This window comes from Sus scrofa, chromosome 1 (genome assembly GCF_054392235.1).
Source record: "Sus scrofa isolate SSC_HxYL_T2T_F1_AM1 chromosome 1, Sscrofa_HxYL_maternal_Yorkshire_Landrace_v2.0, whole genome shotgun sequence".
Taxonomy (NCBI): domain Eukaryota; kingdom Metazoa; phylum Chordata; class Mammalia; order Artiodactyla; family Suidae; genus Sus; species Sus scrofa.
The window spans coordinates 26,644,804-26,716,892 of NC_139383.1; the positions used below are offsets into that span (position 1 = coordinate 26,644,804).

The window sequence follows — 72,089 nt, forward strand, 5'->3', positions numbered from 1 at the left end:
TATGCAAATCTATGCAAATGCAAAAGGAATGACTCTTAAAGTAGTGAAAAGTATTCTGGGAAATACAAATTTATCATAAAACAAATTGACAAGTGTCTTGCGCAATGCAATCAACAATGACTTCATGCTTTCTGCTTATACTTAAACAGACTTCTGAACAATCTCTTAGAATCTAACTGAGTCGTAAGAATAGGAGCTTTTGTTCTCATTCCATAATGGTGCTTTGCAAAATGTAGGTCACAACTCATAAATGGGTCATAAAATTAATTCGTAGGTCATGACTAGGATCTTTTCTTTCTAATGAGATAGAGTAGAACAGAAGATATCAGATAGAATTACACAAAGTGAGTTTTATGGAACTTTTGTTTCAGTTGCTTGTGTGTGTGTGTGTGTGTGTGTGTGTGTGTGTGTGTGTGTCTGGGGCACAATGTAGAATATATTTCTTACTGTGGGTAGACGTCAATAAAAATTTAAAAAACAATTGTGGTGAGACATTGGGTGAGGCTTCCAGAAAACTGGGGGCAAACTTTTTGTTATGGATGGGATTGTGTTCCTCAAAAACATATGTTGAGGTTCTAAAAGCCAAGATTTATGAATATGACCTTTTTGGGATATAGCATTTTTGTAGACCTAACATAGATGGATGCATTAGGGAAAATTCAAACAGAATGCAAACTTCGCATCTGCTTATGTGTGATTTATTCTGGAAGAAACCCTAAATGGAGGTATCAGACTGCACCTCGCTGAACCAAACTGTATAGGAAAACTCAAAACACTCACATGCACTCACTGAAAATATCTACCTCAGTGTACTGTTTGTAATGAGCCCCACACACCCACATCTGTTGTTACAACTCCCCTGACTGATTTCAGACACCTTTCCTTCCACCACTTCACACTTAATTCACAAGCTGCCTCCCTTCTGATCTTTGGTCAAGGTAAAGTACCATGTTAATTTTAGTCTTCATGCATTTCTTAAGCATTTGAAATATGTGGAACTGGGCTGCTGTTTTCATTAAGTTCTATCTCTTTTTCTTTACATGTCACTGTCGACATTTTTGAGGACTATAGCCCAAGCACATTTTTAAAATATAAGCTCTGAGGTTGCCATGGTGTGATTTTGCAGGACACAGTGCTTTTTAGGAACGCTATGTCATGTGATAGCAAACTGACTGTACGGCATTTAAAATCATGATACTGGATGAGGTCATTCAATGGTAGATACGGAAGAGGCTGTGGCTGAGTCCGGGGCACACACACTTCACAGGTGGAGGAGAGAAGGACCCAGCAAAGGAAGCACCTGGTGCGTTCGAAGGATACTTGGCTTCTAGAACGGGGGCACTAGAATGTGCAGAGTGTTTTAAGGAAGGTTTAATCCACTGCCTCCAGTGCTACAGAGAAATCAAGAAAAAAGAGGATTCACTGAGGGGGACCCTGAACTTAGTCACCTGGAGATCTTGAGTGATTTTGCTAAGTGCAGTTGGGGTGGAGCAGTGGGGATAAGCTGAATTGGAGAGGGTTTAATAGAGAAAAAAGAAGAGAAGAATATATTTTTCAAGCAACCATGAAAACAATTTTATTTGATTTTTGACACGTCATCTTTTTCAAGTAAGCTCTGTCACTAACATGTATATTTATGTATACGTATATTTATATATTTATAGAACAGATCTACTTCTAATTTTCAAAGATTACTGTGGAGTTCCAGCTGTGTGCCTGGAAGTGGTAGAGAGGTGCTGTGTTTAAGGGAAGAGATTTGAGAATTGAGACACTACCTTGTGAATCGGGGCCCCGCCACTCACTAGTCATCTGAAGTAAGCCTCACTTTTTAGGTCCTAAAAATCAAGTAAATATCCTATCTCAGAGGGTCATCGTTGCAATTAAGCAAATGAAGTGCTTCAGGATGCTCTCTTGGTGGTGGGGGGGAGGATCCAATCTCTTTATTGTCAGGTTCTCCTCCCTGTACCCCTCTTCAACTCCAAACACAGGATTGCTCGTAAAGAGTATTCTTTTTTTTTTTTTTTTTTTTTTTTTTTTTAACAATGACGATAGTAAAATTTTGGCCTTGACTCTACCATGAAGTTGGGAAGGTGAGACAGACACAAAAAATGAAGTGTAAAATAAGTATAGTCAAAGTGCTCCCAGAAAGTGAGACCTAAAATGGCATTTAATGGAGGCATAGCTCTGAGAAGGGCTTCACTCACTTTCACTAAATAGCTGCCACTCCGAAGGATGCTGGAAGCACAGTCAGTTCTTCAATCCTCACACCATGTTCGAGGGGGCAGGTCATGCGGGGGAATACTGAGGCTCCAGGAGGTTCATTCTCTTGCTCCAGGTCACCATTTGGCTGGGGAGCTGGAGCCAGACCAACGTCCAGGCTAGGTAGTGGCAAAGCAGCAGAGAGGTGTGGAGTCTTAACTCTCCACCCTCTACCATGTGCAAACACTAACAAGCAAAGCAAAGCAAAACCAAACAAAAACCCATGGCACACAAAGCCTCATTTTAGTCTGAGATTTCATCCAAAGAATTACATCTGGAGTTCCCATTGTCGGCATGTTAATAACCTGACTAGTAACCATGAGGATGCAGGTTTGATCCCTGGCCTTGCTCCAGGGGTTAGGGATCTGGCATTGCCGCAAGCTGCAGCATAGGTCACAGACACAGCTCAGACCTGGTGTTGCTGTGGCTGTGGCAGAGGCTGGCAGGTGCATCTCTGATTGGATCCCTAGCCTGGGAACTTCCATATGCCACAGGTGCGGCCCAAAAAAGAAAAAACAAAGGAAAAGAGGAGGAAGAAGAAAACAAGGAACTACGTCTAAGCAATAAACCCAAGAGAAGTTAGTTGCCCATTCCTCTTCTTGACCATTCTTCTTCTGGTAGAGTTAATTATGGGGTAAAATGGTGTTTAAGGAAAAGTGAGGGAGACAGACAGGTGGGAACTGATCAACAAGTGCATATCAAAGGGTGAATTTGTGCGTCTTGGAACACGGTTACAACTACTGTTTTATCTGAAGGTGGGATTAAAAGGACATCAGTGAAGCAGGCAGGGTTGTAACAGGAAACAGATGTCCCAATCGGGGTAACTGAGATTTAAAAGAAGGAACTATTTGTAATGAGTGGCAGAAAAGAAAAGAAAAAAACCAAACAAAACAAAAAACCCAAGAGGGTGGTGAAGAACCCCAGAGCCAGCGATAGCAGGGTGCCATCTAAACAAAGCCCCAGCTTCCCTTTGCCTACCCCTCCACACCCTGGGAATGACGTCCACTCTGTCTTACAATAGCATCTCTGTCTGTCCTTGAGGCCTCTCTGGTCCTCTCCCAGCCTCTCTGACTCAGGGATGTGGCTGTCTGTGGGACCCTGCCTGGCATCCAGGCACACACACACCCTGGAAATGAGCCAGTCCATTCTGGTGCATCCCCTTGAAGAAAGGGACACAGAAGCCAGTTGATGTCTGCTCCCCTATTATTGCCCAGCAAACTGTTCTGTGATGTTTTTCAGAAGACTTCTCAGAAGACTGGTGGGTTGAGTACCACTTGATGAGAGCAGTTGCCAAGTCAGTAACTCATCCTGGTTTGGGTTTTTCCATCCTCTTCACTCCTCCTGCCTCTCATTCCTGTGCTCTGAGGAATGTTCCCAAGTAAATCAGGTGCACACAAGCCTTCACTGTGGGATCTTCTTTCATTTTTAAACCAGCAGGTGCAAGGAGGTTACAAGGGTTTGAAGGGTTATTGGGTAGAGGGGGCGAGAGAGAGAGAGAGAGAGAGAGAGAGAGAGAGAGAGAGAGAGAGAGAGAACAAGCCAACGTGAGCTGATGTCCAAGCAACAAACTGTCCGCCTTCTGGGGAGGAATGCAGGTGACTGATAACCCTCAAACCAGCAGGTGACTGCCACGGGAAATTCACAGCCTAGATGCCATCTCAGGGCCCCCACTGTCCCCTGCCAAGACCGCCTATGGCTGAACCAGTTCTCAGAGGATGGGGAAGGCTTAGCCTCGATGCAGTCCCCAGAAGCCAGCCGCCCAGGATGGAACTTAGAGCAAGCAGCAGACAGAATTTTCAGCACAACTGTGTTTATTCACCTTACCAGTTTTTTCTCCTGCTGACTGTGAGGCTCACGTAATTGATGGCAGCATCGCCTTGCTTTCCAAGGCCATCTTTTCAAAGAAGTAAATACCTCTAAGATGAGGTTACTCTTCTGACTTGAACAGGGGTCACTTGTCCGCTACACAGATTTTTTAAAAAATTATTATGGTTGAGCATACAGGTCTTAATATACTCAGTCACTATCTGGATTAAATAGCCTGGTCTATTAGGAGGAGTGTGAACTTGGATTCAGAAAAATCTCCTGGTTCAAATCCCAGCTCTGTTACTGATAAGAATCTCGCCCTTGCACGAGTCTCCTAATCCCTCCAAGTCTCAGTTTTTTCATCTGCAAACTAAGGTTAAAATATCAACCCTACTCACATTTTTGTGAGGCATCAATGAAATAACATGTCTTAAGGGGTGGCTTTTTAAAAGATTACTGCTCATCTAAATTACACTTGAGCAAAACTTTTTTTAAAAAGTAAAAATAAAAGATTATGGCTCATCTTATTATTGCTTACTTATAACTGCCTCACTTTTCTGCTTAGAGCCACAGATACCAATGGATGTTATTAACAGAATTGGATGTGAGAGACTCCAAAGTCTAAAAGTTTTCTCTAAATCGTGGAGGTTTTCTCGTAATGTTAAAGTTGGATAAACCGTATCCCATGTTATCTTCCCGTCCCCATGCTCCTAACTACATAAAACATCCTAAAGTTAATGGGAAATGACAAACGAGCCAGCAGTTCTCCTGTGGCATGAGACGACAGTCATCTTTAAACTGGCTTTAATATACAGATGGCCAACAAACACATGAAAAAATGCTCAACATCGCTGATTATAAGAGAAATGCAAATCAAAACTACCATGAGATACCACCTCACACCAGTCAGAATGGCCATCATTAATAAATCCACAAATAACAAGTGCTGGAGGGGCTGTGGAGAAAAGGGAACCCTCCTGCACTGTTGGTGGGAATGTAAACTGGTACAGCCACTATGGAGAACAGTTTGGAGATACCTTAGAAATCTATACATAGAACTTCCATATGACCTTGCAATCCCACTCTTGGGCATCTATCCGGACAAAACTCTACTTAAAAGAGACACGTGCACCCGCATGTTCATTGCAGCACTATTCACAATAGCCAGTACATGGAAACAACCCAAATGTCCAGCGACAGATGATTGGATTCGGGAGAGGTGGTATATATACACAATGGAATACTACTCAGCCATAAAAAAGAATGACATCATGCCATTTGCAGCAACATGGATGGAACTAGAGACTCTCATACTGAGTGAAATGAGCCAGAAAGACAAAGACAAATACCATATGATATCACTTATAACTGGAATCTAATATCCAGCACAAATGAACATCTCCTCAGAAAAGAAAATCATGGACTTGGAGAAGAGACTTGTGGCTGCCCGATGGGAGGGGGAGGGAGTGGGAGGGATTGGGAGCTTGGATTTATCAGACACAACTTAGAATAGATTTACAAGGAGATCCTGCTGAGTAGCATTGAGAACTTTGTCTAGATACTCATGTTGCAGCAGAACAAAGGGTGGGGGAAAAAATGTAATTTTAATGTATACTTGTAAGGATAACCTGACCCCCTTGCTGTACAGTGGGAAAAAAAAATTATAAAAATAAAAAAAATAAATAAATAAACTGGCTTTAAATTAAAATTGACGGCGATGAAGACTATGCCAGACTCTCAGCGACAGTCTGCCTGATTGCCGACAAGAATGAGTCACTGAGGGAAAGGCCGGTATTTCTGTGCTGCTGGAGGCTTTGACCTCCCCTCAGACTCCACTGGGCTGCACACGGATGCACTGGGAAGGGACCTCTGCCTGAGAGGCCAGCACAGTCAGCTGTGTGGGCATCTGACCTCTGTGTATTCAGGAAAGAGCGTGCTCCATCTGAGATGTAATTCATCTTCTTGTATCCAAGAATTTATGACTCTGTGAAGCACAACATATTTCATTCTTTTCTGGTCTTTTGAGGAAAATCTACTGATTTCTTTGGGTGCCATGGTATTATGTAAATAAAATCTCTCTCTCCAGCTTTGTAAATAATTTCTCCCCAGATAGGATTTTTTGGGGGTATGAGTAAAGATATGACAAGAAAAAGAGAAATAAAAAAGCAAAACATGGGTACACATTTATGATAATACTAGCTTTATTCTTCTTCAAAAGAAGGAAAATCATAAATTTGTATTGAATTGGATAATGAAGAGAAATATCGGATAGGTTATGAAAATAATAATGCCTGCACTTTCTCTCTGGATTAGGAAGTGGTTAAAGCATATATTTAATTTGTTGAATATTTTGTGGTTATTGCTGTGTTTATAAAAATGAATGCCAATTTCAAGTCTCACTGAGGAGAGCGAGCCAGAGGGCATTGTAATAGATGTGACTAATCCTCAAACAGTGTTTGAACACGAGAGCTGGCACTCCTTAGCAGGACTCAGGTGTTACAACCAAAGCTTAAGCCACAACAGAATTAGAAAAACACCTGACATGGAAACTTTTTTCTCAGTGGCATATATTTTGAGCTTATGTTTTCAATGAACAGAGGGGAAGGGGCTATGAAATGTATTTCCAACTGGGGAAATGTAAAGAGGGCTCGTGGAAAGAGGTTAAGAGATAAATCGGGAGTTCCCTTTGTGGCTCGGCAGTAATAAACCGGACTGGTGTCTGTAAAGATGCGGCTTCAATCCCTGGTCTCTCTCAGTGGGTTAAGAATCCAACGTTGCCATGAGCTGTGGGGTAGGTCGCAGATTCGGCTCAGAACCAGAGTTGCTGTGGCTGTGGCTGTGGCATAGGCTGGCAGCTGTAGCTCTGACTCAACCCCTAGTCTGGGAATTTCCATGTGCCATGGGTGCAGCCCTTAAAAAAAAAAAAAAAAAAAAAAAAAAAAAAAAGAGAGAGAGAGATAAATTGAAGATATCTTTTGAAAAAAGAAATCAAAGAAGTTCTACTTAGACTGGGTGTTTGGAATATGGTTGCCTTTGGAACTCTGTCAATGGGAAAGTTTCATCACAGATCCTTGGGAAACTGACCAGGCTATTCATTGCCTCCCTCTTCTCTTTGACAGTAAGTGTCTACCTGCCATAGACTTGTTGAAGCCCTTCCTCCTTCCAGAATTGGAAAGTCACCGATTGGCCGGGGACGGGGAGAGGCAGCGTTTAGGACATCACTCGCTCGTCTCAGGGAGGGGGAAGGGCAGGGTGGATACCCAACAGTGCACATCTCCTTGTATTTTGCATCCTAGATGACTAGGAGAACCTCGTCCTAGCCTTGGCCCCTACAGGCACCCAAAGTTACCTGAAAGTCCTGAGATTAGACAATAGAGAGATCTCAGCTTCTCCTGGGCACATGCAGAGATGTGACAGCACCTGGGCTCAGGCGCTGCATCAGCTCCAGTAAAGAGAAAGTGCTAGTTGCTATGCCTCAACCTCAACTGCGTGAAACGACGGTTTACTCCTCTGACCAAAATGCACCTGTGACTGATTAGATCTTCCAGAATCAGCCCAGTCTGATGTGCCTGCTGCTTGAGCAGCTGAGAGTGTGTGTCCCCAGAGCTGTGTAGGGTGACTATTTCTCCAGTGGCTTATAGATGGCTGGGTTGGTCTCTGAATAGATTCTCTCTGGACCATTCTTTACAGTTCTGATCTTCTTTCCCCACTCCAGCTCCTGAGACCCCCGCTGTCTCTTCTGGGTGGTGATCTAGAAATGACTTTGACCTTCCTCTGATCAGAAAGCCCAGATGCTGTTTCTCAGCTGGGCTGTGTTTCCCCCTTGCAGAGAAATAAACTTGTTCCTGGAAGAGTCCAGCACCTTAATGGCTCAGTGGCTTGATATGGCATATTTAGAGAAAGCTTTTCCTTATGATTCCTGGATATAACTCCTTCCTCTCTAGTCCCCTAAAGCACCTGTCTTATATTTCTGTTTATCGCTTCCTCTGTGCTGTATTTACAGAGCCTGGCATGCATGTCTTGTCCTCACCAGACTCTGTAAGACCAGTGTCTCATTCAGCTCTGATTCTTCACAGCGTTTAATCCAGCACCTGGGACATGTCCCACCAAAAATTCTGAAGTGAATGAATGAGTAAATAATTGGATTTATATATATCAAAGAGAATTCAGTGAAATTTTTGCTTCTAATTGGACAGGAACATATTCTTCTTGGTGCCCAAGCTTTGCTTTGTTCTCCAAGGAACTACTTTAGAAAGATGTGGTCACGGAGAGATGGCCAGAGGGAGCATGAAAACGGATCCAGGAAAGAGACATTGTCATGAGTCAAACTTAGACACTTATTTAGATAATAAAGGGTAATGCCAGAGTTAGTAATAAGGTAGACCAGACAGTTACAAAAGTACAATGTGAAGAAATAATCATTGGTTGGGATCCTGTTGCTTCAGAATGTCAGTGAAAATGTTGGCAAGTTGTACTTACGTTGGATTAGATCCTTAGATGCTGTTATTCCAAATTTATAATAATTTTTTTTATGATTCAGTCTAGTGTGTCCATGGAGCTGAATCAAACATATCACGATATGATAGAAAGATCCTTCAGCATAGCCCCATGTGGTTGGTTGTTTTTGAATGAGGCATTTAAGTTATTGATTCATTTTCATTACAGAAAACAAATAGAGTAGGCTAAGGGGTGCCTAAGATCTTCCCAGTCTCTGAAATGTTATGGTTTTGTGCCTCTGAATGGTTTTAAAAAACACCATTATTCAGCGTGCTCTTTACTTTAATAAAAAGATCCAAATTTACTTCTTCCCACAAGTGTAATTGAAATATTTATTATATGTTCAATGATCCATTTGAGTATATATTGAATAAAGTATTGATATTTTACTAAATACCATCTGTTAAGGGCCCTGAATGGATGAACTATTTAACTGTTATTCTTAACACAGTATCTATATGCTTCTCAAACACAAAACGGAAAAATTTTTGCTACTAGAAACTTCACACCATGAGGGTGTTCTCTTCACAAATTCCTGAACAACATTTTATCAGAGCCAAGAGGAGGGAATTTCTCCTATAGCTCTGAGAGCCATAGACGAGTATATTTAAAACTCTGGTGGGTGGAGTTCCCTGGTGGCTCAGCAGGTTAAGGACTTGTGGTTCTTGTGTTGTCACTGCTGTGGTTCTAGTCACAGCTGTGGTGCAGGCTCAATCCCTGGCCTGGGAACTTATGCATGCTGATGGGGGGCAGGGACCTTTGGTAGGAAAAGTGATAAATCTGCATAAACAGGGAAGGGAGGGTATGGAAATTCATCACTCATATTTAAGTCCTTCCACCATAATGGTTCTGTCACCACATCCATGGAATCAGAAGGAAGTGTGGAGAAGGCAGAGATGAGTTACTTGTGTATCATACACAAATTGAAACCCACTAGTTCCCCTCCCCTCTCTGTCATCCATTATTTCCCCAGTGGTCCCAAGGGTGAAACAGGGCAACCTGACATTAGACCCAGGAGACGGAAGAGAGAGTTTGGCACTGACTTAAAGCAAAGCTCCTGATAAATATCAAATTCCCTTTCCTTTACATAAATACATAAATCATGTACTCAAAAAATTCTCTGTGATCTGACTTGAACATGAAATCAGATTGATACCTAACCTGCTACATTCTTTGGTCCACCAAAATGGGTTTAAAACTGAGATTTTGTGGCTTTCTAAGCTGGTTTAATGAGGAAGCCAAGTTTGGCTTTTCCGGGTTTTAAGCTAAAAGAGGTTCTGGTAAAAAAACAAACCAAACTTCCCCTTCCCACTTTGTTTCTCCTCTTTCATAGCTTTGCATTCTTCCAGAATATCCATCATCTCAAATTAGAGTGGGACACCCTGGAGATCATTATAAGTAGCAGAAACTAACTTTTTGATGTCTTAACTTCTCAAGTATTGTGCTAAAGGTTGTGTATTCATGATTGCCATACAAAGATATTTATGGGATGAGGTCTCTTTGATTGGAACCCTAGTCTTTTTTGGTCTATCGCTGCTTAACTGTAATCTGTGTCCAGGGCATTGTGCAATGTATCCGGGATTTTATATCAGAGGGAGCCTTGGCTTAGGTATAAGCTCTTTGTGAACAAATTCACTCTGAAATCCCAGAAAGTCCAAAGATGAGTCATCTGGTATATAGTCGCCCTGGTATATGAATCTCTGCTCACACTGTTGCTATCTAGTGTGTTGATCAGAGTGTAAATGAGGGCGTAGAGTGGGTGGTAGATGTAGGAAGAAGGCAATTTGATGAATGGCAGCTATTAAAATGAAACAAGGAAGGAGCAGCAGGAAATTTGTGGTTCAGGCCACTCTGCCATGTGCGGAGGGACCCTGTATTGGCAGCCACAAGCTGGCAGAATAAAGGAAATAAGCTGTTAACTTCTGAAGTGTAGAGGGTGGTCAGAGTTCTCTTTGAATCATAAAAACCTTACTGCACATCAGCATTGATTGGAAACAGAAAGGAGACAAAGTAATCAATTTTGTACTTGCTTTCCCAGATCACATAGACTGTTTCTAAATACACAGCAAAAGGCCTCCTCAAGAGAAAAAAAACACACCCCTTCCTCCATCTCCCTGACTTATTTGTAACTTCTGTCAACTTCATAAATTTGATTCCTTCATCTTTTATTATAAACCCATTTTCCCTTCATTTATCTTGCAGCGTGAAATACAGAGAATTAGAAAGAAAAGCAGTATTTCAAGTTGAAGACGCACAGTCCTAGTGCTGCTTTTTAAAAAAGGCAAGAGTGGGTCAACTCTGTGGGGGGCGGGGGGAGGAGGGGGAAGCACCAACTCTGTGCCAGGTTTTTTTTTTTTTTTTTTTTTTTTGTCTTCTTCGTGTATGTAATAATAGTGAGGTACTTCATATGAGCTTGCAAAATCTGATTTAGGCAGATGGGTGTTTGCACTGCTCTTCCTGACCGGAGGTGGAGGTCAGGGGTGGAGGAAGCTGGGATCTACAGCTTGAGAAAAGGCGGGGTTAGTTGGAGTGGACACAATGCACCCCCACCTCCTGTGGGTTCTGTGCTCTCACTGGCTTCTCATTCTGCTCTGGGTTATCTTTCAAAACCTTCTTCAAGTATTGTCTCTCGGGAAATCTTTTTCCATATACACTCCCTGCTCTCGCCCCAGCCCCCGTCATGAATCCTTTTCCCTGTGCTACTTTGAGACTTTGTGCGTATCTCAATAGATTGAAACCAGGGACTTGTATTGTTTCCGTGTCTCTCCTACTCGTGTATAAACCCTCACAGAGAATAGATGTCATTTTGCCTGTAATCCTGATAAGCGAATGTCAGAGCGTAGGGACCAAATAAATGTACCATTACTGACCAGGTTGCACTCATTTGGATGTGGCATGTAGGCAGTCCAGAACTTCACTGTTCCCTAAGCGCAGGATCAGTTGTACTGATGTTTTATTTTCTGGCAAGTTTCCCTCAAACCCAGTTCTGATCTATTGTGAAATGTCTTTCTCATGAACCACTTCCTCTTCCATCCTCTTAACACACATGCACACATAGTCCAGGAGGGATGTTTGTGGATTCTAGGCGGTGATGGGGGAAATGAAAATACCATGTTGCACTAACTCTAAAACACAGAATTTTCTCACCTTTTGAATTGAAATTGGGCATATCTTAATATCCTATACTGGCATTGAGGATTATTATACCCCTGAGATACTAAATGGATGGTATCTTGCAATTAGGATTGGCCGTGATTTTTGCTTTCTGAATTGTACCTCAGATAACACATCTTTCAACAAAGGTATCTTAGATTTGTTGAAATATGGTGCTAGTGGCCAGGTCAGCCCTACCAGGTTATATGGTGAATTCAGCATATGTTCCAAGTGCTGTATTAAAGAAAAAAACCCCAAACAGACTTTTTCATAATAGAATGAGAGGGGCAGATTTAAGAGTCAAAGGGCAAAGTTCATGTGGTAGTTATTGTTACTTCTCTGGCATCTGACCTACTTTGTGCCTATTATAGGAATACTTAATATGTAAAAATAATTCCTAACAGTTTTGGGGTCTTTACTCTGTGATAGTCACTGTGTTTTATTTTTTTTTTTAAATTTTAAACAAAAATAAAAATCCAAGCAAATATATTGATATTTCAACTGAATAAAGTGTGTTTTAAGTGCTTTTCACAATCCAGTTATCAACTCTCAGGACATCATCTTGAGAGGATTTGAATATGATCCCCATTTTTCAGATGCATAGAGTGAGGGTAGATGGATAATATGCCTAGGTCTGTAAATAGTAAGTGGCATAGCTGTGGTCCCTCTGACTTCAAAGGCCATACTCTTATTCTCAGTATGCTTTCCCCCTACTGGATATTGATTTTGAATAAGTGATATTTCTACTGATCTTGATGGTCATTTGCTTGGTCACAGTTATCCATTCTCAACTTCCTTTCCAAATTGTCTGCTTTCCCAGGCACCATAGTGTCCAGTGGTCATTAAATGACTACCTTCGATTTCATATTTGGGTAAATATTGCTAAACAGTCTGTTGGAAAAAAATATGCTCTTTGCTTAGTGGTAACAGGGCAAACTCTATCAAAATGAAAAATCTGCTAAGAATGGTTTGTGATTATGATGGTATTGTATTTCATAAGTGCAATATTGTGGAAGTCAAATACAATTTTTTGAAAGTAGAAGAAAAAAATGTAATCTCTTTTTGGTAGAATTGTCACCTTTGAGGTCATGGAGAAAAAAACAAGTTCAATGGGTTTGACTAACCTCTTCTGTTGGAGCTGAGATCAGTTTTCTCCAACACCAAGAATCCCAAGAGTTAGTTATCTTAAGAAATTACTGAGGAAATTCACTTCAGGTACTCAAGATTGTGTTAGACGAGTCATCTTTTCTTTTTCTCTTCATTACAGAGATCAGAACAAGGGGTGGTGGAGTGGACGCCATGCTGGATGATGGAAGACCCCCTGGCTTAGACCAAACACCCATGAGTGTGTATCCCCGTCACCTGGAAGGCTTCTTCAAACACGGATTGTTGGGCCTGCCCCCAGAGTTTCTGGTTTATTAGGTTTGTGGTGGGTCCTTAGAGTTTGGGATTGAACAAATTTCCAGATGCTGATGATGCTGCTGGTCCAGGTGTCACATCCTGGAAACCACTGGCCTCCACATTGGAAGTTCTGGGTTTGGATCTTGAATGCCTCACTTTTCTAAACATGACTTAGGGAATTTGGTTATTTGAGTCTTGGCTCCTATCTGGAAACTGCACAATAAACTACTTGTTCTATCCCTTTTAAAGAAAAGAAAAGAATCTATTTGCCAATTACATAAAAGCCTATTATTGCTAATATTATTATGAAAGAATCTGTAGATTTATGTCACCCACCAGAAAGGAGCTGGCAGAACTTTTCAGTTATACAAGTCCCAGGGGAATAAGTCAGAGAATTCAAAATGAGTGCTGTACCCTGAAATATGCAACACAGAAGCCATGGGAACCAGCCCCGAACGTGAGTGGAAAGGGCACAGGCTCTCTTGTCCTCCCCCTCTGCATATGTGTGTTCAAATCCTGGCTCCATGGAACTAAGACCTGTTTCCCATCTGGAAAATGGGGATGGGAGGAGCTACCTTGCAGGCTTGTTATGAGGGCTGCTCGGATAATGCATTTCATGAACGAGCACAGTGCCTGGTACCCAGAGGGCGCTCATTAAGCATTAGATCCTAATGTACATTTCAGCTTTGGTAATATAACCACATCCCACGAGGCAGCCAGCACCCTGATCCTGAAAGGCTATATTCCAACAATACTGCTTTGAATAAGCACTTGGACTCACTGAACTCCAATGTTCCTTCCAAAAGAGATTCTAATGTCAGCACAAAGCAAATGAATCTGACCAGTCGCCAGCAACCAGGACTGTTTTCTTCAGTCTTCCCTTCCTGCTGACAACTATACCACTCACGTCTTTGCCGTGACCTACTACATCACCATTAGGCAACACTTTCTGGAATTCCCTAGCAGGCAGAGCACTAACAATAGAAAAATTGAAATTTCATGAGGATCAGCGAGCAGAGCTCTTTATTTTCCCCCTGGATTATGTGACAATCGAATCAAGTCTAAACCAGAGAATGCATGACAGTGCAATGAGCTCTTCACTAACAGATGCCAGATAAGCTTCAGCAATCTGCTCCGGGTGGGTGGAAGTTCCAGGCTTGCAAAACCCTGTAGTTAATAGAAGCAACAACTGGAGCACAATTGCTGACCAAGTCGTGGAACTTGACGCCATGTCATGGGACTGGAATGCAGCTCTCTCGTCATGCCATGTCGGACAAACTTGCCTTTTATACCTCATGCTGATTAGGAGTTATTCACGCAGGTTGGGAGTTCCCGTCGTGGCGCAGTGGTTAACGAATCTGACTGGGAACCATGGGGTTGCGGGTTCAATCCCTGGCCTTGCTCAGTGGGTTGGGGATCTGGCGTTACGGTGAGCTGTGGTGTGGGTTGCAGACACGGCTTGGATTCTGCGTTGCTGTGGCTCTGGCGTAGGTGGGTTGCTACAGCTCCAATTCGACCCCTAGTCTGGGAATCTCCATATGCCTCGGGACCGGCCCTAAGACAAAAAAAAAAAAAAAAAAAAAAAAGTTATTCATGCAGGTTTAGTATCTTCTTGTACATGACATGGACCAATACTCTGTCCATTCAACTTGACATCACAAATGATAGTGATGGGCAGGGTATCCTTGAATATGAAAGCCTGTTTCAGTGACAGCAAGGGAATGACTTGCTAATGGAAGCATCCTTGGAGTTCCTGCTGTGGTGTAGTGGGTTAATGGTCCATCTTGTCTCTGTAGAGGCATTGGTTCGATCCCTGGCCTGAGAACTTCCATCTGTTCCAGGGGTGAGAGTGAAGTAGTGGCTGAAAAAGAATTTTTTTAGATGGGAGAGAATTTGCTCATCTTCTATCTTCTCTTCCTTACTAGACCCGGGTGGGTCAGTTGCAAGAAAGGTGAGGAAGAGGAAGGCATTATAATTTGATCTGACAATCTGACATTCTCTGCCAGCAAATATGGAAAATGTAGTTCTTTACATGAATGAATATTTTATTTCTTCCTGATTTTAAGTTAGGAGTGAGATGTTTTTAACTTTTTCTCAGAAAAATATTTCCCATAGATTGCAGGATAATACACTCTCCAATTTTTAGACAATTTTTTTTCTGATTCATGGTAAGTTTCCAACTTTTCTGTCCCCCACTCTGTTCCCAGATACCAGTTACCTCTAATTCTGAGGACTCTTTCTCACTTTCATCCATGGTCTCACCCTTCTGAATATTGACTTCCTTTCCATGGGATTAATTGCCAGCTTCCATTATTTCTAGATTCATACTCTAGATCCATGACTTATAGATTCATAATCCTCTGATCTCTTTCATTCAAAGGAACTCTTTTCTCATTTGATCTCAGCCACTCCACAAGCAAGGTCACATCTTACACTGTGTCCCAACTCAGATTTGCTCCACTTCCAGGTTAGTAATTTCTAAAAATCCCTCTACTTTCTCTCCCCTCTCCCACACTGTGCTTTTCCTTTTGTCTTTTTTTTTTTTTTAAGATTTCTTTTTTTAAATTTTGACATTTCTTATTTTTAATTTTTCTGTTTTACTGAAATATAGTTGATTTACAATGTTGTGATAATTTCTGCTGTACAACAAAGCGATTTCAGTTATACGCCCATGATTCTCACCAGGTCACCTACTGCATCATCAGAATTGGGTTTTATTGCTTCCACAGCAGTCTGGGCTCAGTGGTCAATCATTTCAATTCAGTACCACCTTGTCCTCTGCGGTGTCCCTCAACTCTGTCTTCACTTTTCCATTCCTACTGATTCTTTCAAGCACACTTGCAAGGATCTCCTGACCCCCCTTTCTTCTAATCTGCTTTGCTCTCATTTGTATTCATTATTCTTTCTAAACTGAACATCCTGATTTTAAAGCTCCATGAGAGCTTGTGCAACCCATTCCATCAAACACTTTCTACTTTTTCTCACGGTCTTTCTCATCTCTTCCTGAAAAATGCTGTCTATTTTTTAAGTTCATTTCAAATAACACCTCCAGATTCCCCCAACTTTACATGATCCCTTGTCAGTGTTATATGTCTACACTAACTGTAATGGTTTGTATATCTGTTTTATCTTGTGTGCAAAGTGGTCTAGTATACAGCATGAACTTTGGATTTTAGAGAAAGATCTGGGAGTGGATCCCAACTCTAGTATTTACCAGATGGATGATCTTGGGCAAGTTGCTCCATTTTGCTAAGAACAGGGTTTTTGGTTTTTTTTTTTCTCTATAAAAAGGAGATAATACCATCTACCTCATAGAATTGTTATGAGGATTAAATGAGATAAAATGACCACTATATAATAGCCATTAAAGAAATATTATTTCTCCCCTTCTCCAGTCCTTGTGTCCTTGAGGGTGAAGACTGTCCTACTCATTTGGTATCCCTTGAGGGGTCAACAGTGACTGGCCCTTAGCAGGCCATCAGTAAATATTTATAAATTCACATGTCCATATTATACGTCTTTTCCTATTGAAAGTTGAAACTCCAGAGATTAAGACATATTTTAATTTGCCATCCATATTTCTACTCGACCTGGGTAAGTTTAAAGCAGAGTACTCTTTATATACTGAGAAGACACATACTAGATTACCCTAATATTGGCAATTCTATCTTCTCCACTGAAAAGGACTTGTGGCTGTAGACTCTGTTTCTGGCTTGGAGTTTAGATAAGTTTTTGCAAAAAAAAAAAAAAAAAAAAAAAAAGGCAAAAAAAACCCCAGTCCTAATAATGTCATCTGAGAAGCTTCCCCTTCAGGTTACTGACTCAGCATGATCTAGCACAGGAGTGACCAATCAGGCCCCTCTCCCAGATGCAGAGCTAATACGAAATGAGCTGGGAAGACTCACTCACATCCTTATATGTAGAAGATACTTGTTATGAAAATCTCACTGTAGGGCCAAATTCCTGGCAAAAATTAAGTTCCTCTTGGAGGAAAGTTAGGTGTTTGTTAAAGGCATCATAACGTAGTAGTAAGATCACTGGAATTGGAGGGGAAAGGTCTTTACTCAAATCTTGGCTCCACTTTACATCAGCTTAGAACTTCATGCAGGTTACTATGACCCCTTTCACATTTAAAAGATGAAGACAATACCCATATCACAAGTTGCTGTGAGGATTAAATGACATACAGATAGAGGCCCCCAGTGGAGTACATGACATATGCAGAGAGAGTGATGAACAAATATTAACTGAAACGTTGATGTGTACAGATAAATTTCTCATTAAAGTTAAGACCTAGCTCACCTTGCAGCCCATACGATAGAATACATCATGCTGTCATTGATTACCTATGTATTTGATGTACCTATGTACACCTTGGCTTTAATGTATCAACTTGGCTAGGCTTTGGTGTCTAAATGTTAGGCCAGGAGTTTCCATTATGGCTCAGTGATTTAAGAACATGACTTAGTGTCCGTGAGGATAGAGGTCGATCCCTGGCCTTGTTCAGTGGGTTAAGGATCTGGAGTTGCTGTGGCTGCGGTGTAGGCTGGCAGCTGCAGCTCACATTTGCCCCTAGTCTGGGAACTTCCATATGCTGCCGGTGTAGCTATATAAAGAAAAGCAAACAAACCTCTCTTTATATAAAAACACTTCCTCCGAGTTCTGTTTCTCTGGAGAACCTTGAGTAGAACAGTCCACCTTGTTCACTAGGTGAATTGAATGTTGGAGAATATCTAATACCTCTCTATGCCCTTAGTACCTAGCCCAGTAGCATGGTGCCAGATCTATAGTAAACACTAGCTCACATTCATTTCTTGTAAAAAAAAAAAAAAAAGTGTTTGCATCTATGTCCAATGATTTATTCCTCTACCTAGTTATCTCTTTATCAAACATTCTGAGGGGAGCCTATTCCACATTGTTGTGCTTGACACTGATGCTGCAGAGAGAAAAGACAGACGGCTTCCTTTTTGGAAGCTATTTAATGGTTGGTGGGAGTGGATGGAGCCGATGCATCAATGGAGGGTAAAAGTGGACACCAGAATTGCGGCATCCAGGTGAGGGAGCACTAGAGCCTAACTTCAGGCAGGGGCAATTGGGAGATCCAGGAAGGGATGAATTCAAGAGAGATGGGGGGGTGCGAGCAGAAACAGTAGGAGGTGAGAAACCAGGGAGTAAGGTGTCTCCTGTGACTGTCTGGTTTCTGGCTGAGGTGTACAGGAATCTGGGGGAGGAACGGGATTTCTTATCATCTTATCTGATCCTAACATTCCTCAGCATCATAAAACAACCCCCTCATTTTAGGGATACAGGCAAGGAGGCTGCGAGAGAGCAGATGTGTTGCCCCAAACCTCATAAATCAGGAGCTGGCAGAGCTGGTATTAGAACTTAAACCCTATGATGTTTTGGCTACTGTCTCCAGCCCCCACTCTGCTGCTTGCCGCACTCCTTGGGCAATGAGGAGGAAGACAGGGACCTCAGAGCATCCCTGCTAGCTCTCTGAATATAGCTGCACCTCATATATGACCCCAGAGTCCTTCACTTCCTTTCTCACTAACCACAAAGAGTGCAGATTTGCTGTGCTGTCTGTTGCTGGTCCCTGGACGGGAAAGGGAGCGATATTTGTTTGGAGCTTGGGAGAGAGAACGTTCATTGGTGAAAATTAAAGTACATTTTTCTCCAAAAGCCTGAGATCATTCTAATTTTTCTGCAGAAATACTTGTCTTGCATGGCAATCAGTGTTTCCTTTCCAGTAAACAACTGCCCTTGACCATGATGCCTTTACAACCTGCCTGCCCATCCCATCTCCTTCCAGCTTTCTTGCTGACCACAGTTGCTAACCCTAGGAGTCATGGATCAAGCAGCATGGAAGCCACCGGAGCCTTCTTTCCAGCCTGGCAGGTGTGCAGCAGCTGGTGAGGAGAGCAACACTCTCTTTTTCCAAAATAGACCTGGAAGCTGAAACTCAAACCCATCTCTTACTCCCCCCGTCATTTCCCAAGCCCCTCTTTGCCCTTCTCTCCACTCTCTTTTGTCTTGAATCTCTTAAAGTGGCCCCTAAGTCCAGGTGATTCTTAAAACTGTTAACCTCTTTTGAGGGCACCTGTTCACACAGCTGGGCCTTTCCCTTGGTCTCAGTTTCTGAATTCTTATCTAAGCCCCCCAAGTAGACTTATTTTTCTAGCTCTTCCCTCATTCCCTGCTGGGCAAGACAGTCCTCAAGTTAACCAGTTAGCATAATGGTTACCAGGTAGTTCAAGTGGAATTTTGAACTCTGCTAGACCCAGAAAAGAGGCTCAAAAAAAAAAAAAAAAAAAAAAGCAGGTCTTGGAGTTTTCATCATGGTGCAGTGGAAATGAATCTGACTAGGAACCATGAGGTTGCAGGTTTGATCCCTGGATTCACTCAGTGGGTTAAGGATCTGGCATTGCCATGAACTGTGGTGTAGGTTGCAGACGTGGCTCTGATCCTGTTGTTGTGGCTATGGCTGTGGCTGTGGTGTAGGCCAGCAGCTGTACCTCATATTTGACCCCCTAGCCTGGGAACCTCCATATGCAGCAGGTGTGGCCCTAACGAGAAAAAAAAAAAAAAAAAAAAAAAAAAGGAGGTCTTTTTTTTTTTTTTTTTTCTACTGCCTGGACTCCCAGCTTTGCCCATTCTGAAATGCTTGGAGGTTTGCTTTACCCACCATTTGGGACATTTTCAAGTTGCGGCTGGGGGTGGCTTTCACCATCAGGGAGTGAGTCAAGTGTGACAGGCTGATTCTGAGGACAGGTGGACTCTGACCCAGAACCTGACTCACTCCAGGGGGAGGGCAGTCCTAATACCAGTCCTCGGCCTCCACCCCCGCCACAGCCACGCTCAGCTCTGATTTGACAGTCACGACTTCCTGACTCTCAAGGGACGGCAATCAGAGCCTTGCCAAATGTCTGGGGAGCTGGATGTTATTTTTACATAGAATTGCTGCAGGCCCTCATGACCATTAGCCCTTCCAGTCTCATGGAGCCTGGCTCAGCCTTGCCACCTAAGCAGATCTGGAGTGCCTCCAACCTTCATCCAGTTGATGGAGTTGGCGCTCTCCGATGGTACTACCTTATTTTGAGTCCAAATCCATGGTTTACTCTCCATTGGTGGTTTCCTGAGAAGTGTCACCCTGAGAATTGGGGAAGGGTACAGAAAATGTCAGCAATCACCCCTTCATCATCAGATGACTTGTTGTGAACTAACATGTCTGGCCAGAAAATAGTTTAGAGGTTAAAACTGTCCCTTGGCCCACTTTCTTTTGCAATTCTTTTACAACTTAAAACCAATGATATAATTAGACTTCACTTTCCTACTGCTTAATCCCTTGCTTATATCTGAAGCTTTCAATTATTCATTTCACCCTGTGTCTCCAGTTTGGGCATCCGAGAGTTGTCACCCTGCCCATGATACTCCCTCTGCGGTCCCTGGTGGAAGGTCATGGTGAGGCCCTACAGCCTAGGCTGAGCCCCACTCCATTGGCTTCCAGGGCTCTGCTTGTCCTGGGGTGTTTGTTTGCCATCTGCTGGGCTGTGTATTCCATGAGGTCAGAGCCTGAGGCTGCCATGTCTACTGCTCTGTCCCCAGCGCTGACTCAGGGCCTGGCACACAGGGATGCAGAATAAATATTTATTGAGAGAAGGCCTTGAGAATGATTATCGGCTGCCTAAGGGTGTTCTTGATTCTTTTCTACAACAAATGATTCTCAAAGGTCAGGAATGAAAGGTTGAAAACTGGACAAAACCTGACTAAATCAAGACACAGCATAATCTCCCATGGTGCCTGTTCACCTGTGGTTAAGATTCTGCTCAAATATCAGGTCTTTGGCACAGCATCTTTCTGCTCTTAAAACAAAACTAGAGAACGCTTTGCAGTGATAAGGAAGAGTGAAAAAAAAAAAAAAAAGCCAGGGGAAAAGAGAGTTTAGAAGGAAAAGTCTACATATCCTCTTCCCTATGGAAATAAAGATAATAGCAAAAATAAGAGGACTAAATTGCATTAAGCACTTTCTATGTGTCAGGTACTGTCATTTATAATTGTTGAAGTAATCCGCACTAGAAGCCTAGGAGGCAGATATTATTATCATCAGGACTATTTGTGGAGGAAAAGATGGGAACTTAGAAGAACTGAAGTAACCTTCCTAAAGATGGAGAAATTGAAATTCTACTCTGGGGTCTGTCTAAATCCAGAGCTTGACGACCTGTTCTATCACTGTGTTTTTTGTCCTTTGCTAGTTTGAATATTTAAGGGCAATATTTTTGTTTAACTTGTAGCCCCTGGCCCAAGGTCATGCATGCCATGCAGGGGCAATAAATATTTGTTGATTATAAAACAGAGATAGTCAAAAGGCTCCAGGCTAGGGTTATTTTACTTAAAAGCAGTGCATGCAGGAGTGGAAATCCCACAGCCAACGGAGGGAAAGTAGAGTTTCCCTAAGTAGTCTTATAGGCTACAAAGGACAGAAGGTATCATTAAAGATGTCTGGAATTCACAGCATCGAGTTAAAGGGTATTTTGAAGAGGTTAGATTATAAGCAACGATGAATCCTAGGAAACATCTAGAAGGATCCCGGAGGTCTTTTGCTCTGACTTGTTCTTTTTGCAATGATTAAACTAAAGAGGCTGGCTGGGGTGAACCTTACCCTGGTGCAGGAGTATATGGTCTTCATAAGCAAAGCAAGCACGAGATGCAGATACTGTAGATGTATGCGGTGCTTGCACTGCAATCCCCAGGCTGCTTCTTAGAGAACCTGATTCTACCGGGTGCGGCTTTCAAATCGACTTCCACACATACTGTCACATGGCCAGTCTCCTCCACCAGCCTCCTCTAGAACTTTCCTATGGCGTACCTAGTTCCTTCTCAGAATGCTATCTCATTTTCTGACAGTTAAAGAAAACTGAAGAAAGTGAAAGCTTAGATGGGAAAGAGAGTAAGCACTTTTAGAATTATTATGCTTACTCCAGTGCAGCCCAGAGTTAGCCTTTTTTAGATATCTTTAAACCCCTACTGCCTAGAACTGCATCTTGTGACTGGTTGATAATTACTATTATTTATCATTTGGGGGCATGCATTAATGAATATCCACCAAATACTTCTTAGAGGATTCTGTGGTGTCAGAATCATCCCTACCAATCAGAATAAGAGAATTTGGTGTATCTCCTGACATTTGTGGTTGGTTAGATAGTGGAGAACCTGATGAATGTCTCACAAATGAGAAAAACCGTCTCAAGGGGAGGGTGTGATAACTTTCCAAAAACACTCAGTATCAACAACTTCTTGCTAAAAGGTGTTTTAGGTAGTCTTAGGTTAAGGGAAGATGAATGAATGGTCCTCCAGGTACACCTGGATAACCCCATAGTATCTCAGATTGAAGAGACCCCCAAACCATCATATGTGCCCAAAGAAGCTCTTGCTCCATATCTTCATTTTCCTGTTAACTGTGGCTTTGTTCCCTAATCCCCAGGCTTTAAGTGAAGCTGTCAGAACTTTCCTTGAATTCTTTCAGTTACTAAAACCTAATGATTTTTTCCCCCCTCCTGTTACTCCTTGCTTCTTTTCCATTCCTATGGTCCATGGCTCTGAGCCAGGCTGTGGTATTTTCAGCCTCTAACATTTCATTGATGGTCTTACCTGCCTTCTTACCTAAATTTCTTTCCATAAGCTGTTAGGGACTGAACTGTGTCCCCTGCAAATTCATGTGTTGAAGCCCTGACTCCCAAGGTGACTACATCTGGAAATAGGGATTTAAGGGAGATAATTAAGGTTAAATAAGGTCCTAAGGGTAAAACTCTAATCTAATAAGAAAGGGAAGAAATATCAGAGACCTCCCTCTCTCTCCCCCCTCCCCCAAGCTTTCTCTTTCTTCCTCTCTCCTTCTCTCTCTCTCTCCCTGCTTGAGCACAGAGAAAAGGACATGTGAGGACACAGTGAAAAGGGAGGTGGCTCTGTCTACAAGCCAGGAAAAGAAGCCTTACCTGGAACTGAATTTTCCAATACCTCAATCTTGGATCTTTACAGTCTCCAGAAATGTGAGGCAATAAATCTCTGTCCTATGGTATTTTGTTACAGCAACTGAGCAGGCTAATACAACAGGCCATTTTGCAAGTGTTATCTGAATTATATAAACAATATAATAAAACAACATAAAGCATATGAAGCAGTATAAAACATACAATGCCTGATCCCATGCTCTACAATCCTTCAAGTGTCCTCACTGACTTTTTTTTAATGATTTCTTTGATTACAGTTTGTGTTCTGTCAATTTCTACTGTACAGCAAAGTTACCCAGTCACACACACACACACACACACACACATATATATATATACATTCTTTTTCTCACATCATCCTCCATCATGTTCCATCATAAGTGACTAGATATATTTCTCTGTACTATACTGTAGGATCTCATTTCTTATCCATTCCAAATGCAATAGTTTGCATTTATTAACCCCAGTCTCCCAGTCCCATGTGGCTCACAGCATAACTACTTAGCGTTGCTTCACTGACTTAAACCCAAACCCTTTAGCTTGGAATCTGAGGTCATCCTCCATGTCACTCCTGAAACAATCTGTCCAACCTGTAATGCCTTTTACATTGGTTTGGGCAAACGTGCTAAGCCAGTGATCTTCTCACTGTCCTCAAAACACACTTGGAATTTTCTGAAGCCACACTGAAGCTCGAAGCCTTTGGGGAACTGCAAGTAGTGTACCATGGCTAGGAGATGGGTAGAATGTTAGGGGACAGAAGGGTCGGCTGTGAGAGAGAGGAGAAATGTGGCAGACATGTCACTTGCTGCCTTGCTTCCTTGGCAGCAGAGTCCTCACTGAATTTGGGAGAGGTGCTGGACCCAGGTCCAGAGTGAATAACAATGTCTAAGCCATGAGGGAGCAAACTTGTTTCATAGAGGGCCGAGTGAAGTTCAATGTTTTAGGCTTTAAGTGCCATGTGGTCTCTGTCATAACTCTGCCATTCTAGCATAAAAGCAGCCACAGACGATACATAAAAATGAGCATGGCTGTGTTCCAGAAAGAACTTTATTTACAAAACTCACGGTCAGTGGGCTAGATTTGACCTGTGACAATCCAGAGCACTGACTTTGTGGATCTGAACTAAATCTACTTTCAGACTCTTTTTGTATGAAGGAGGAAAAATTCCACTTTTTGAAGGTCTTGCCATACAAATTGTAGGCCGTAGACCAACAGAATCAGTATCAACTAGGATCTTGTTAAAAATGCAGAATCTCAGGTCCCACCCCAGACTTCCTAAATCAGAATGTGCATTTTGATAAGAACCCTGGGGATTAGAAGATGCATTGGAAATTGAGAAGCACTGGTTGAAACCACGGTTGATTGAAGTTTCTATTACTTGCAACTGAAAGCATCCCTAACTTATACTGACATGAAAAATCAGTCATGAAAAATCCTATATGCTTTCTAAGGACTTTGGTTTTGTTCCGAAGGACATTTAATTGTTTTAAGCAGGGAGCAAAATGATAAGATTTTTGACACATGTCTTATCTCTCTTTTGAAACAGTTAAGTTCCTAAAAATCAGACCGTGTACTAAAGAAATATTCCTATTATGTGTCCATCTCTCCAAGACCAGCCAGATAGACCCTCCACCACTGTCTCACCATTGGAGCTGCTTCAGTTAAAACCTGCTCTCCAGTCTTTAACATACTGCCCCAGGTCCCAAGAAGATCCTCTATTTCTGGCATATTCTTGGGTCTTAAAAGTGCTGTTAGACTATAATTCCGGCCTCCCTCTTTGGACCTTGAGTCTGGAAAGCTTTCATTTTAGCTGCATTCAGCACTGCCATCACCCAGCTTGGTTTATTTTCTGAATAATACTCACCTCTTCCATAAGACTATTGGCGACTCGAGTAGAAGCAGTCATATTTCAGGCTTTTTGCATTTCTTCTGCAGGTGCTTTGCATGTGGCAGATTCCTGATTAATATTAAGTTAATTTTAAAAATTCAAGCCATCCTTTTCTGTTGTTCCAAGTTTCTGAAATAAAGTTTAAATTGGATAAGCATCTTGAATGTGGATATCACCCATCAGCTAATGTAAAAATTAGAATCAAAAGGATCTATGTGTTATCAAATCCTTTGCAAGATAGGGGGGCTTTTCATATTCTTGAAGTTTAGATTATAACACAACCAGGCATGCTTTTATAAAGAATTAGGTACAAACATTTGCTCTTTAGTGCTGTCCCATTTATCAAGTCACCACATCCTCCTGCGGTTCATTCATGAAGAGCTAAAAACCGAAACGAATACCATCTCTAGCCTGGTTATCCAGAGTGTGTGTTTGTGCTAAGACTCAAGTAGCTTGTCATAGGAAGCCTTTTGTGAATAGTATCTCATTTAACCCAGACAAATTATAGATAAAGGTTTTTTTTTTGTTTGTTTTTTCTTTTTGCCATGTCTTGGGCCGCTCCCACGGCATATGGAGATTCCCAGGCTAGAGGTGGAATCGGAGCTGTAGCCGACCGCCTTTGCCAGAGCCACAGCAACGTGGGATCCGAGCCGCATCTGCAACCTACACCACAGCTAACGGCAACACCGGATCCTTAACCCACTGAGCAAGGCCAGGGATCAAACCCACAACCTCATGGTTCCTAGTCGGATTCCTTAACCACTGAGCTGTGACAGGAACTCCTAGATAAAGTATTATCCTCACCTTACTAATGAGGAAATTGAGTCAGAGTACTGGTACCTACCTTAAGATCTCAGAGCTAGAAACTTGGTGTTGGTAGGAGGGTAATTGGAATTCAAACCCAGATAGTCTTGGAACCACTACGTTCAATGACTTCAAAAATGGGGCTCTGATATATCAAAGGTCAATTTCTCATTACCCCATTTTGTTTTCACCCGCAGGCACCTTTGGCTAGGATTTCATGTGAGAGATAATTTATACTAAGCCCAGATACATTAAAGATATAATGTTAGAAGCCACATGTTCTATGGCCAAGTTTAGTGCTGACAATTTCTATATTTAAAGCCACTTCCCTATAGGAACTAATGATTTCATCTATCATTATTAGTGCTGGACAAATACCTCTAAAATCAAATTAGGTGGGATTATTTTCTTCTTTTTCTTGCTACAGTAGAAAGTTTTTCTCCATCATTTCAGAGTCTATAGAAAAGACTGTTGAAGAAACGCCTGTAATTATAATCTTACTAATATGTCTAAATTCCAAAGACTCTAGTTCAAAGCCTATGACCACATCCAAACAATTCAAGTAAAGAAAGCATAGGTCAATAGTGCAGTGACTCTGAAATCATGGTCGGGCAGAATTATTGAAGCTGAAAAGTGAGACTTGGCCTTTGGATTGTTTTTATCATCAATGTCTTATTTAACATAAGAATTCATCTCTTCATTTCCCCTGATTTTCAATCCTGGCTCTACCATTTTCTGAATCAATAAGACACAAATCATCTCCAACAAAGATTCTTCTTCAAGAGGTCATAGTTATGACATCATGCTGAGCAAGCTGATACCAGAGGACTGGGTTTGTGTAGATCTTAAGATCTTGCATACGTTCCTAGAGAATTTTTTTTCCCTACTTTTAAAGCCAGGAAGTGTTAGCTATTTTATTTGTATTTATTTATTATTTATTTTCTTTTTTAGGGCTGCACACACAGCATATGGAGGTTCCCAAGCTAGGTGTCGAATTAGAGCTCCAGTCGCTGGCCTACATCACAGCCACTGCAACGCCAGATCCAAGCTGCATCTGTGACCTACACCACAGCTCACAGCAATGCCAGATCTTTAATCCACCTAGCAAGGCCATTGATCAAACTTGCATCCTCATGGGTACTAGTGAGATTCATTTCCACTGAGCCACGAAGGGAACTCCCTGGCATTGACTAAATGGAAATGAATTAACCTGGGTAAGTTTGTATGGAAAAACTCATGGCCCTACTTCAAGATTTTGCCAGCAGAAATTTCTGTTTTAGTAAAGATAGCCTGTCTTCCATGAGTCAGTCTGTTACTTACTACTCATTTTCGATGTGAGTTTTTTTTATTGCGCGGGGGGTGGGGGGTGTTGTATGCATATATTCATGGTGCTATGATGCCTTTCACTCTTGATATCTTTCCGGTCATTTTTTCTTTTGTCACAAGTCCTTGCTCAGGAACGCCCACTTCTTCCATCACCCAGTGGTTGCTCAAGCCAGGAACCCAGCATTACCCTACTCTAAGTGCAAAAAAAAAACAGCCTTGCAGATCATACCTTCCAAATAGATCTCAAATTGAGTTCCTTTCTCTTTATCACTCTCCCCCCATCCAAATCATCATCATTTCTCTATGCGAATGTCAGCTGCTGGAGACAGACACCAGGTGACACTACTTGGACCATGGCAGTGGACTTTAAACTCATCCTTCCAGAGTTCCCATTGTGTTTCAATGGGTTAAGAACCCAACATCGTCTCTGTGGGGATGTGGGTTTGATCCCTGGCTTTGCTCAGTGGGTTAAGTATCTGGCATTGCCTCAAGCCATGGTGTAAATCACAGATACAGCTGGGATCTGGCCGTAGCTGTTATTGTAGCATAAGCTGGCAGCTGCAGCTCGGATTCGACCCCTAGCCTGAGAACTTCCATATGCCGCGGGTGCATACCTAAAAAGAAAAAAATATTCTAAACTCCTCCTTCCACTCTTGCCTGGTCATCTGTTCTTCATATAGAACTCAAAGTGGTATATTTCACTCCAATGTTTAAATTCTCCAAAAGCTTCCAGTTGACCTTAGCATATACTCCAAACCCCTGCCAGATGCAGCTTCTCCCCAGCTTCACAGAAAGCTCTCACTGTACTGTAGTCATACTGAGCCTTTGATTATTTCTCCAGCGTGCTATGGACTTTTCCATTTTGCAACGTTCTCTTCTACTTTTAACTCTGCCAAGAAATCCTTCCACCTACTCGCCCACCACTTGACTTTTTAAAGCATTCTTTAAGAATCAGTTCAAATATTACTTTAGAAGACTTTCTAAACGTACACACTAAATTAGGTTCCTATGCTCCCACCCCTGTTCTCATAGAATTCTTCCGCAGAGAATAACTTTGTGTTTGTATGTTAATGTATTTATCTGTTGGTTCTCATGATATTGTAAGGTCAAGAACCATAAATTTTCACTCAGAATTGGATTGGGTCCATGATAAGCCCTCATTTATTATTTGTTAGATATATAAACCAATATAATCTGTAACAGGTGCATAATCTCACAAAATACAAAATGGATGTATCTTTGAGAAACAAAGGAAATAATCATGGGTTCTCAAAAGTAAATGACAAGGTTTAGCAACAAGAGCTTATAGGCCAACCTACACATTAATACAGGATTTGCTTCTGTGAAATTCATCAATAGAAATGGAAGTACTGGAGTTCCCTTCGTGGCTCCAGAATCTGACTAGTATCCATGAGAATGTAGGTTCAATCCCTGGTCTCCTCAGTGGGTCAGGGATCCGGTGTTGCCGTGGGCTGTGGTGTAGGTTGCAGACGTGGCTTGGATTCCAAGTCCCTGTGGCTGTGGTGTAGGCCGGCATCTATAGCTCCGATTAGACCCCTAGCTTGGGAACCTCCATATGCCCCTGGTGTGGCCCTAAAAAGACAAAAACAACAACAACAGAAGAAATGGAAGTAGTAATTTTGAGATGGATAAGCTGGACAAAGGGATAATTCACATCTCAGGAGGGAGGGAGGGGGATGGCATAAGATTTCAGGGTGCTACTCACCACAGTGCACAATTTAAAATTTATGAGATGTTTATTTCTGGAATTTTCCATTTAATATTTTTGACCTGGGTCTACTAAGGGTAACAAATCATGGAAAGAGAAACTGTGGAAAAGCAGGATGACTATAATTCTAGAAATCTGTCTTATTCACTTGAAGGTAGATCGGGCCAGAGTGCAGCAATATTTTGTTGTGTATTAATCAGGTATCTAATGTGATTATTGCTAGAAATAAGAATAAAATGTTTTCATTTTGTGCTTACTACTATGCAAACAAATACATGCAAAGATGGGATCTATGTTGCCCATCTGCTTATAAAGTGAGAATGGAAGTGTCTGCCCCCAAACCAAGCTTCAGAACTCAGCCTGCCTCTTCCACTGGGAGTGGGGAAGCACCTAAAATCTTCTACTACTTTTCTGCTAAAACTACTAAAGTACATGAGGGCACTGAAATAGCGTGATACCACTCAGCTACAAGGCGTTCTCCAGATGATCCAAGATGCACTGAGAATGACCTGGAGTTAACGTGAAGATTTAAAAAAGAGTTGTGTCCTTCGGAAAATACATCCGTAGACCTCTAAGGGTCTATGAGTCCCCATTTTATCCAATCAATGTCTGTATCCTACTTACCGCCTTAGTCCTGTCTAAGCACTTTGCAACTCTTAACTCAGTTAATCCTCCAAACAATGTTTGAGGTGGGTGCCCCTGGTATCTTTGCTTTCAGAGATGAGGAAACCGAGGCACTGTGAGGGTAGGTAACATGTCCAAGGTACACAGCTACAAGGAGTGGAGGTAGATTGCAGCCCCAGAAGCCTGCCTCCCGAGTCCATGCCTGTAACTGCTGGTCTGTGTTGAGAATCATTCACCATGTGGATGAGATGATAACTGTGAAATTCAGTTTATGTCCACAGCTGCATAGCTAACAGGTGGCAGGAGCCATGAGCTGTAAATGTCTTCCCACGCAAAGATAACAGAAGATAAAAACAAGACAGCCGAAGAGTCAACACGGATCCCCCATCATTTAGCAGGTACCTGACTGTGTAACTGAAGCTGTCAGTTCCACACTGACACTGACGACAGTCACAAAGGTGTGCTGGGCTGGAGCTCAGAACCACGCTGACATCATTTTACACAATTAAATTCCTCCTCTCGTGATCTCACCCCCTGCTACACAAACATGTCCTAAATACCTCTGGAAACTTTCTCAAAGCATACCTGGCTCGATAACAAGTTTCTCCACCCCTAATTAACACTTATTTCATTTTCACATGGCTCTTCCCTTCATAAATGCCTAATCTGGGAGGCGCACCCATTCCAAAGGTCACAAGGGTCATCCATGCTTAGGCCAGAGTCCAATTCCAACTGGATTCCATGTGATCAAACTCCAGCTGAGGATTCCTGGCTCATCCTGCCCTGGGGGTTGAAGGCAAATTTGCGATTTCTCTCTCATTTGGTCTTTTTTTTTTTAAACCTCCAGTTGAGTTCTTGATAGCTAAAAATGTCCTTCTGATTTTCCTGAGTTTATATTTTTTAGTTTCACTAACTAAACATGATACCTTTCCCTTCTTCAAAATAAGAAATTCATGTCTGATCAAGGCTGTTTACTGGAGTTTCCGTCGTGGCTCAGAGGGTTAAAAAACCCGCTAGCATCCATGAGGTTGTGGGTTCCATCCCTGGCCTTGCTCAGTGGGTTAAGAATATGGCATTGTTATGGCTGTGGTGTAGGCCAGCAGCTACAGTTCCAATTTGACCCTAGCCTGGGAACTCCATATGCCACAGGTATGTCTCAAAAAGAAGCAGAAGAAAAAAAAAAAAGGCTGTTTACTTAACATCCAGGCCTGGACTTCAGATGTCCTGATTTCTAGGCATTTTCATTATGTGACCTTGACTTTGGTGCACTTTGCAAAGGGCTGGGGTCCTGCTCCTCGGAAGTGATCCAGAGAACAGCAATGTCAACATGATTGGGGAGTTTGATAAAACCTCAGATTCTCAAACTTGGCCCTGTTCCAGACTTGTTCAAACGGAATTGGGGTTGCATGAATCTAATGCACTTGAAAAACTGAGTAGTGTTGAGATCAGGACCCTCAGATTACCCTCATGTTTACAAATAATTTCAGCTGCTGACCTGGGCTATCCACTTGCAATTGGCTCAGGAAGCGCTGCACAGCAGGAGTCATCTCTCTTTAATAGTTGGTATCAGACAAGCAGGGCCAGCAGGCATAGGCAGCACAATCCTGGAAAATAAAAACCTGGCTCTTCCTTGATCCCTGAGGATTGCTCTGGATCCATATGGAAGAGAAACTGAGGTCAGATTTTTTTTTTAATTTTTTTATTTTCCCACTGTATAGCAAGGGGATCAGGTTATCCTTACAAGTATACATTACAATTACATTTTTCCCCCCCACCCTTTGTTCTGTTGCAACATGAGTATCTAGACAAAGTTCTCAATGCTACTCAGCAGGATCTCCTTGTAAATCTATTCTAAGTTGTGTCTGATAAGCCCAAGCTCCCAATCCCTCCCACTCCCTCCCCCTCCCATCAGGCAGCCACAAGTCTTTTCTCCAAGTCCATGATTTTCTTTTCTGAGATGTTCATTTGTGCTGGATATTAGATTCCAGTTATAAGTGATATCATATGGTATTTGTCTTTGTCTTTCTGGCTCATTTCACTCAGTAGGAGAGTCTCTAGTTCCATCCATGTTGCTGCAAATGGCATGATGTCATTCTTTTTTATGGCTGAGTAGTATTCCATTGTGTATATATACCACATCTTTCGAAGCCAATCATCTGTCGATGGACATTTGGGTTGTTTCCATGTCCTGGCTATTGTGAGTAGTGCTGCAATGAACATGCGGGTGCACGTGTCTCTTTTAAGTAGAGTTTTGTCCGGATAGATGACCAAGAGTGGGATAAGATTTTTAAGCTAAACTTTGAGTTAAAGTCAAATTGATGAAAGGGTGTAACCCCACCTTGAGATTGTGATTCTCTGAATTTTCACCACACTCTCCCCATCTCAATCCTGTTCATGCTGCTTTCTCGCTGGAATCCCCTGTCACCCCTAGACCTGGTTACCCTTAAAGGCCAAGCTGTAAGTTTTCCTTTCTGAAATCTTTGCTCCCCCATCACAGTCAGAATTGGTAGTTCTCTCTGCTCTGTTCACATTGCTCTTTGTACACAGGTATGCCCAGCTTTTTGAAAACCCACTTCAGGAGTTTCCACTGTGTTACAGCAGGTTAAGGACTTGATGTTGTCACAGCTGAGGTGTAGGTCACAGCTGCTGCTCAGAAATTCACATTCCATACATATACCACAGGTACAGCTGAAGAAAGAAAGAAAGAGAGAGAGAGAGGGAAGGAAGGAAGGAAAGAAGGAAGGAAGGAAGGAAGGAAGTTAGCTTTATGTCAGTTTGCTTTTATGGAAGACTTACACTGGTACTTGTTATTGCTAACTGGAAGAAATTTGATGAGGACTTTTGCTTTTAAGACAAGGGACAAAAAGTGAAGCTAGTGTTCAGTGTTTGTTTTGCAGTGGACCTGACAGACCTTACCCATGCAGTGAGAACTGGCAACTCCAAGCTCCTTCCCCAGGAACTACACTCAGCATCTCAGCATCAAGCCGCCATGGCTGCGAAAGGTGTCTGTGAGCATCTGGGCTTTATCTCCATGTATTTTGTGCACCAATCGGCAAGAGGTGTCCTAAGGTAATTGCTTCTTGGCTTTATGCCATTTCAGCTTATAAAAGTTTTCACAGGAATGCTCTGCTTTTGGATATCATGGAGCCCTGTACCCCTCTCCCTGTGTACTCTTTACTTAGGGGGCTGAGAGAAAGTGCCTGAGCTTGGAAACGTGACCTAACTTGAATTGATTCTTGAGTTGAACAGCTCATTTCCTATGTGAGTTTGGATAAGTTATTTAAGTTTCAGTTCCTTTTTGATAAAATGATACTAACTTCTCCTAACATCCTCATCTTACAGTTAATGGCATCTCCATCTACTATTGCTAAGGTCTCAATCCTTGGGTTCATCACTGACTCCTGCCTTTCTCACTCCCCACATCTAATCTGATAGCAAATCCAGATGGCTCTATTTCCAGAACACATCTAGAATCTCATCACCTCTCACTACCACGACTGCCACCATCTTGGTCTGCGCTACCATCACCTTTTTCCTGGACCATTGCAACTGTCTCCTCCCTGGCCTCCAAGCTCAGCCCCCACTCCCTGACAGTATGCATCAGCCAGACTGATGATGTTACAATATAAATTCAACCACTCTCCTATCCAAAACCTTCCAATGGCAATCATTTTAGAGTAAAAGCCAAAGTTCTCACAAAGACCTACAGGGCCTCTCCAGATAGGGTCTGTGCTGCCTCTCACTTTACCTCCCACAGGCCTCCTTGCTGTTCCTGGAGCTCCCCAGAAGAGCTCAGGGCTGGAGCTCTTTGTTTTGTCTGCATCCGGATGGATCTTCCTGAGGGTATGTACATGTCTTGCTTCTTCAACTCCTTCAAGTCTTTGGTCAGATATTACCTTCTCAATCAGACCTTTCCTGACCACTTCATTTAAAATATTCCCCATATCCCTTCTGTTTTTGATGCCAAAGCACCTTTCATCTTTGTCACACGGGAAATAATTTCATTGCTATGACAGCCCCAAAAGTCCACAACCAGGCAAGGTCTCCCAGAAAGGCTCACAAATTGAATTCAGGTAATTGAATCACAAGGTTTATTAAATCAATTAAAACTAGCTCTGGGGGAATGGGGGGGGGGGTAAGTTGACAGGCTTGACATAGTGAGCAAATGGGTAAAAGAGCCATTGTACCTGCATCCACAACTACAACAATATTCAGAGGTCTGTTTCTCTCCCACACCAGCCTTCCCTGATTGTTACCAGGATCAGAGTTGAACTTGATGATGGACAGAGAAGGGGTCTGGAGGCAGCAGGTAACCATAGCTGTTGCCTGGCAACTCGCCTGCTAAGCACCTAGGGTTTTTCTCGAGTTTCAGGGGCAAAGATCACTTGAGATCAGAATGAATTTTCCAAATGGTGGCCAAGTTAAGAACTCACAAATGCAGAGTGTTTCCATATATTTTAGTGTCAGGAATATCAGGCATCCTGGCCCTGCCATTTCTTCCCACTTATGTTCATTCACATATGCTCTACTTTATCTTTCTAACAAGTCTCATATATTACTAATTGACTTACCAGTGCTTAAATATGGTTCATCCATCCCAATTATTTCCTTCCAGCACAGAATTTAGTATTCTGAAACAGTACTGCAAATACACCCTACTGCCTTCTAGCATACCATATGTTTTATTTATTTGTTTTATCTTCTGTCTCACCAAACTAGAATAGAAATGCCGTGAACACAAGAATTTTCACCCATTTTCTTCATGTTCATATCTCAGCACCTAGATGTGTCCTTAACGCAAAGTTAACACTTAAAAAATAATTGTTGGAGTTCCCATCGTGGCTCAGCGGAAACGAATCCGACTAGGAACCTGAGGTTGTGGGTTCGATCCCTGGCCTCACTCTGTGTGTTAAGGATTTGGTATTGCTGTGGCTGTGACAAAGGCCGGCAGCTGTAGCTCCTATTTGACCCCTAGCCTGGGACTCTCCATATGCCGCGGGTGCAGCCCTAAAAAGCAAAAATAAATAAGTATAAATACAAAAATAAATAAATAAATAAATAATTGTTGAAAAATGGATGGAACCCTAAAGACCATGAGGATTAAACCAAATAATGTATGAATTGCACTAAGATGGGGGTGGGGGGGATGACTTGGAACAGGAAGAAGACAATGAAAGCCAGAGCCTGTAGCCCATGTCCTGCCTCCAGCTGGGTATCAAGCCCTCTCCAGGTCGGAGGGTGTGGGGCACGACTGGAACGTTCATTCTGAAACTCTGCAGATCACCTCTTCTGGAAAGGGTCACATTTTTTTCTCTATGTTCTCAAAGTAGCTTTTCTTTTCCCCACTTTACTCACCGTCAAACTAGGTTTAATCACATACTCTAGAAATATTTGTTCAGCGAATAAAGGTCTGTCACAGATGTCCTGAGACTTCAAGGCCTTTGTGAGGACTGACACCTAGAGTGACTTCAGGAAATCACCGGTGGTGAGGCTGTGCACAGTTCAGTCTGAAGTATACCCAGGGCAGAGGTTGCAAACTTTAAGAACCATGGGCATATCTGGCCCTGAGGCCTTGTATTAGAATATTCCAGCTGCTAGAACAAAATACAACAGACTGAGAGAGGCTGAAACAACGGAAACGTATTTTGCACAGTTCTGGAGGCTAGAAGCCCAAGATCAGATGCTGGCTGGTGCTATTCCCCATAAGGGCTCTCTTCCTGGCCTGTAGACAGCCATCTTCTTGCCATGTGCTTATATAGTCTTTCCTTGGTTTGTGCATAAGGAGATCTCTCTCTCTTCCTCTTCCTATAAGACGACTGTTCCTATTGGATTAGGGCCCCATCCTTATAATCTTTCATAACATGAATTACCTCCTAAAAGACCCTGTCTCCAAAGATAATCACATCGGGAGTTAGGGCTTCAACATATGAATTAGTGATGGGGGCATACAAGTCAATCCACAGCAGGCCTGCTTTCTGCCCAGCAAAATATCTTTTTCATTTCTCCTTTTAAAAATGTTACTTAACTGTAAAAAATTGCATATTTCCCATAAAATCCAAAATCAATCCCTTGCTGCTCCTGACCTGATTCACTCATTTGTTTTACCTGACCAGCTAATTTAGACATTTAAGTTTTGACTTCTGGCCTAGCAGTTTAACCCTGTGGCTAGATTTTTCCAAAATGAAATTGTTTTGGAAAATCGTGGATATATGGATAATGATGACGATAAAAGGTCTAATTCTCTGTAATTGCATACCAGTGGTTGAGGAGGGCTTTAATTTAACTTGGTGTTTGATGCCACTCAAGATTCGCCCTAAATTCTATTTGTTAAATTTGATTTTTTGATCGTGGGGCTTATTCGCTTTGGACTTTAGAAAATACACAGGTTGAAAGCAGGTTGAGTTTTCCAAGTTTTCTTTGGCCATGACTCAGAGCAAGAAATTTTACTTTAAAACCCTCTACACAGGGATGCACTTTAATATATTGCATTGTATAGTAGCATATTGTATTGTATTGTAATATATTCTACAATGCTTGTCATGGCCTACATAGTTACCAAAACAGCAATCAATTGTGACCTGTAGTTTAAAGTACACTGTTCTAGTGGGCAGGTCCACTAGGTTTTGATTTTCTTTCTGTTAAATATTTTGGTTTACATGAAGGTTTTTTGGTTTGTTTTTAAAATACTGGCCAAAGATAGTATTTGATAGGGAAGTATTTTCTAGGGAAAATAAGTTTATTCTATTCAAAACTTATCCTCTGGAACTTTTTTGGTCACAGATGAGAAATGTTTGGAACTGGAAGGAACTGCAGTGGTCAGCTACATAGACATCGCTCCTATATGAGCGTTCATGATACAGCTCTCTGTGTTTGGATATAGCGATCCTAAAAAGGCAAGTCACAAAAACTGCCCCCTCTGCCTTTCGACACTTCTGAACATAACTAGCTCCCAGTTTACTTTTCTAATTGCTTGTTTGCCGTGATCTCATTCTCCCTTGAAAATCTCAAGGTATGGTTTTTTTTGTTTTGTTTGTTTTTCATTTCCTCGCTGTTTTTTCCAGGTCACAGAACCACAGTTGGCTTGATTATGGTTTGAGGTCACCAAAAAGCTTAATCTAGACAGGGAGGAGGGGGGACACCCAAGATTTTATTGTACATCTAAATTGCTGTCTGATTACACGGAGAGATTCAGATGAGCTGAAGAACTAAGCAGTGGACATTCGAGGGGACAAGCAGTGTTAAAGCTACTCCTTGTTGAAGAAAGGTGGATCGCGTGCTGCCATCTATCGGTGACACTATGAAACAGCAGTGTTTAAATGTCGGCAATTTTGAATGCCCCTTGTTTTTATAAAAATTCTGTTTTGGAGGGAATGAAAGTTTGCTTCACTCATGCGCCAATATTTTATTTCCCAGGCAGCCTTGGCTTCAAGTTAAAGCATCTGTGGATGGAAATGACCCATCTTTCACCCTCATGAAGCTTGTCTGTAAAGCAGACCAAAGGGAAGGGGGAATTCCCACCCTGTCTCATTACTGTCCAAGCCGACATACTTCCCCTTCAGGATGCTTTGAGAGAAGGAGGGACTGTCTGCTGCTGTCAGAGGGATTTCAAAGAACACACTGTTCCCAGGCTTCAGATCTCCCTGATTGCTTCATTGGTCTCTTAAGATAACCATATGTTATGTGCAAAGGGCAGCTTTAAAACAAAACAAAATAGTCCCACCCTGTTTGGAAGCTTGTTGATTCTAAATGCTACACCACTGCGGGTAGCCCTCTGGGTTTATTTATTAGTGAGGGACACGGACATGGAAGCTCTGCTGGCTTCCATCCTTGTTCATTTTAAAAAACGGCAGGCCCAAGGAGAGTTAACAAAATTGTATATCTAAAATGTTTGCACTGGAGTTCCTGTGGTGGCTCAATGGTTAATGAACCCGACTAGTATCATCGAGGATGTAGGTTCGATCCTTGGCCTTACTCAGTGGGTTAAGGATCTGGCATTGCCATGAGCTGTAGTGTAGGTCTCAGACGCAGCTTAGATCCCAAGTTGCTGTGGCTGTGGTGTAGGCCAGCAGCTACAGCTCTGCTTCGACCCCTAGCCTGGGAACCTCCATATGCTGCAGGTACAGCCCTAGAAAGACAAAAAGACAAATAATAATAATAATAATAAAATGTTTGCACTGAAAAAGATAATCATTTTTAGTGGACAAATTCAGTGCAATTTGTATTATTAATTATATAATTGTAAGACTTATTTAGACATTAATTTATAAAGCCCACTAGCAATGGAATAAATACCCATGGCACACAAATTTAAAGCAGAATGTCTGTCTGTCTATCTATCTATCTATCTATCTATGCTGAGCACTCTATTCAATCTGGGATTCATCAGTGAACAAAGCATTCCGAACCTCAAGTATATACTCAGATGGTCAGGTGAGGAGCGATAAACAATGAATTAATTAAATATATATATGTAATTAATAATATATGGCATTGGAAATAGTGATGAGTCCTGTAGAAAAAAAAGGTTGCAGGGAATGGGGTAAGGAAGGTGTGTGAAGGGTAGGTTGTAATTTTGAGTTGGGTGGGTAGGGTATGCCTGTGGGGAAGCTGGTATCTGAGCAGAGACTTGCAGTGTATGAAGGCGTTAGCCATGTGGATGTGGGGAGAATTCCAGGCAAGGGGAGCAAGCAGCTTGTGCAAGGGCCCTGAGGCAAGAGTGTTCCTGAATTGATGGAGGAAGCCAGTATGACTGGAGTGAGGAGGTTGGCAGTGGGCACTAGGAGGGAATGAACTTAGGAGGAAAATCTGTTGGGACTGCCTCACTACCCTGGCTTTATTTAACTACCCAGAATGCTTTAGATGAGGGATTGTATGTGCTAAACCCAGGCAGCAGAGAAGTGGCCTTATTCTAACAGGAGCAGATACTCAAAGCCAGAAAAGCTCAGGGTTAGGGTTAGGGCCTTGGTTTACATATCTAAAAGGAGCAAATCTGCCTTGCCTGCCTCGCCTCTATGCCTGGTGACTTCACTGCTGTCATTCTAACTCTTTCAGAGCAGTCTGCAGCCCAGCCCAGCTGCCAGCCAGAGATGCGGAAGGGCAGTGGCTGCCTCTGCTCCCCGCCACCACTCCACACTTCTGCTCACAGGGCAGCAACAGACCCAGCTGGGTTCTGGGTCATCCGTGTTCCCAGCACTGATTCTGGAGCCTAAGAAAGATAGAGGTTAGCAGATTTCAAACAGGAGTGCAGCACTTCCTCACTCTCCTTCTTGATGGCAAACTTAGCACTATCCTTGTTTTTCACGTCTGTGCTAAATGTCCTCTGGCTCCTAATCTCATTCTTGATCCCAAGTTTTCTCTCCCTCAGGGATTTTCAATTTCAATCTACTGACACTCTGGACTGGATAATTCTTTTTTTTTTATTTTATTTATTTATTTTTTTTATTTTCTCACTGTAGAGCAAGGGGGTCAGGTAATCCTTACATGTATACATTACAATTACATTTTTTCCCCCACCCTTTGTTCTGTTGCAACATGAATATCTAGACATATAACTGGATAATTCTTTATTGCGGGGCCACACTGTGTGTTGTGGGGCAGTTGTGTTTTGCAGGCCGTGGAGCAGGGTCTCTGCCCTCTACACTCTCCATGTCAACAGCACCCTCCTTCTAGATCGTGGTGACCAAAAGATGTCTCCAGACATTGCTAAATGTCACTCCGGGTGCAACATCGCTGCCAGTGGAGGAAAAACCGGTATGATGTCAGGCTATGTTCTTTGGAACTTTTTTTGTTTGTTTGTTGTTTTGTTTGGTTTTGCTTTTTAGGGCTTCACCCTCGGCATGTGGAAGTTCCCAGGCTAAGGGTCAAATCAGAGCTATAGCTGCTGGCCTGCACCACGGCCATAGCAACGTGGGATCCGAGCAGAGGCGTGTAACCTACACCACAGCTCACAGCAACACTGGCTCCTTAACCCACTGAGCGAGGCCAGGGATGGAACCTGTGTCCTCATGGATACCTGTCGGGTTCATTTCCACTGAGCTACAACGGGAACTCCTGTGGAACGTTTTTTGACATTCTCTGAGGTCTGCCCTCTTTTGCCCTCCCCCACTCCAACTCCCCAAGTCATCTTGTTTTCTCCATGATGCTTTCTGGATTGATTAGAAGGGAGGTACTGGCCCCGCTGTCCACTAACTACCCCTTCAATATGTTGCCCTCAAAGCTGCTGTTTTAATCACATCATCTGCATCCCAGCTCCCTGATGTGTTTATAAATTTGGACAGTGCAGCTCTTTCATATACTGTCTGAACTTTTACCCATTAAGTAATCATGTCTTCATTGTCTTTATTCAGTAATTTTCCTTGTCAACTTAAGAAAAAAAAATTTTTTTTTTTTTTTTTTTTTTGACGATAATACTGATGACAGAAAGCTCCCAAAAGTTTTTAGACGCCAAAATAATCTTTGGCAGAAAATCCTGGGAAACTCCCAGACTAGTGGGAAAATTACTGGGTTTTGTATGATAGGACAAGCCCTCACAAATCCTAGGAAGGGAGTTGTTAGCTGGGATACAGATGGGGAAACTGATGAAACAACATTTATTATGAAGGGTTACAGAAAACAGGTGGTTGAGAAGTGATAGAAACAGATCTCTATCTTTGACATTGTAATCAGAGAAATAGCAGCTCAAAGAAAGTTAGAGCCTTGAGGGACCCTCTGAAATCAGCTATCATAATTCCCCCATTTTGGAAACAATAAGACAGAGGGCAGGGAAATAATTAATTGCTTTACCCAAAGGACATAAAGAGCATCAGAGTCTGGATCTGAACTCTTTATGTCTAGGTTGTCCTCGATGGGAATTAGTTACTTTTTTTAAAATTTAGGTCCTTTATCCTGAAATTTTGCTTTTCTCACCCTTCAACCTTTTTTTTTTTGAGAAAAAAATCATTTCTATTAATAAATAATGACCCTAGATGCATTTGGAGTTTTGGGGGTTTTCTTAATGCTCTATTTTGGCAATGCCAAAGCAATTTACCACCACCACCACGTCAAATAAAAAAAAAAAAAAAGAAAAATCTGGGAACCACTGATACAGACTCCCTCTATCCAAAGAACCATGGAGATTTTCTGGTCCTAGAGGTCAAGGCAAGATGCACAGTGGACCTAGAGATTATCATGCTAAGTGAAGTCAGCAATATGATGAGACACCAACATCAAATGCTTTTACTGACATGTGGAATCTGAAAAAAAGGACAGACTGAACTTCTTTGCAGAACAGATGCTGACTCACAGACATTGAAAAACTTATGGTCTCCAGAGGAGACAGTTTGTGGGGTGGGGAATGTGCTTTGGTTATGGGATGGAAATCCTGTGAAATTGGATTGTTATGATCATTATACAACTACAGATGTGATAAATTCATTTGAGTAATTTAAAAAAAAAAAAAGGCAGGATGCACAGGTCCACTGGGTGACAGAGAATGGAAACACCGCCCCCCCCAGAGGAGCAGTTTCTATAAACCATGATCACCCAATGACCCAGACCTCGGCTTCTTTGGAATCACCTTTCTTCATTCCCTTCCCTCCCATGCAGTGAATGAGAACATCCTGGAGTCCTTGGGCATGACTTCTGACATGAAGCCCTCCTGGATCACTCAGATGGCTGCATATGACCTGAACCAGACCCCGTAGGTGTTTATAAGCCTACCTGCACGAGGCTTTCTGTGGTCCTGAGTCTGAAGGATGCTACAGAAAGCTGGGCTGCGCCGCAGAGGAAAGGAAGAGCAGGAATTTGTTCTCAATAAATAATAGACTCTGGATTGCAAGGCTCTATCGGAGCCAATGTGAAGATGGTCATTTGATGACCTTATGTTTCTAACAATTTCTGGAGTCAAGGAACTTGGAGGGGGTGAGGGTTGGACTCTGAGCCACCCGTTGTTCTTGCTAAGTGTGGCTCACTCTAGGAGGCAAAAGCATGAGAATATCAGTTCTCCAATTTTCTTCAGCCCTCTGCTTGAGAAAAGAATACCAAGTTCCAAGGAAAGACTTCTGGATCATTAGCAGAATGGGACTGACTCTGCTCTCCCTTTGTACTGTTAGCCCCCAGCTCACTCCTGTCCCTAGGAAAAGTTTCATCAGGCTTGAGTCCCCACCAAAATGTCCCAGTATGCCAGTTTGACCAGACAGTTCAGATTCCACATGTACAACTCAACAGAGGACACAAAAATTTAATCCGATAAGTGTAAAATGGCAGCCCCTCATAGTTGGGGTTGGCCTGCCTTTCAGCTCATGCAGCTCACAGCCACCAACCAGCATAGAAAGAAGGGTGTGAATGGCTATAAAAGAGGAAGGTGAAAGCAGCATGTCTCAAAGTTCTGCAAGAGTTTTCAAAGGAAAAGGAAACTGAAAAAGGAAAGAAACACAGTCAACATTTATCCGTGTACTGTCATCTTTTCAATGAATTTCTTTCCATCCAATTGCCACAGCGTGTAAGGGGCCAGATAAGGCTTCACAGCGCTAGACTAGTTCCAGTAAGTTTATTTATGTCTGGCTGAGGATGAAGTTGCCTTTACATTTTGACTTTTCTTGGGCTGTTTCAGATGGTCTTCCATGAGCTCACTGGAACACATTTGCCATTCCAGGAAGCAGCAGCTGCAGAGAGGAGAGAAGGAAATCAGCAATGTCAAGGGCTTTGTGACAGGCCAGGCTTGCAAGCTCTGCTTGTACTTTCTCAATTAATCTTCACCGCCACCCCACGTGGGGAGTATTACTATCCTCACTTTACCAACACGGGAACAGCTTCTCAGAGGAGCTAGGTAACTCGCCCCAGGTCACAGGGCTAAATGAGAACAGAACTAAAATTCAGACCCACCAAAATAATCTTTCCCGAAATAATCTTTTCACAAGACTGCAGGGCAGTAGGGCACGTGAGTACCCAGTGCCTTCAGGATGTGAGGAAGGGCATTGTGATGCGATGTGACATTTCTGAGCCATGATGTGATGTGACACAGAGAGAATCTAAGGGAAGAGGCAAAAAATAAAAAAATAAAATAAAATAAAAATTACAGGTATAGTCAGAATCAACAGACAGCACAGCCTTAATCTGCTTGCACCAGGCTTCCTGTGGTCCCGAGTCTGAAGAACTAGAGAACTGGGCTGTGCCGCAGAGGCCCTTTGGCAAAGGAAGGGCAGGAATTTGTTCTCAATAAATAATAGACTCTGGATGGCAAGGCTCTATTGGAGCCAATGTGAAGATGGTCATTTGATGACCTTATGTTTCTAACAATTTCTCAAGTCAAGGAACTTGTAAAATTGTTTAGCGTCTTTAGTACAGAACTGTTATTCAGTTAACATTCATTTCAGATACTTGATATTAACCGATGTCAGATATATTATAGGTTTAGAGATAGAAAGAAATGATACCTAAGAAAGCAAAAAGAAAATCTCAAAATTTTTTTAGAACTTATCAAATCCGTGTGTGTGTGTGTGTGTGTGTGTGTGTGTGTGTGTGAGATTTGGGGACAGCTCAGGAAATCCGCTGGCTTCTGCCTCAGATCTGAAGATTGTTTACATTCCAGTGGAATTCCTGGGAAAGTCCAGAGCTCTCTGTGCTTTGAAAACAATGGCTTATGGAGATCAACTTCCCAGCTGTGGCAACCTGACAGAAGGGAAGGCTTGAGAGGGTCTTTTTGGGGCGGGATGGGGCCCGGGGAGCATTCTGAGAGGCCTCTGCCTGATCGCTTGCCTGAAAGCAGAACTGGTTCACAGGTGTGCAGGCTCCTACTTCCTGAGCCACAGCTGGGCTTGGAAAACGATAGTTGCTACTGCTCTCATCATCAGTAGCAATCATTGCTGACAATTTCTACACTTATCCAGGGTCACAGCCATTTCTCGGACAGGCTACTCATTACGTGTGGCTACGTTTTTCATTCACTAAGGAGTCATAGAAATGGCCTACTTTAAAACCACCCAACAGCTCTGTGTTGAGGCATATATTCATTTGTTTATTTCCCACTCTGTCACTAAGCATCTCTGATAAGATGAATTCATGTGCTATGAACTGGAGACTTGTTCTCTGGAAGCAGAGTGAAGGAATTCAAATTTGAAAGTAGAAAAGGCCTTGGTATGCGTGGAATAGAGACTCTGCAGACCATCACATCACAGTTGGATTTACAAGTTCAAAAGCGTATTTCTGCATCCTTCATCAGGTTGGAGCCCATCTCATGCTTTCTTAGACTGCTGATATCTTGCAGAAATATAGCCCGGTGGTCAAAAGACAATTTTTTTTTTTTTTCTTTTTAGGGTTGCACCTACGGCAGGGGTCTAATTGGAGCTGTAGCTGCCGGCCTACGCCAGAGCCACAGCAACTCCAGATCCGAGTTGAGTTTGTGACCTACACCACAGCTCACGGCAATGCCGGATCCTTAACCCACTAAGCGAGGCCAAGGATCGAACCCGAAATCTCATGGTTCCTAGTCGGATTTGCTAACCACTGAGCCACGATGGGAACTCCAAAAGGCAATTTTGAAAGATTACATTAATCCTTGACTCAAGTGGTTTAAAAAAACAACCAGAGAATGGATCCAAATACACAACCAGGACTACTTTTCCAAGGAGGCTTTCCCTCTGAAACACATCTTCCACACACACTGCCTCTCTCAGCAATGTGCTGCATTTTTTCGCCCCACTCAGCCCCAGTGGCTCGCCTCCCTTGCCCATCCACACTCTGCCTTGACATCTCTGTCTGTCAAGCCTCCCAGTCAGAGAGACCCCAACTTCACCAGAGGGGGAAATGGAACCAGTGATGAGAGACCCTCTTTGTTGGGTGCCAGAAGGGGAGAAGGCTGGAGTTATTCCCAGGTTACTGATATTTCATCCCATCACAGCACTAGCTCTCTTCAAACTTGTATTGATTAGACAGAATGCAGCCATCCATATGAAATAAAATTGAGGCAATTATCTGAGTAAGTTTGAAAAAGGAAAGAGATTTCTGCTTTAATCATTCAACAGAGTTGTATATTTTTTGGTAGAGTTTATTTTCTAGAGCAGTTTTAAATTCATAACACATTTGGAGGGGATGGTGCTGTGCCCATGGCATGCAGAAGTTCCTGGACCAAGGATCCAGTCTGAGCCACAGCAGCGACAATGCCAGCTCCTTAAACCACTGAGCCACCAGGGAACATCATAACACATTTATTTCAGTAGAGGACTAGTGACCACTCAGTGCTTAAGCAGAGTTCTGACTTAAGCAGAATCTTGCTATAAAAGATTTTACAGGTCAGGAAACTTCCCAGAAAAAGAACTGTGAGAAAATGACCTTGATGCTACTATACGGGCTTTTGTGGATTATTGATAGGATGATTACCTTGTAGTTTGAAGCTACAATTTACTGAGCTTTAAATCTGTGCCAGCCCTGTTCCAAGGGCCCTACTTGTATTAATTCATTTAATCCTCATTACCACCCAAATACGATCATCATTTTGTAGCTGAAAACTTGTGGCACTCAGCTAGTAAGTGGTAGAATTAGCAGAGGCTCAAATCCAGTCTATTGGATTCCAAAACCCCATTTTAACCACTAATTTTTGTTAGTCTTGTGCAGAAATGTTGAACTTGTACCTCTCTCTGGAACATGCTCCTTTGGGGAGAAGTTTAGGGAGCATGGGATCTGGGTGCTGAGATGAGGTCCAATTCATGGAGACAAGCAAGGACCTGGGATGGGAAGAGGCCCAGAGGGCCTGCATGGTAAGTGGATTTTGTAAATCATGTTATCTAGATTCAGAGCAATTCTGTCTTTCACTGATCCTGTTGAAGGACCTTCTAGGAGAGGTTAAGGCATTAAGCTTTGTTTTCAGCCTAGGCAAGGTCAGAGTGGTGCTGCCCAGAGGCTGTTATGGTAGCAGCAGTGAGAATTAAAAGAAAGTTCCCAAGAAGAAGGAACAAGTCAGAGCTGCAAGATCTGGTTGCCTCTTTTGACACAGGATTCTTACTCCATTGTTAATATTGGAAAATCTGGATGTTTTATATCATGATTGGAGGAGCTAGCAGTTTTCTCTCAAAGCGCACAATACAGCAACCAAAAACTAAAAGGAAATTGTGCAATGGAGAACAGGAAAGCTGCTGAGCCAGGAGACTCTCTGTTTCTAGCCCCCCCCTTCTTTAAATTCTGTGTCAATATTAGACTTTGTGTTAATACTATTAGTTTCTTCTCGTGATCTTTGTTTCCCTGTGTCCATGGTCCCATAAATCACTAAACTCCCCAGTTCACTGGCCTTTGGGTACCCATAGCTGATCATAAGCTTCCCATGAGCCTGGTTTCAAGCAAATACTCAGTAAATATTAGCAATTCATGAGCAACATAAAAACCAAAGGAGGAGGAAATAATGATCATTGAACTGTCAGCTCAAAATCACTTTCCCAAAGCTTTTCTAAGTATCCTAAAAACATCAGGAGGGGAAAATTTTTCCTGCCTTTTTCATTGCCAAAGGATTGTCTCTCATGTTGGGGAATGGCTCGGATGATCAGTGTTGGAAAATGAGACACATGAACACGGGGAGATCTCAACAAGGCTCTTTACTTCTGCAGAAGGGTGCGGGTACTCAAAAAGCATGCGCAAAGAAGAAAAGACCCTCCCTATTTATCCCTAACGCAGGTGATATACCTTCCCCTTCCCATTGGTCAGGTCAGGGCACACATTCTTCCCGGTTGGCTAATTGAAACAAACTGTTGCTGGGAGAAGAGGTAAAGAGGAGGGGGTCTCAGGAGGGTGTTTCAGCCAAAACTGGAGCAAAATGGAGTAACCAGGATTTCCTTTGATAGAAAAGGCATTATGTTACTTCTCACATCTCATAACCTGTTCGGTGGCAGTAGCTTTCCCAGTGTTCTGAGATGAAATAGCAAGAATAGACCAGAGAGCAGAAACTAACAGTAAAAGGCAACATTGCTTGGGCTTAGGGAGTCTTAGAGTCCACCCTCCACTGGGGTAAAGACACCAAAAACATCTCCACTTTGATTCCAAGGAATCTCCCTTGGCCTTCTTATTTCTTGGAGTGGAGTTTCTCAGGCATGTTTTCACCCACACAGAGATGCTGACGCTTTTCTCCTGACCTTTCCATTCTAGTTCTTTCCAAATTAGTTTCCACATTTCCATTGCTGTGAGATGCTGAGCTTATCATTCTGCTCGCATCTGGTTCTGGTCACTGCTTGGCATGGGACGATGGGGAGTTCCATGCCCATTTCCTTCGAGCCTCTGTGTGCTTCCACCTAAAGTTCAACTGATGTAGCTTGAGAACAAAACATCCCATCCAGCTCTGACCTTTGACTGTTCACTGCTGCAATTCGCCTCCCTCTACCTTCCAAAATTGGAGCATGTAAGTATTTCCTTGTTTTGTAGATGGTCTGGCCACCGGAAATGAAAGACCTGTCTAGGAGTGTGACCTGCCAAATAAAGCCAGGCATATATTATGTTATGCCATTGTTGATCCTCCCAGACAGCCCATGGGCTTTGGCAGCCTATTGTCGTGAAAAACAAACAAACAAACAACTCTGCATTGACTCAAAGAGGAGCGAATGAAGAGTAAATGAAAATGGGGAGTCACTCGCTCCCAGGAGATGGGCACTTGAATAGGAATGGAATTCAGAGTTTTAAAACAGAACAGATTCAGGTATTAGGGGAACAGGAAATATATAGGCCATCACATTTACATTTATAAGGCTGAGAATCTACTTCTGAATTCTTCATGAAATCAGAGTCTACCTTGTCTTTTCCTGGAGTGTCAGAAATACAGTCCAATATCTAAAAGAAATTTTTGAAGGTTGGCTTAGAACTGTAAGTGAAGTTGGGGTGGTTTGGGGGCTTGCCTTCCAGACGTCTAATAGAAAAGCTGCAAACAAAAAATGCTCATTAAAAACTTCAGCTTTTGGAGTTCTCATCGTGGTGCAGTGGATTATGAATCCAACTAGGAACCATGAGGTTGCGGGTTCAATCCCTGGCCTCGCTCAGTGGGTTAAGAATCCAGTGTTGCCATGAGCTGTGGTGTAGGTCGCAGATGCGGCTCAGATCTGGCATTGTTGTGGCTCCGGCGTAGGCTGGTGGCTACAGCTCCGATTCGACCCCTAGCCTGGGAACCTCCATATGTCACGGGTGCGGCCCTAGAAAAGACAAAAAAAAAAATTCAGCTTTCTTTAAGGGCCACCTTTGATTGACACTTAAACATGTAACACAAATCCTCTTGGAATAGTCAGGAAGGGTGTACTATTTGGTATGATATGATATAATATATAGTAAAAATCCAGCTGCAGGTTAGGCTTGACCTAAAAGTAAAATCCAGAGAATCAAAGTTGGGTCAGTAGGTGACATTTAGGGTGGTTTTATTTCAATAGGCTGCCCCTTAAGACTGAAGAAATCCCCCAGTGATGGAAATCTAGGCTCCCTTCTTTCATTTCCTGCTTACTTCCCTGTCACCTGGGAGATGCACACATGGTCCAGAGGCTGATAAGTATATTTTTGCCCAACAGGGAGGTTCCAGGCATCTCAGAAAAGGTAGCCTGTGCAGTTCAGACCTTGAAGAAGACACAGCAGCAGGGGGAAAGTGACCCAGAAGTGGGTAAAGAGAAAGTGAAAAATGTAGTGATGGATATTTAATGTAAGTGGTCATTCCCATTCAAACCCAAAAGGGCAGGTATTTTTAACTGGAGGAAGTAAGGAAAGTCAGAGAAGCATTTGAGGAAGCACAAGATTTCAGCTTAGCCCTGAATCTGGAAAGGCAGGAAGATTAGTGATGACGAGGAGCCCGATTCAAAATGGCCCAACTCAAATCTGTTCCTCAACATCCTGGGCATTGCTGAAGGAACTCAGTTGTGGCTTTTCCATTAAAGTTTTGCACCCAGATTCCTCAGAATTGAGTTATCTAGAATGAGAAAAAACATCCCTATGACGTAAAAGATGACTGTTTTGGAAGAGAAGGCTAAACGTTTACAAGAAGAACGAAGCGCAAAGGATCGAAAATGTTCTCAGAGTTTTCCAAATATTTTTTAGAATTAACACCTGGACCGGATGGAGGAAATGATCCGGGTGGCAAAAGCCACAGCAGAGAAGCAAGATGCGGCAGTGATGGGGCTTTCTACCGGGGTTCATCCACACCAAAGGCAGAAGCTGGGTAAGTTCTTATTTACCTAGCTGGATACTGAGTCTCCCTAAAAAAACAAAGACTATGAGAGGAACTTCTACTCTGAATGAATTATGAAAAACAAGTGAGAACAGGTTGGTGTACTGAAAGAGGGAGAGAGAAAGGCAAAGAGGAAAAGAACCAACATTGCCTGAAGACCCACTATGTGTCAGCTGTCACTGAATACAGACATCATCTCATTTGTTCATCTCATGACTCTGTGAGATGAGAGATTACCTCTGTGAGGTAATGCATAATTATCTCCGCTTAGCCTCAGAGAGATGAAGGGAACTGCCACCTAAGGTTACCTGGCTAGTTTGAGCAGGTGCAGACTTTGAACAAAGTCCTGACTCAGAAATCAGACCTTTTCCACTACCACGTTGCTTCCTTGAGAACCTTCGGAAAAAATATGCACGTTCCCTGAAGAGTGTCAGACATTTAAACAAGCTGGGTAAGAGAAGACATTTCAGAAAGAATTCCATTAAAGGTTAGGTGGGAATCGGTGACTTCAACTATAAAATAGAGATGACTTAAAAGGTTTGGGGGACTATTGATCTCTGGAACTAATCCACCCTGAGTAAACCTGGCGAGGTGAGCTAAGATGCTAACATGACTCTCGAGGAACTCAGCCCAGATTTTAGAAGGACGTACAGAAAAGGTGGACAAACTCATAATTAAGAAGAAATGGGAAGTTCCCATTGTGGCTCAGCAGAAATGAATCTGACATCTATGAGGACGCCGGTTCAATCCCTGGCCCCCCTCAGTGGGTTAATCGGGAGTGTTGCCGTGAGCTGTGGTGTAGGTCTCAGATGTGGCTTGAATCCCTCATTGCTGTGGTTGTGGTGTAGGCCGGCAGCTACAGCTCTGATTCGACCCCTAGCCTGGGAACCTCCATATACCTCTGGTGCAGCCCTAAAAATTAAAAAATAAAAAATAAAAAGAAAGAAATGGGGAGTTACCATTGTGGCGCAGCAGAAATGAACCTGACTAGTATCCATGAGGTTGAGGGTTTGATCCCTGGCCTTGCTCAGTGGATTAAGGATCTGGTGTTGCCATGAGCTGCAATGTCAGTCAGATTCCGAGTTGCTGTGGCTGTGGCTATGGTGTAGGCCAGCAGCTACAGCTCCAATTCAACCCCTAGCCTGGGAATTTCCATATGCTGTGGGTGTGGCCCTAAAATAAGCAAAAAACAAAAAAGAAGAAGAAATGTGCGTGTGCAATTACATCCAGCCTGTGGATGCGAATATTTAGTAGGAAGTAAGGCTTGTGAAAAGTGCTGAAGTGCACAATGGGGTGATCTGGGGTGTACTCAAAGCAGGAAGCAGAACAAGGAAGGCAAAGACTTACTCCAGAGCCAGATGGTTTAATGTCAAAAGAAAGCAGGGAGAAAAACACACTGTTCTACCCCTACTTGTCTTCCACTGTCTTTATCAATGAGAATAATCCCACAAGTTTGGATCAAACTCTGGTAAAAGGCTCTTGGAACTCAATGCCTTAAGTCAGTTTGTCTCCTGGCCTACATAGTGAACTGCCTGAAGGAAGTTGCCAGAAAAGTCAAACTGCTGCATTAATCTGTGACTGTGAAGGATGGTATGATTTCCAAAAAGGTGGAGTTTGGCATATGCCATTTTGATGGATTATTTATTTAATTTTATTTTTACAGCCACACCTGTGGCAAATGGAAGTTCCCCAGGCTAGGGGTCAAATCAGAGCTATAGCTGCAGGCCTACACCATAGCCATGGTAACACAGGATTCTTGACCCATTGAGTGAGGCTAGGAATCAAACCTGTACCTCATAGAGATTATGTCAGGTCCTTAACCGGCTGAGCCACAATGGGAATTCCCATACTATCTTGATTTGTAAAGGGGAGGAAGGTGAATTTTCTGGACTGCAATCTGGTGACTTTGTTCAGGAGAAATTAGGAATCAGCATAGAAGCACTACTAACAAGCTGTACTGCACTCAGCTCATTTATCCATAGAGTTCTTAACTGGATAGACCAACGGAAGTCTGTTGACAGAGAATAGAAATGATCTTTAATATCCTTGGAGATGAGAAGGAAAATTGGGGGCTGGAGTTTAAGCAGTGGAGTGCATTGTAACTAGTAAGGGGCCATATCCAAGGAAAATGCTGTTTGTGAAAAACTTGTCATCCTGGCCAGAGAGCTCTAGGAGTTTTCATCCCCAGCCCTCCCCTCTTTAACAGTTCTGTTTCAATGAATATGGGCTGAGCTGGCTTTAAATTAAAGTTTCAGATGATTTAAAATGGAGAAGAGTGACTGAAACACCAGATGTCAGATTTAAAGTTCAAAAAGAACTTGATGGATTAGAGCAATGGCCTGACTCCAACAAGGAAACATGCAATATGGTTACTATAAAGTTTTCTCCCTCGATTCCAAGGTGAGCTTCACAGCTCTACATGTTTGAACAGTGGCACACGCAAAGAATAACTTCGGGGATTTTGTTGACTCAAAATAAGTGAAGAATATAAAGAGCTGCCACAACCTTGATTGTCACCTATAGCTGTGTTAGTGAAATACAGTAGCTGGAATAACAGAACTCATAGCCTCTCTGTTCTGTTCAGGTTAGGCTGCCCCTCATAAAGCATGTGCAGTTCTGGGTGCAAGCTCCAAATAGGGCAGTGCCAGCAGGAAGCATGGCCAGAAAAGAGGAACGAAGACAAGAAATGAAAAACAGTTAAAGGAACTGAAAAGGTTTAGCCTGGAGAAGATGATGAGGAATGGGTTTCTTTTATACAGTCCTAGACTGTCAAGGGGCTAATTGTCAGGAGACGCATTCTAATAATTACAGATGCTCAGCCCTCAAATAGGCTGCCTCCCAGAGCCAAGTGTTCTGTCTCATACTTAAACTCTTCGAATACAGTTTGGACAATCACCTGTCGAGAAGGAGATGTTGGGCACAAGAGATTTTAGCCTTAAGGTTCATCATCCCCAGTGGCTGGTCATCTAGCTCTTTCTGAGCACTCCTTGGGAGAGCTCACCACCTAATGATATTACCTAAACATTTCAATAAAAGCTTATTAAATATTAAATATCATTCTCACCTTTTAGCTTACTACAGATCTTAGGTAATTGCTGTAATCAGAATTGGGAACTGTCTCTTGGATTGGATCAAAGATGAATTCCTCCCTCTAATCCCTGTTCCACCTGTCCAATTCAGATCACCATCATCTCTTTCCCAGAACACTGCAATCTTGCCTTGATGTATTCTCCTGGACTTGAGTATGATATTTCTTCCAAAGCAGTCATCACTCAGGCTACAATATTCCCTCTTAACATTTTATCAAGTCTGTACCATCCAACACACCTTTAGTGACTGTGTTTCTTCAGTAAATCCATGGCACAAATAGATGGGATAGGAGAGGAGGGAAGTGGTAGGCTGCTCTGTCATCAAAGTCCAAACCAATTCCAAATGTTTTTGCACATCACAGCAGAAATATTTTTGTTCCTTTCTTAGGCTTCCCCCCATCCCAAGAAACTATCCTTTCCTCCAAAACAATCTGAAGCAAATGATCTCCATTTTTATAAGCAAAGATGTAGACTAGATGCACAAATTTAACTCATCCATCTGACCGATCACTTGAGAGTATGTATGAGATGCTACCATCTTGCTCTATGGTGCTCTATCCTGATTTAAGACACAGCCTTTTTAGCAGAGAAGTAGTGTAATCAATTCTCGACTATCTGCAAATAGATGGAGGCAGATGCAAATGTAATTAATTGATGGATACATTACCTGGTGGGTTCCCCATAACAATGACTCAAAATCTGGATAGAAAATAGTTGAAGAAAACAGGGAGAAAGAAGCAGTCTTTAAAAAATATTTGGGAGAAGATTTTGTGTCGAGCTGGGAACCTTAAATTCTTTTTCTTCTGACAATTGTTTCTAAATTGCATCTTTTAAATTATTTATCCTGAACTAACAAGCCTCCATCACCATCACCTCCCAAGACATTATAAGTTGGGATTCTCTCTCTGCAGGTGACTATAAGTATGACCTGTGAATTCTGGAGCTGTAGGATTGCCTCTCCATGGACCAAAGTAGCAGAAGAGAGTGTAAAACAGGTGACTTGAGAAACAGAGAAAGATATGGAAAGGGGAGACTTGGGACTTTCCAAAACCTTGTCACGGCATCTTCCAGAGAGGCCTGGCTGCCTTTCTCCTCTTGTAGTTCTTAAGACACACATCTCTTCTTATAATAAATCCACACTTGCTGACAACAGCATGAGAAAGTAAAAGAGAAACCAGAATGAGACCTGATCCTTATCTGAACATCATTCAAGCTTTTGCGTCTATGAAAAATTCCGTGATCACATCAGTCCAACAAATGGTATCTTCTAAATTCCTATAAATGTTTAGTATCTCTTCATCACGGAGTCTTATCATAGACTACTTGCCTTGTAAGTTATATGTATATAAACCTGACTAGATTACAAGTTATTTGAGAGCAGAAAGTAATGTCTTACTCCTTTGTTATTCCCCACTGCACCAACAAAAGCATATGGTAGACAGACCCTAAATAAATATTTGCTGATTTGATGAGACTGACCTGTGCTCATTTAGTTGTGTAGTAATTGAAGTTTCCTTGACTGATGAAAAAACAGTGGAGACTCATTAGTGTAGAAAATGAAAAATGGGGTGCTTAATAAAATAGCTCTAGGGGGAATCCTAGATTATGTACCAGTGTAGAAAAAGTTTTTAAAAAAAACTCCCCAAATGAGTGCGCAAGCCTGGATTGGGCACACCAAGAAATTAGAATGTTTGACCATTTTACCAAATGCAATTTGTTGGTGCCTCATTGGTGCGTACTATGTAATTTGCCTATTCAATTGCCTAATTTTCATGTGTTGACAAGTATCTGTACTAAGCCTTTCCCCATTTACATCACCCAGAAAAAGAGAGAACTTACTGTACTTGTACAGGTTTGAGGAGGTCTGACTTGTCAGGCATTCTTGTAAAAAAGACTTTGGATTTTAATTGACCTCAAGAGTAATATGAGTCAGGGGTTTGCTTTAATTTCCTAAAAAGGCTAATTCAATCTTAGACTAAACTAAGCGAAGAATCCATTAACTAGAGCCTTGTGTTTTGGTTATTATCTAGAAGACCAATCTCTTGTGTGGTGTTGGACTTTGCTATCTGTAATCAGCCAGGGTCTCCGCTGACTCCATTAAAGACCCTTTAAACAGCCCCATCCATGGTGCACAGCTAAGTTGGTAGTAATTCTTTAGTATTTTAAGCTTTTGCCCACTATTGGCTTCCCTGGCACTTCCACCTTTCCACCTACTGAGCCACATCAACCAAACCCCACTCTCCTTCATCCCAGTGGAAGGCAGCTAGCACTACCACCCTGGTTTGGATTCACCATCTCCCCAGTTCTCTCTCTTTTTAAAGAATTTATTATTTAGAGCAGTTTTAGGTTTACAGCAAAATTGAGAGGAAGCTGCAGAGGTTTCCCATATACCGCTTCCCTCCCCCCATGCATATCCTCCCCTGCTAGCCACATCCCCCACCAGGGTGGTACGTTTGTCACAACTGATGAACCTACACGGACACATTGTCATCATCCCAGGTCCATAGTTTACTTGGTGGGTTTGGACAGATGTATCCAGCAGATAATGGATATCCTAATATCATACCAATTTTTTTTCCCTAGTCTAAAAATTCCACATGTTCTATCTATTCATCTCTTCCACAAACCCCCATCCCCAAACCCTGGCAACCGTTGATTCTTTTACTGTCTCCATAATTTTCCCTTTTCTGGAATATCATAGAGTTGGGAATCATGCAGTATGTAGCCTTTATAGATTGGCTCTTTTCACTTAGTAATATGCATGTCCCCATGTCTTTTCAGGGCTTGATAGCTCATTTCTTTTCAGCACTGAATAATACTCCTTTGTCTGGACAAGCCTTGGTTTATTTATCAATTCACCTCCAGAAGGACATCTTGGTTGCTTCTAAGTTTTGGCAATTATGAATAAAGCAGCTATAAACATTCATGTGCAGGTTTTTTGTTTGTTTGTTTGTTTGGTTTGGTTTGGTTTTTTGTGGATATAAGTTTTCAAATCCTTAGAGTAAAGATCAAGGAGCATGATATCTGGTTGTATGGTAAAAGTGTGTTTAGTGTTGTGAGAAACCATCAGTCTGTTTTCCCAGGTGGCTGTATGATTTGTAATCGCACCAGCAATGGACAAGAATTCCTGTTGCTCCATATCTTTGCTGAGGTTTGGTGTTGTCAGTGTCCTGGGTTTTCGCCTTCCTAATATGTGCATTGTGGTATCCCAGTCCTTTCAACCATTTTCTAAGTCATATGGTTTCCAGATTCTTTACTGTTGTACTTGTCCTTCACAGAAGCTCTATTTTATGAAGAAACTGAGGTTCCACGAGATGTATTATTTGCTCAAAATCATAGTCAGCAACATCAGAACTGAAATTTGTATTCATCATTATCGTCAATGCAATGCAGTCCTTCTTTTTTTTATTGTGAATATGGTGTACTATGCATCATCAGGCACTGCAGGGATGCTCTGAGAAGAACACCAGTCCACTTCTAAGATTTGGGGGTTTGGGACTGGCATATGCACACTGATGTATATGGAATTATTGGCCATTGGGGACCTGCTGTACAACACAGAGAACTTTATTCAGTATTCTGTGGTATGTGGGAAAAGAATCTGAAAGAGAATGGATGCATATACATGTATAACGGAATCTCTTTGTTGTACAGCAGAAATTATCATAATTGTAAACCAACTATATGTAGTTCAATAACATTTTACAAAATTAAAAAAAATAATTAGGTAAAAGCCTGCCTCAAAAAAAATTCCTTAACTTTCAAATGAAAGTATGCCTGCCTTTTTTGATCAAAACAATTGAACAGGTTTGAAGGAAATCAGTTGTTTGTATTTTTGAGTTAATGATAGCTTTTGAAGGATATGCAAAGCTTGTGCTGAGCGTAAGAACAGAATATACTGAGCTTAGACTAGGAATATACTAAGCTTTTCCAAAGCTGAAGAATCCAAGGCAAATAATGAACATACTAGATTTCTAGTATCTGACCCATATTTAAGATGACCCTACACATTCCCGTTATACTTGATAACTTATTTCTCTATCTGAACGTATCTTTCTTAAGAATATATAAACAACATATACAGTCCTTGGAAATAGCTCGGTTCTATACTTATGCTACATATTTTGTCTGACTGGGTGAGATCTATGCAGTGATCTCTGCTTGTGTTTATAGTAAATCGTAAGCTTTACGAATTGTCAAGTCAGTCTTACCAAGAATCCTGGAAATGAGTGATCCTGATTTGACTGTGATTTCTCCCTAAGGTCAGCTCTAGGTCACCATATTTTGAGTCTTTATGCCACTTAGTCATGATGGGAATTATAGTTGACCTGGATTTCCCCATTGACATTTCTACTTTATTAGATTTGAAATATAAAGTGTTTGAGTTCTGTTTTGTTCTAGACTTAAGTAGCAGGAAACTTCTGCTTTTCTTCCCAAACATACTCCTTCAAATTTATAGAAGACAGAAGTCCCAGTAGAATCACACAACAGATGTTTCTGGCTTGTGATTCACTCAAAGGGACTGTATGGGCACCAGCATAGGAATTTTTCACAGGCCCCAGGGTGTTACTTAGCAAATTGTTACTTATGAATTCAAACTAACTGAACAAAGGACATTCTGAATTAATAAAATCTTTATCATATACTTAAAAAAGCCTTTTATTTATAATTTCAAGCTTATAGAAAAATTATAAGAATAATACATGAACGGTCCATATATCTTTTGCCCAGATTTTCAATTTTTTAATACTTTTATTTTATTTGTTTTATCGTTCTTTTTGAACATCTGTATTCTTTATTTTTTCTGAACTTTTTGAGGGGTTATATGTCATATTTCCCTTGACCTCCTACTACTGCCTAAGTATTTCCTAAGAATAAGGGCATTTTCTTACATAACTATAAATATAGTCATTGACTTTGAAACATTGAACATTGATGCAGTAGTTTTATCTATCTACCATTCGCATTTTAAAAAATTATCTTGATAACATCCTTTACAACATTCCCCCCTCCCCAGGATCTAGTACAGGACCACGTATTGCTTTTAACTGTCTTTAAAGTCTTTTAAAATCTAGAACAGTTCCTTGGTCTTTACCTTTCATGACAAAGGTCAATTAATAATTGGAGAGAATGTTTTTCCATTTGGGTTTACTGATATTTCCTCATGATTAGATTCAGGTTATGCATCCTTAGCTGGAAAACTGTGTATATGATGATGTGTCCTTCTCAGATAACTCAAGTATAATATATCCATCTGCTCCTCATTCATGATGTTAATTTTGATTATCTAATTAAACTGCTGTTCATTTTCTCCTTCACAACTGGTAAGAGATCCAGGGGGAGATCCTGCACCCCATCCAAATATCTTTTTGTTCATCATACTTGTCTTCTTAAACTTGATGATTCTTGCCCTAAACAACCTTTGCTAGGATGGTGGTAAAATGTTATTTTTCCATATCCACTCATTTTCTCCACGTTTAGATGTTCTTTTCTTTTTTAGGAAATGTCTCTCACTTCCTCCCTTTCTCCTTCCCTCTTACCTATCTGGTTATTAGTATATGGATCTACAGATTCCATTTCCATGGGTTATAATCTATTCCTGTCATTTGTTTTTTGTTTGTTTGTTTGTTTTTGGTAGTTTTTGGTTTTTTGGTGGGGGTGCTGTGCCAGAAGCTTGTGAAAGTTCCTGGGCCAGGGATTGAATCTGTGCCACAGCTGCAGGGACAACGGCTTAACCCACTGGGCCACAAGGAAACTCCTATTCCTGTCATTATTAATGCTAATGCTAAAATGGTCCCAGACTTGGCAATTTGGTGCCCTTTTAAGCTGGCTTCTGTATGTTTTTACATATTTTTGAAATACTTTCTTATTTTAAACAAGTTCAACAAGAAGTTCCATACTCATCAGTAACTTCCTTGCCCCAGTACTGAGGTTGGCCATTTCTCCAAGCACCTCCATTTAATGGGGAATAGAATTTAGAAACCAAGATCTAAGAATTAAATATGCTCATTGCTACCAGGGTGTCTTTGTATCTAGGCTCTTGTAGAGAACAGAGCTGGAAAAACACATGCATGCACATGTGCACAAACACACACACAGTGATTGTCTATATGTGTAATATAAATTCTGATGTTATACTGGTACCGTCAACTCCAATCCTATTCCACAAGTTCTTCGTTGACTTCCCTCACCTCATCTTATTATCTCCTTCCTTTCACAATGAGAATGCTGACTTCCAATAACATCAAGATGCTAACTCATCTTCCCAATCTTGCACCACACATTAAATAGTTTCAGAATCACTGCACTTAAATCACTATGTCTATCAAACAGGCTAAAAAGTAATGGATACATTTGCAGTTCTTTAATTCTTCCTCTAGTGTAAGGGTATAGTTGTTTTAAAGTTACTTGGATCAATTCTCCCCCTCTGTCCCCTGCAGAGCTGCTAATGTAGTCACGTGATCCATTTCCAAAAGACATACTCAGAGAAGTGTCACTTTCTTCCTATCACTTCCACCACATTCCCCTCCACCCCTTCTAGGTAACCAATTTCATTGTTTTCTCGTTTTTCCTTCCTGGGTTTCTTTTCCACCAAATAAGCAGATTTATATGTTTTCTTATTTCTTCTTGCTTACACAAAAAAATAGTATATTGTAGGTACTCTTGGAATTAGATTAAAAAAAAAAACTTGGCAACTCCTGGAGTGAATAGAAATCATTATTTTTATAAGGTTATAGTACTGCATTGTGTGAAGTACTCCTAGGCATTCAGGTAGTTCCCAGTATTTTGCTAGTACAATAATGCTGCAGTTAAGAAACTTAGACCTGTATGCTTTCTTGTTTTAAGGTTTATCTTTGGAAAAAATCCCCAGAAGTAGGATTATGGTGGTTTTGTTACTGACAAATTTCCCTTCGTGGGGTGGACCACTTTGCATCTCTTCTATCAATGCATGAGAGTGGGTAATTCCCTGCATTCTCATCAATAGAGTGCCTTGTCAAACTTTAGAATGCCAATCTCAGGGCGGCGGGTAAGGGTGTGAGAAATGGCATCTCTATATGGTTTCGATTTTAATTTCTCATGAGTACAATGTGCATTTTTTCATATGTTTAAGAGCTATGCTCATGTATTTTCTGGGAATGGTTCATTTTTTTTTTTGCTCCATTTCAAAAGAGGATTTCCAGTGTTTCTTTCCTCAACTTTTAAAAGTTCTTTAAACCATACCTGGGATATGAACTCTTTATCTGCAATAAATTCCTCAAATATTTTCTCCCAATTTGTTATTTTTCTTTTAACTTTGCTTATGTTTTTTGCCTTTAAAAACTGTTGTGGTCAAATTTATCAAGCACTCCTTCTCTTGCATCTGAATTTTGAGTTACAGTTAGAAATCTTCCACCTACAGTTAAATTTTAGAGAAATTCATTCATGTTTTCTTCTAGTATTTGTATATATATATATATTGTATATATATATATACTACTGTATATATATATATATATATTTAGATCTTTAATCCACTTGGTGCTTATTCTTGTGTGAGAAATGGATATAATTTTACCTTTTTTCAAAGTGTCTATTGAGTTGCTTCAGTAACTTTACTAAAAAGTTCATTTGTGTCCCCAGAGATGTGATACCACCTTTATCATATTTTAGATTATTATATGTTAGGTTTATTTCTGGGCTTTCTGTTCTATCCGTCTGTTCATGTACCAGTATCACACTTTTTTTCCCCAAGTGGAAGCCTTATATTGTATTTTAATATCTGGTATGGCTAGTCTGTTGGTTCCTCCACTGCCCTCACCCCTCATCCTATTTCTTTTCATTGTTTTTCTAATATATTTGTTTTCCCATAGGAACTTCAGTATTAAGTTGCCTAGTTCCAGGGAGAAAAAAAAAAAAAAAAAAAAAACCTTGTTGTTTATTGGACTTTTATTAAATTGATAAAATTATCTTTGGGAGAACTGACATCTAAATATAATTGAAACATCCTAAACAAAAACCCAAAATAATTCTCTATTTGTTCACCTCTACTTTTGCATGTTTTGGGAGTGTTTAAGATTTTGCTAATTTAGGTTTTCCACATTTATTGTTAAGTTTATTCCTAAACATTGAAATTTCTTTTTGCTATAGTAAATGGGTTTTTTCTGCCATTATATTTTCTAACTAGTTATTATTTGTGTATATGAAAGCATTTGATTGTTGCAATTGATAAGCTATTTTAATATGTAATTAGCTTGGTTGCTTGCAAGTAACTTTAGCATTGTTAATGCTTCAGAATTCACAAGGTTTTTTGCAGTATACATTTCATCAAAGCATGTAATAACTTAATCTAGTAAAACAAAATACCTCCTAGTGAAACATATGGCTTTGATGAAATGACCTATAATTAGTACATTAATTGCATATTATAAATGAACATAATGATTACATTCATTAGTCAAAACAGTTTGTTTTTTTTTTAAGTACTTTAAAATTATCTACATCAACAAATTGAACAAAGCAGCTAGCTTTTAAATGAATAAGAATGGCTTTTGATATATTGGAGATTATATGTGGGCATGCATGGAGCTACAGAAGGTAGGGGTCTTCTCCAGCCTCAGGTATGAACACTCAAGCAGACTGAACAGTGTTATTATCTATGTTAATTTATCACAACCCTTGTGGATGCAGTGATATGGATGTAAAAGCATCATTTGTGGCAGTCTCCCCCTCTCTGAAACAGGAAAGACTTGATTTGAACAAGTGAGGGGTAGATGGATATCCAAAATCCCCATCCTCTCACACCATTCAGAGGGCCAGAAGCTGACTGAGCCAGACAGGACAATAACAAGAGACAATTAGAGCTCCTATTCCCCTGTCACCCAGCTCATGCCCAAAACCACTTGTCGCAGGAAAAACCCCTGCTCATTCAATGACAACTTAAAATCATACATAAAACAAAGGAAAGTGTTGAAAAGACTTTTGTACAATGATCCCAAGCCAAACTGAAAGATTAAAGAGACAGTATGTTTCCTGTGCTGTGTTTGCTTCCCCAGTATGTTGGTGTTGGAGTCACTCTACCATCTAGGTCCAACCAACAGTCCAACTTCATCTTTTTCCTCCCCACAGTAGGCTAATGCATTATTGGATTCCATAGGTTACATGTAACAAACAAGCTGCTCTGCAAAAATGACATGTATTAAAAGGATTTTAATAAATATTGTGGAATCTTAGGAAAAGGGAAGTTACTCAGCCTCTGCAAGATTCAGGAACTTCTACAAAGGGAAGCTCCATCCCTCTGTTATTAACATGACATATCACAAAATCATTTTTAGAAGTTTGTAATAGACAATATGGGTGTCTTTATCACTGGGATCCAGCTTATAATTCTTGATATGACACAAACTGTAACTCTAAATCTTCAAGGAAATACCTCTGCATATTTTACCATGGGACCTTTAGTGCAAGACATCCACATCTGGATTATGTGAGGCTGTGTGGATTGTGCTGCTGTTGATGGTGGAAGCAAACACTGGATTTCAAACATAGGAAAGACTTGAGAAGCTCTTTCACATAAGACAGAAAAAAGACTAGTCAAATACTTCTTTTCAGATACCGTAAGTAAAGTAGATTTCACTATGATGCAATATTGTTTCCCAGGAGTGTTGAATGTCTAGTCTCTGAATCCACTTCATGTTACCATTTGTGGTTCCAGAGGCCCCTCTGATTTTAGTGAAGTATTCATAAGAGTTGCACACAGCAACTAAGAAACATTTTATACTGTTTAAGCAATTCAGATTACTCTTCAGTTTGTATATGTGTAGATCTATGACATCAGTTAAGTATAGATAGCATTGATTCTTTTCATTGGCACCTAGTTGGACATTGAATGGTAGAATTGCAAATTGTTTTATTTTTATAAAACAGTAAGAGTTCATTAAATTTCCACAAACTTAAATTCACCCTGATTTAAATAATTTTGAGTAAAATTATGACACTAAATTAATTATAGTGGTGTTTCACTTTTTAATTTTGATGGATGATTTAGGGTGTTATGGCCACAGACAAATTTGATAGATGATTTAGAATACTTTATTTTTTTTTTATTTTACCACTGTAGATTTAGAATACTTTAGAAGAAAACTTTGGGAAGAGAACATGTTTTATAAATTTTATAAGAATATTTTCAAAGTATTCTAGATTATTATACATATTTTGCTGCAATACTGGACGAAAATATATTAAAATTACATTAAAGTTTTTAATTTTTTAGGTCCCTAGGGTTGACTACAAATCAAAATCAGAATTGAAATTGGAGTTCCCACTGTGGCACAATGAGTTTGGTGGTGTCTCTAGAGTGCCAGGATGATCCCTGGCCCAGCACAGTGGGTTAAAGGATCCAGCGTTGTCGCAGCTGTGGCTTGGATCTGACCCCTGGCCCTGGAACTCCGTATGCTGAGGGGTGTCTGAAAAAGAAGCAAAATAAAACAAACAAATAAAATCAAAATAGAAATCTAAATGTAAACTCAAAATAGAAACTAGCAAATAGAAAATCTTCAAAAAGGCTGTTTTTTCTTAAAATTTTAAAATTCGGAGTTAAATTGAGCACATACATGTTAGGCATAATCCACACAAAACTTGAAAATAAGATATTATAAATTCTGTACTTATTGAAGCTTTAATTATGAACAAAATAAGAAAATGAACAAGACAATTGTTCTAGTCCAATAGAGAACTTGAATTTGGATACATCATCAGATGAAATTCTTGCGACTGAAGAATATTCAAGAATTCATATTCAAGAATAGTCAACATTCTTCATTAAATGATATGCAAAGATGCTTATTCATATCAACATCACAACCCAGAAACATCAAATGCAACTCTGTGTGTTCCTTTAAATGATGAAAAAACAACATGCATGCCCTGCCAATGGGATGAGAAAGATGAACTCTCTAGAGCTTTACTGTTTATTAGATGATTATCTTGGAAAATAGCCCATGTGGCTTTTTGACAGCGTGAGAATGTTTCTTGCAAAACATATTCTAATGCAAATAAATTATTTTGATTTTCCATTGCCTGAATATCACAGAAAATTTAACACTTCATTTTATATCAAAATTCATTCAGCTGGAAAAAAAAACTGTGGGAACTGGCTTTTATATTCTAATTTCAAAGACAAAGTACTTTGTTCTTACTGTCAAATGCATCACAACCAGGTTTCAAGGTTAGCTTCAAAATGAAGATATTTGCTGCTAAAAAAGCTTGGAGTCTCAAAAGAACACAAAATGTCAAATGTACATACATATACAAACACAAAACAAAATGTGCGATTTCTAGAGTTTTTGAAACTTTAAAAAACAAAAATTGATAGTATTTGGCAAACAAAGTAACACTGATATAAGATGTTAGCATGATGTGTTAAAAGAATAATATATATTCTCCATTTAGCCCAAGATTTTCACAGCACAAACAGTAGAACATTTACAGAGAGCAATAGTAAATTTCTAGTTTTATTAGAAGTTATTTAGCAATTTGATGCTATGATGAGTGAACATGTAAGCGGAGTGAAAAATGAAGAGGAAATTCAAAATAAGAGTTTAAAAGTCTGTACTTGTAATAATGTGGGAAAATTAATCATCCCCCAAGTTAAAAATCTAATAATACAAATTCCAATTGCACTGTATAACAAACAAGTTCTTTTGAAAAATAATTTTTATTGAACATATTTTCAAATTACCCCTCCCCCCAAAAAACCCAACAAAATTGAAATTAAAGATTGCTTAATTTTTGTATGTGTTGTAAAACATGTAAGTTTGGATTTTAGTGAAGATACTTAAACAACTTTCTGTTTCTGTCTACACTGGCTGCCGTCCCTCCTTGTTCTCCGAGCGGGCAGTACTCCTTTTGGATCCTAGATGCCAGTTAAATAAATTACATTTTTGGGGGGTGGTTAAAGAAATCTCACAATATTCAGTGTTAGACATTGAGTTGAAAGATGAGGCACATCTAAGATAATGGCATCAACATAGTTGGTTTGAAAAACAAGTGCATAAACTAGAATTTTGGCCCAAAGTTGTGATCATTCTTTGTGCCACACACTGCATGATTTGAATTTGTCACTTGAAACTTCAGTCTGCTCTGTGTCAGTAGCTCAGTAGTGAAGACACTGTGGAACAACTAGATCAATATACTAGGTATTCTCTAGGTCTGCCTACCACGTATAAGCTTAACATTTCACTTAGATACACAGAGAGAATGTTAAATACTGCGACAGCAACTCAATTTCCTTTAAGCAAGATACATGAAGTACCCTAGAAAAGGAATGCAAAATAACAGACGATTCCAAAGGGACATCAATCTTTGACAAAGAAAAGTGTTTGGTTATTTGATATGAAGTGTTATTTGCTACTAGTTATGGTTATTATTTGATGTGAAGTGTTATTTGCTACTAATTATGTTAGCAAAAACTTACAGGGCATTCAAACAGATATTTTTGATTCGCTTAAAAAATAATAGTATATATTTTCTTTCATTTTGAGAAAAAAATTTGATTGAAACTGCATAGAAAATAAACAACAAAAGTAACACTCCTATAAAGGGAAATGAGAATGTTTGTTTCTCTATGAAAAAGATTCATGTACCCATAATCTCTAAATCTTTTTCTATAGAGACTATTTTCCAAACAAATTATAGATTCAGGTATAGTCTTGAATGAAGAGTGTGGTCAATGAATTGAGTGATCTGTTATTGCTTCTTTTTTTATTTTTTACTAATATTACAACATTGACATTTTTTTAAAAAGAAAACTTAAGTACTGTATAGATATTGCCATAAGAGACCATGAAAGTTGTCTAAGTGGCAGTGACATATGAAATGACAACAGTTTGTAATAGATCCTGTGATTGCGATAATTTATTATATGTAGCACCATTAAGATAATTAAACATCATTTGCAAGTCAATTATACCTCTTTTTTTTTTTAAAGTTTGAGGAATCATATGTAAATTTCTTTTTTCATTCTGAGTGTTGCTTTAAGAATTGTATTGACCATTCCGGTTCACGCTACCTCAGGAGAGTAAAGTTGATCCAGACCGAATCTAATCGAAACTGAAAACTACAATGACTCAAGTAACATCATGCATTACTGTTGAGAGAATACAAAATAATTCATATGATATCCTGCATCCCTTTGATACAAATCTCTCTATTACATGCACCACTTCTCATGGTGCATCAATTGTTTTCTGGGTGCTGGTCCATGCCAAAGGAACACTAACTCCTCACGAGCGGGGACCGTGACTTTTTCATGTTTGCTGCTCTGATGTTTAGCTCAGAGCCTTGGGCCTAGAAGGTACTTCAACATTTGTTGAAGGAATGAATGCATTCACAAATAGATACACTTCTGACAGTTCCAGAAATGCCAGGATTCATGTTACATGTCATCTATCATACATAATATCATATATTACCTAATACTAGTATTTTATGTTGTCTTGTTCAGTACAATTCTTTTCTATCTTACTGTATCAAAAAGAGCTTTACTTGCCCATTGATATTGAAGTTAAACGCAGTTTACCTTCATGTTCCTGCTAAATGTTAACAATATGCAAACCCGAAGAAGTTCTGAGTCAAGTGCGATATTTCAGAACTTGGATAGCCTTTTTCTAATTGAAGTCTTAAATGACAAATATAGCAATGCGAATCTTAAGTGCCAGTGATACAAAAAGTCACATAAATAAAACAAAGTTTCTTGCTCCCTCTCTTTATATTCCAGGAGGTAACTACACTTAGCAGTTTGAGAGGTTTCCTTCTAGACATCCAATTATTTTTGCTATCTTTTTTTTTAACAAACACACACACACAAACCCACATACAGGTAATTTCTTTCCTATTAACTCAACAAAACAGAGTAATATTGGAGTTCCTGTTGTGGCGCAGTGGTTAACGAATCCAACTAGGAACCATGAGGTTTTGGGTTTGATCCCTGCCCTTGCTCAGTGGGTTAAGGATCCGGCATTGCCGTGAGCTGTGGTATAGGTCACAGACGTGGCTCGGATCTGGCGTTGCTGTGGCTCTGGCGTAGGCCGATGCCTACAGCTCTGATTCAACCCCTAACCTGGGAACCTCCACATGCCTGAGGGAGCGGCCCTAGAAGAGGCAAAAAGAAAAAAAAAAAAAAAAAAGAAAGAAAAAAACAGAGTAATATCCAGATTGTTCTGCACTTGTTTTCATCACTTAAAATATCGTGGTGTGGCTATCTTGCCATAGGGTTTTTAACATGTTCTCTTCAAGATATTCGGACCCTAGCAAAATATTTTAAGTTTATTTTGATTATGCAATTCTTAATACTTCATGAAAACAAGACTCATTCAACTGAGCCTCTCACAGAGATTTTCTCACATTTGTTTTCTTTAGACCATCTCTTGAAGTTTGTCTTGTTCTTGAAATTCCTGATTATCAAAGCTCAAGTCTCACTGTGATGTCACTTGGGAAGTCCAGGCTTATCCAGATTTTCCATGGACAGAAATGGCCCTGGGGATTTCAAATCTGCCTCATTTGGAAAATTCAGAAAATTACGTAGCTGTCACATCAAGAAAACCTTTGATTTGAAAGTTAATCAGAAGTCATTTATTAACTTTTTTATACAGTTTTTAAAAGGAACGTGTGTCTAAACATCTACTTGAAAAAAACTACAAGGCTGAAAATAACTTTTTCTCACTTAGTTTGGCAGAGAGTTAAGTCACAGTCAAAAAACTAGCATATTACTAATTTAATATGAGATAGTTTTATTTAGAAGTTGTTTTCAGTATCTTATTTTTGCTCAATTGAGGTCAAATTATAACTTCAAGCAAAATTATAGTTCTTTAACTCAGGATTATTTAGTCCATTTTCATTCACATTAAACAAAGATAGTTTTTCAGCTGTATTTTAGGGTGTAGGGGAGAAAAAAAGGTTTTCCTCAGTCCTCTTAGGGCTCTTGGCTTGGTGTGAAAACTAAACTGACAAGACAGATTAACAGTTAACACTTCTGATTAAATTTTTACATGTACCTGGGAGCTTTCACAAGGGAATGAAGACCTAAAGAAGTGGCCAGAGGAGTTCCTGCCGTGACTCAGTGGTTAACGAACCTTACTGGTATCCATGAAGACGAGGATTTGATCCTTGGCTTCCATCAGTGGGCTAAGGATCCGGTGTTGCCATGAGCTATGTGCAGGTTGCAGACATGCCTGGGATCCTGCATTGCTGTGGCTGTGGTATAGGCGGGCAGCTGTAGCTCTGATTCGACCCCTAGCCTGGGAACCTCCATATACTCTGGGTGCAGCCCTCAAAAGACAAAAAGACCAAAAAAAAAAAAAAAAAAAAAAAGAGGAAGAAGAAGTGGCCAAAGGAGTTCCCACTGTGGCACAACAGGATCTGTGGCATCTCTGCAGTGCCAGAACACAGATTCAATCCCTGGCCCAGCACAGTGGGTTCAAGAATCTGGATCTGATTCCTGGAGGGGCAGACCAGGCTGACCAAACAATGTGGTTACACTTTCTTCTGGGCAAGAAGAAAATCAATTCCATCAATGGTTTGTCCTTGGAGCGCCTCGCTGCAATCTCTCTGAGTAAGAGAAAATCCTAGGGATGTGTTATGCCTTCCTATCCCTATGCCTTATATAAAGCCAGAATGCTCTTCTTTTTCTGCCTGAATACACAATTTAAGCATCAACTTCTCAGTGACCAATCCCTAGACAAAACAGTGTGCTTTGGGCCCACCAGAAACTATATATCTGCACATTGTATGTATGATATGTGTTATGACATTTTTGAATAGAAAATCTTCAGTGTCAGGACTGATGGCTTTTCAGATCTCATAGTCCTTTCTCTAGCATAAGATTGATGCTTGAGTTGCTTAGTTCAGGATGGAAAAAAAAAAATGAGAGGATAACACTATACCCATTCCCTTTCAGTAAAAAATCCAAGAGCTTTCTCAGAAACATCCAGAATGTTAGGCTTTCTTCTCATTTTCTAGAACTCTATCAAATGCCTCCTATTAGTGGCCATTGCATATTCCTGAGATCACTGCTGCCCTAAAATATGGGGTTCTGTTAGCCACTGAAAAGTGAGAGGAGGGATAGTGGGAAGGAAGCTAACAATGCAAGCCACAAAGTTATAGAATCCCTCTATTCTAGAGTGCATCACATGAACAAATAGGAGTATAAAGTAATTTCATAATTGTTGCTAATATTGTGGGAATCATTCGCTAACTCACCAAGTATTTGTTAAATATCTAAATTGTTCAAGGTCTGGGATTTCTACTCTGACCCATTTTGATTTTTTATTCAAGACAAACTAACTTAAATCAAGTTATGAAAGTGGCTTAAATCAAGTTATGAAAGTATAGCTTAATATCTTTGACAGACAGCATACCGGATTGGTCAAAGCCACTCAGTTCTTTTGAAGGTTGTGTTGGGTGAAATAAAACACATGAGTAAATAAAGACGTTGAGTAATCAAGTTGAAGCAGAGCTTCCCCATTTATTGGGTCAGTTAATGACTGAAAAGCCTTTTCTTGAAATTTAAAAACAAATTGTCTTGAGACAGAGATTAAGGGTTAAAAGGAAAGGCCCTTCTCTCTCTCAATCTTTGGCGATGAAACAAAGAGATGGGTCGGAATTTCACAGAATTAATGTGATAGCTCTTGTTCTCTGATCACTAATGAATAACCTGGATGAAATAAACCTCCCTTCTTTGCCAAGGTGCTTTTCCACCCTTTTGAAGAACTAATAATCATTTACCTACAGCAATGCAGATTTATTAGCACAGAAATATTACTCAGATTCAGAAAGCACAATGCATTAAAAATAGGAACAGAAAGGAGTGGACTAAACAGATGGTGTTCCAGGACTTTGAGCCCTGGGGTACAAATGTAATCTTCTATTGTCATAACTTCCAAGGGACTATCCAAATCCTTTATTTTACTGGAATTCAATTGTATTGACTGTTTGCAAAGAAATGAAGAATTGGCTGAAGATCAAAAGTCTTCTGGGATATGATGAAGACCTTTACTATAAAGTACCTGATGGATTCAATCTACCTGTCAGAGATTGGACCAGTCAAAAAGTGATCGAAAACTACCCAGGAGGCCAGGATTCAGCATCTCCCACTGTCACTGTTGTCGGTCTGAATAATCTCGGAGGCTTGGTTAACTTTATCTAAAATTTCTCCCAGGTACACTGTGAATGAGCAATACTGGATCATTCCCACAAATCCCTGTGTAACAGTACAGTACTCTTATCACTGGAGTTTTTAACAGAAAGTGGAATCAGGAGCCAGAATATTTTGGGAAGGTAGCCAGGCATCTAGAGAGCTGTTTAAAAATGCCAATGTCTGACTCCTGACTACTTAGTGAATGTGGTCAATTTCATCATCAAAAGCAATATGAATTTTAAATAAAATTATTAAATGTATTAATTAATTCAAACATAAAGCCTCCTTTTAGGTGTACAACTTCCTTTTAGGACAGCCCTGGAAAGTAGTTATGAAAACCTTGAGCATGAGCAATCATGGGAATTTAATTATTTTCCAAAGTAACTCATTTAGTTTTCCAGCCAAGTTAATTATTTGGGATAGTATCCTTAGATTAAATAAATATTTATTTCCCTATAACTCATACAATGATGTAAGTCCTGCCCTCTGAAGACAGAAAAAAACAGATCTTATTCTTCCACATCACAGCCCTTCAATTGTTTGAAGGTACATTTTACCTCTCTCTTCTTAAAAAAAAAATCTTATTTAATCACCCCTCAGGTGGCTGAGTTTCAAATCACTGTCTTGAGCAGATCTATAAAGAAAAAGTTCCAAATGGTCAACATGTGATCTAAAGCAGTGATTTTCAACAGCATCCCCAGAAATCTGACTTAATTTTTCTGAGTTGGTGCCCAGATATTGGTGGTCGTCAATGCCCTCCAGGTGATTCTAATTTGCTGCCAGAGCTGAGAACCTCTGAAAGGGTGTGGTCCAGCCCCAGACTCAGCACCTCTGTCATGGAGAGAGCTGCAATGGACAAATGAACAACCACTTGCCTCCATGGAGGCAACCTAAGTCATGTATCAGGTTTTAGTGACAGTTATATACACTCTGGGCTCATATTGAGCTTAAAGTCAATCCAAAGGCTTATCTATTTGCATGACGAATTTCTGTTAACTTAAACCTTCCTGGTTCTGTGAGGATGAAGTTTTTCTCTGGATCCAAGTCCAGAAGTTTTGTTTTTTTGTGTAGTGCCTATAACTTTATTATTCGTGATATCAAAGAAAAAGTACATGCATTAACTCCGTGCTAATAAGCAAGGGGCTAAATGCATGGTCTTTTAAGCCATTATCTTTTTCTTTTTCTTTCTTTCTTTCTTTTTTTTTTTTTTTTTTTTTTTTGTCTTTTTAGGGCCAAACCCTGGGCATAAAGAAGTTCTCAGGCTAGGGGCCTACACCACAGCCATAGCAACTCGGGATCCAAACCACATCTGTGACCTACACCACAGCTCATGGCAATGCCGGATCCTTAACCCACTGAGCAAGTCCAGGGATCAAACCTGCATCCTCAGGGACCTAGTCAGGTTTGTTACCACTGAGCCACAACAGGAACTTCCAAGCCATTATCCTAATTGAATCTCCACAGCAACCCTATGGGAAAAGAGAATATTATTATCCCCATTTTACAGGTGAGAAAACTGAGGCTTAGGTTAGCTTAGATCCATTACCCCAATCCATCCAAAAATTTTACGATTCTAATTCTATCAGACTGGTCAATATTCGCTCTTTGTATATGTTTATATCCTTCTTCCTACCAAAAATGTCAGCTTTTATCAGCATTCACAGAAGTGATCTGGGTACCATATAAATCCTCTTCAGAGCGTTGTAAAAAGAGACTTTCTACTAGAGACCAGCACCTAGGATGCACCAACCAGCACTTTAGAGCTAAATCAGTACAAATGATTATGAATCCATCCACATGGACACATTTTCCTCTTTTGTCTGCAGAGATGTCATGGGACCCTTGGTCAATGCCATGCCAAAATATTCACGGTGCCTATTCCTCTGTAAACCCATCAATTAAGGAAATGAGCACTATCCAGATGGACTTGTTCTAATGAACCAGATGCTGTCTCAGGAAATCGCTGTGTCTCTCAGGGATCACCGTGTCCTTACATCACAGACCACTCTTTTACTGTATTGCCCTAGGATTTTATCTGGTATTAATATCAGTCTGATGACCTACCGTTTGCAGAGATCCAGTCAGTATGTTATATGCTTCTCTTTTCTTATTTGGTCACCTCCCTTGCTATCTGATTGCTCAGAGATCATTTTCAACAATTAAGAAGACTCTCTGTTCTCACCCTCATTTGCCTGAGCCACAGAAACCTGCCTACTTTTGATCAGCTTCATCTCTTTCACAAACTACCCATAATCTTGGGCTTCCATTGTCTGGTCCATCTCTGAACAGCCTTCACTGCAGAGAATACTAAACTTGGGCTGTTCTACTTTTTCCTCTGAAATCTGTGAACATTACCTCATTTGCCCAAGGCAGTGGTAAGATCACTTCCTTGTTCTTCTGGCTCAAATAAAACTTAAAACCCACCTTGTAATTTCCTTTCATATTTTCCTAACGTTGAGTTTGGTATCCTTTTCAAGTCTCAGCTCATTCTGGGTGGTTGTCTTCTTGACACCTTAAGCTCATAATTGTACCCTAAGTGGGGGTTTAACCCCAAACGATGAATACAAAGCTCACAAGTCATATATAAATTCCAGCATCAAGAGGAAACGTGCTATCAGTCCAATCTTTCTCCTTTTATGAGCAGGTAGACCACCTCTATGCTAAAGTCAAAATACATTACATCTCAAATCACTCTTCTCAGAACTTTCATAGTATATGAGTATCATCTTTCTTTGTTTTACGTGCAAAGAAACAGGTACCCCAAATCCTTACAGGAGCTAGACGGTGATCAGGGTCATGAGTCATTCCCGTAGATTCTGATTTTGAGTTGAAGACTTTCTGCGGCTGATTCTCAGATAAGCTATGGAAGACAATGGTTTCCAGCCCTGCTCAGTGTCTGATTGGAAAAACCATCCCTGTATCTCCCTCACTGACATAATGGGAAGGGATTACGGTCAGAGCTAACAATAGTGACCCTATTCTTTCAGAAGCCCGGAGCAACAAGAAACACTATGGCCACTGCTGTGTGTCAAAAATTCAGGAAAAGCCTACTCACCTTACTGGGAAGTGTTCTGTTCCAGAAAATGATATTAAAATTATTAACATTTCTGAATCCCTCTTATCATCAGCCAAACCCAGGGATTTTGGAATGATGACTCACTCCAGGGTCACTTTGTAGGCCAA

At 40.9% G+C, this 72,089-nt stretch overlaps 1 protein-coding gene across 1 annotated transcript; it reads left to right on the forward strand.

Annotated features, from left to right (window-relative positions):
- Window positions 1–7,049: 7,049 nt before the first annotated feature.
- LOC106508840 (uncharacterized) lies at window positions 7,050–41,916 on the forward strand. The gene is made up of 10 exons (XM_085015868.1): window positions 7,050–7,183; window positions 10,765–10,843; window positions 12,983–14,607; window positions 29,763–29,892; window positions 32,392–32,563; window positions 33,252–33,337; window positions 33,734–33,803; window positions 36,275–36,387; window positions 39,092–39,244; window positions 41,078–41,916. The coding sequence occupies exons 4-7, from the start codon at window positions 29,814–29,816 to the stop codon at window positions 33,763–33,765; spliced, it is 369 nt and encodes a 122-aa protein (XP_084871994.1). The 5' UTR covers window positions 7,050–7,183; window positions 10,765–10,843; window positions 12,983–14,607; window positions 29,763–29,813; the 3' UTR covers window positions 33,766–33,803; window positions 36,275–36,387; window positions 39,092–39,244; window positions 41,078–41,916.
- The last annotated feature ends 30,173 nt before the right edge of the window (window positions 41,917–72,089 follow it).

What these genes read in the sequence shown, in the direction of transcription:
- LOC106508840 (XM_085015868.1), top strand. Translation starts at nt 29,814, where the DNA reads ATGTCTTCCCACGCAAAGATAACAGAAGATAAAAACAAGACAGCCGAA. An exon ending in GATCCCCCATCATTTAGCAG is followed by an intron (nt 29,893 to 32,391) that starts GTACCTGACTGT and finishes TTTGTTTTGCAG; the next exon opens with TGGACCTGACAGACCTTACC. An exon ending in CCGGATGGATCTTCCTGAGG is followed by an intron (nt 33,338 to 33,733) that starts GTATGTACATGT and finishes CTCCCACACCAG; the next exon opens with CCTTCCCTGATTGTTACCAG.